The following is a 68,957-nucleotide window of genomic DNA, read 5'->3' on the forward strand; positions in this document are numbered from 1 at the left end:
AATACAGAAAAAAACAAGAATAAGAGAGAAAAGGAATACAGGGAGAACAAGAATACACGGAGAACAGAAATTCAGGGAGAACAGGAATACAGAGAATACAGTAATACAGGGAGAACAATAATACAGAGAAAAAAGGAATACAGGGAGAACAAGAATACACGGAGAACAGGAATACACGGAGAACAGGAATACAGTAATACAGGGAGAACAGGAATACAGAGAATATAGTAATACAAGGAGAACAGGAATACATGGAGAACAAGAATACATGGAACACAGGAATACAGAGAGAACAAGAATACATGGAGAACAAGAATACATGAAGAACAAGAATAAAGCGAGAACAAGAATAAAGCGAGAACAAGAATAAAGGGAGAACTGGAATACAGTAACAGGAATACAGAGAATACAGTAATACAGGGAGAACAAGAATACACGGAGAACAGGATTACATGGAAAACAATAATACCTGGCGAACAGGAATACATGAATACGGTAATACAGGGAGATCAGGAATACAGGGAGAACAGAAATACAGGGAGAACAGAAATACAGAGAATACAGTAATGCAGGGAGAACAAGAATACAGGGAGAACAAGAATACAGGGAAAACAAGAATACACGGAGAACAGAAATACAGGGAGATCAGGAATACAGAGAATACAGTAATACAGGGAGAACAAATACATAGAGAACAGGAATACAGAGAATACAGTAATACAGGGAGAACAAGAATACATGGAGAACAGGAATACATGGAGAACAGGAATACATGGAGAACAGGAATACAGGGAGAACAGGAATACAGAGAGAACAGGAATACAAGGAGAACAGGAATACAGGGAGAACAAGAATACAGGGAGAACAAGAATACAGGGAGAACAAGAAGACACGGAGAACAGGAATACAGGGAGATCAGGAATACAGAGAATACAGTAATACAGGGAGAACAAATACATAAAGAACAGGAATACAAAGAGAACAAGAATACATGGAGAAGAGGAATACAGGAAAAAAAAGAATACACGGAGAAAAGGAATACAGGGAATACAGAAATAACAGGAAAACAAGGAGAACAGGAAAACAGGATGAACAGAAATAAAGGGAGAACAAAGAGAACAGATAGAACAGGAATAAGGGAGAACAGGGAGAAAAGGGAGAACAGGGAGAACAGGAATACAGGAAAAACAGAAAGAACAGGGAGAATTGGTAGAACTGGAAGAACAGAGAGAACAGTGAGAACAATGAGAATAGTAATAACAGGGAGAACAGGGAAAACGGGGAAAACAGGGAGAACGGAGAGAACAGGGAGAACAGGGAGAACTCGGAGAACAGGGAGGACAGGAAGAACAGGGAGAACAGGGAGAACAGGGAGAACAGGGAGAACAGGGAGAACAGGGAGAAATGGGAGAAATGGGAGAACAATAAAATTAGGAAAAGATGGAGAAAGCGTATTTTCAGAATTATGGTTTTGAATAAAATGTTGATGGATTTTTCATCCGATATTGTAAGGTACTTGAGGTATGATTAATATAGGGATACAATATTTGATGGTTTTATCATATGAGAGTCAGAAAGGATTATATTTTGATATTCGTCGTCACCGATTTGTGACGAAACAAAAAGAGAACTTTTCATAACCTAGGCTTTTAGGACGCTTCGCGCCACCTCTGAAAGTCGCCATTTTAAATATTTCCCAAATTTTCACGGATTTTCTGTCTAAATTGGTTTCACAAATAATAAATGTCTACTTTTTTTACGGGAAAAATTTTTCAACTTTGACCAACCGTAAACCTTCCCTGGGGGGTTTCGTTATTTTATGAAAGTTAATTTCAGTCTCTCCCTTTAAACATCTTTCGATACTTCTCTATCTTTCTTTGTTATTTTAACTCAAGACTTTTTATTCTCTATTTCATCAATTAGCGTGAGTTGGCAACCCATATCAATTTAGAGGGGGGGCCTGGGGGGGGGTCCAAAAATCGTTCTCTAGGAATATACCTATCTGTCCTGTCTTTTCACATTTTTTCCGTTATTTCTCTTTATTTTTTTAACCTTCATTTTTTACAATCTTTTTAATTCTTTTTTAACTTTCTCTTTTTATTTTGTATCCTATCAAACCATATATTTACTTTCTTTGAATTTCTTTATTTTAGAACAATGGACTTTGTTCCTCGCACATACAGTGCAAAATCAAAACATTAACAAACTAAAATGAAAATCTTACCGTCGGTTCTTTTGATGTCGACATTCACCCCCATCCTGATCCCTCCCATCACGTTCTCCGCGTCCTCGGTCATCTTCATCAGGACAAATTCACAGTCACAACAGTTATCCTGCAATCTCACTTAGTTCTTTCTATATTTTAAACTGGTCTGTTCACAACTAGTCGATAACTCAACTGGTTCACAAAAACCCTCGCATCGAGAATCTGAAAAATTCAAATTTAATAAATTGGTAAATTCCTGTGACAGAGAGAAGAAAAACTTGAAATAAAATGTATAATTAAGTAATTTGACACTGATACTGAAAATTAAAATAATTTGCTCATCGGAATTTATTCATCGAGTAGTTGGATCCGAGTGGTTCAGTGAGTAATTTTCAACCATCTGTGTTGTATCGACTAGACTCTCCTTGAGTACCTAGATACAGCTGAGTTCTCGCCACCCTACCTTACAACTTCGCATCTAGGAAATACAGTTAAAAAAGGCGGCAATAATTAAACAAGGTTTTTAAGATGACAAAGAAGGATTTCAGTATGATTTTATAGTAATTACAAGATTACAAAATTAAACAAAGAGGTTTAAAGTGATATTTTACTGCACCCCCCCCCCCTACCCCTACAGTAACTATCCAGTTTTAAGTTTCAGTACTTCGAGCGGCCGTTCTCTATAGAAAGTTATGTAGTTCACGTACTTTGGGGGACGATATGTTGGTTGCGGTGGATTCACATTTGAACTACTCCCGTTTGAACTTTTGTTCGTTTGAACTATTGTTTATTTGAACTACTGAAATGACGTATCCTGTTATAGTTCAAATCAACACATTACTTGCTCATTTGAACTATTTTTCTACCAATTCAGTTTTTAAATTTTTTTATAATTATATGAAGTTAAAGGGACCATACAATTAATTAGATAACATATACACAGATGTTTCAAATAAACATAAAAATAGTTCAAATAATCAAAAAATAGTTCAAATGAACATAAAAATAGTTCAAATGAACATAAAAATAGTTCAAATGAACAAAAAATAGTTCAAATGAAATAGTTCAAATGACANAAAAAGGGGTCTGTCCTGATGAGTCCTATAGAAAACGATTTTGACCCCCCTATCAATTTTGTACATGACCATTTTTTTCATCAAGTTTATTAATATTTATTTACTATGATTTTAGGGTTAGGTTAGATTAAGCTCATTTTTGGGCCGAGCGCTGCGGCTAGGACGGGCTTATGGGCCGAGCGCTGCGGCCAGGAAAGACCTCTATAATTCAACAATTTTTAATAAAATTAGTGTATATTTATTGTTAGGTTAGGTTAAGCTCATTTCTGGGCCGAGCGCTGCGGCCAGGGGGCCGAGCGCTGCGGCCACATGTCTGGGCCGAGCACTGCGGCTAGCACAGGCTATGGGGCCGAGCGCTACGGCCACATGACCAATACTAATTTGCTGTAAACTAAAAAAATAATGGTCATACAAAATTGATAGGTTCTATTTTTATGTCTAATTTGAACTATATTTTTATGTCCATTTCAACTATTTTTTTGTTCATTTGAACTATTTTTTTGTTCATTTGAACTATTTTTATGTCCATTTGAACTATTTTTATGTTCATTTGAACTATTTTTATGTCCATTTGAACTATTTTTATGTCCATTTGAACTATTTTTTTCATTTGAACTATTTTTTGTTCATTTGAACTATTTTTTGTTCATTTGAACTATTTTACGTACATTTAAACTATTTTTATGTCCGTTTGAACTATTTTAATGTTCGTTTAAACTATTTTCTTATGTATTTCATTTAAAATATCAATAGTTCAAACGATTCAAATGATTGTTCATTTCAACTATATACTCACGTGGTACCACGTGCAGTAGTTCAAACGAACAATAGTTCAAATGAACAATAGTTCAAACGGGAGTAGCTCAAATGGGATAGCATCGTTGGTTGCTAGATATCTCATGCTAAATTCTTATCTGATAATGGAGAATTTCTCCGTACGCTTAACGACCATAACAGGAGACGCCAAGTTCTCGACCATATAGTTTATGGAATGAACGGCCTCTGAAAACTAACAGGCCCCTTGAAAAAGAAGCCTGTACATTTGATAAAACGATTTTTATTCCTTAATAAGCGGGAAAATAAGCAGAAACCGTCTTGAAGCCTGTCACAACCTTTATCCGACTACATAATATACATATTCTAAATAACATTTATTTAATCACAGCGAGGTTAAAAACTATATTAATCATTACATTTGATATCAGATCACACCTAGATCACACCTATATGAAATAATCTATGTGTATAAATCTGTGGATTGTGGAACTACATAAAAAAACATTTTACAGGATGGACGGATGACACGTAAATGACATTGTTACTGATCATTTGTTTTTTTAATGGTAACTATTTTACCGAGTGAGCCAAATGACATTAGATTTTCCATTGTGCACTTAAATATTAGAATTAAGTGTAGGGTGTCCTACAAAACATGATAGTTAATTTGCAGCACTCATTTGTCAACCTAATTTTACGAATACGATTCTTGAAACGTTAATCATAAAATTTCCCCAATCTCAAAATTACCCAAAATATCGTGAGAAACCTTGTAAATTGAATTGATAAATTTAACTAAATTGATATCTAATATCAAATGGCTCATACTAAGCGTAAGAACTACTTAATGTTATTACTGGTTAGATTTAAGGCATTAGACCGGACCAGGCATATTTCACTGGAATTATCTCTCCGTCCTATCCAGCTAGGAAATATCTCCAAACCCTAGGTTCCATTTCTCAAACGAGGCGAGACATTCAGGACTCAAACTTTTTCGAACCCTCTCACACGACTTTTCGAAATCCTGAAAAAAAAATTAAAAGAAAAGAAAATATTATCCTATTAAAATTAGAAAGTGGCTTCATTTGAGATTTATATCTTACTAAGTAGATCAGATATAAAGTTTTATTTAGGGATTTATCTTTTTCGGAACAAGAAAATTTGGAACTAAAACTAACCTTAATATTTATAGATCTCATCTCCTCGGGTTTAATTTTAACCAGCTCTGCCGTTGAAATCTCCCTAAGAGGTGCCATAGCTGCGTCCCGAGCCAGGTTCGTTATATCACTGCAGGTGTACCCATCAGTCAGCAGAGCAACTTTATCCAGGTCCTTTCTAGACAGTGGAGATCCGTGCTTGGAGATCAGAGATGATACAAGAGCAATCCGTGCGTTTTTATCCGGCATTTGAACGTAAACTCGCTTCGTGAACCTAGAGGAAACAATAAGTTTATGATTTACTTAAATCGTTTGAAAAAGAGCTAAAATTGCGTAGAAGGGGAGGGGACTTCACGTAGAAGGGGAGGGGACTTCACGTAGAAGGGGAGGGGACTTCACGTAGAAGGCGAGGGGACTTCACGTAGAAGGGGAGGGGACTTAGGAGAGAAGGCGAGGAGGTTTATCAGGACCTAGAATTACCTACGGAGAGCTGCATCGTCCAGCTCTTGAGGACGATTTGTTGCCGCTACAACAACTATTTTTTCCTCGCAACCTAAGCATTGAGATAATATTAGATTTAGAGATTCGAATTAGATATTTATTAATATTAGAGATTTCATATTTTCAGTACCTGTCAGCATTCCTTCAAACTGAAGAAGAAATTCAGTTTTAATTCTTCTCATGGCTTCATGTTCTCCAGTCCTTCGTTCAGAAAGAAGAGAATCTATCTCGTCTATACAAAAAAAAATTTCGTAGTTAAATAATAGGCTTTTTTCATCTTTAAAAATAATTAATATCCTTCCGTCCTACGCCTAAAAGTAAACTAATTCCATTCTCCTTCCTTCACAATGAACCCTCACCCTTATTCTTTCGTCGTAGACTAAGAAAATCTATTGAAAAGTTATATTTTTATTCTCCTGTCCTATATACCCCAAAAAAATTCAATCTCCGTCCTACACTCTGTGTTAAGATTATTCTTGTTCTCCGTCCTATAATCATTTTATCTTAACAATCTTATCTTTTAAAAAAATATTCTTGTTATCCAGCCTAACCTCAAAGAATCTATCTTGTCTTAACAAACTTTTCTTACTTATAATCTTCTCCGAGAATCTTAAAAACACCCTTTTTCTCCATCCTTCACTCAAAGATTTAATGTCATCTTAAAAACTAATCTTATTCTCCGTCCTTTACTTAAGAACCGATTGTATCTTTAAAAAAAGACATTCTTAATAAAAATTTAAAAAATATTCAAAACTATTTTATTTGAACCAACTTTCTAAACTCAAAGAATCTATTTGATCTAAAACTACTACTTTGTAAGTTTACCGATGAAGATGATAACAGGTTGAATAGCTCTAGCAACACTAAACAGAGTTCGAACCAACTTCTCTCCCTCTCCAACCCATTTACTGGTCAGACTACTGGAGCTGATATTTACAAGGTTACACCTAATATAGGATTTCAAGTCATAAAAATTATTTCTTTCCTGATTTTTTTTTAAATAATTGTTAAAGTTAGGATAACTTGATATATTTGTCAAAATTCTAAATATCAAGCAATCACTGGTTTGTGATTTAAAAGCCGTCCCAGTTTCGAAGACTAATACCGCCAACGGAGTTCCGTTGGCGGTATTGGTCTCACACAAATCTAAAAAAAATAACTTACTGCGCCTCTGTAGCCAAGGCTCTAGCTAGTAATGTTTTTCCATTCCCAGGCGGTCCAAACAGTAACAATCCTAAAATTCAAGTTCACTTTATCTTTCTTTCAATCTTCAAAAAGAACAACACAAAAATAAAAAAGATGACAGAAAATTTTGTAATTTTATTTTTCTAACCTCTGGCCGGAGATCTTAGTCCTGTAAACAGCTCTGGTCGAAGAGACGGGAGAACAACCATCTCATGCAACGCAGATTTGGCCTAAACATTAACAAAATAAAACTTAAAAACGAATCAAGGAGGTAAAAAATAGAATTTGGTTTTGTTTAATTTTAAGTCTTTAAACATCTTAATTCCGACTTGGGATTAGGTTGAGTAGAAATGTATCTCCGGTACTTTACCTTTTCTTGCCCCGACACATCAGCAAACTTTACTCCGGTTGAGGATTTAGGCACAACCTCGTCCAGGATCATCTCCACCAACTTCTGATCCAGGCTCTTCAACCCGGTACACTTACTCTTCAATTCATCCTTCCAGCTCCTACCGTCATCTGAACAGAATTGAAATCAGAACTTTTCTTATAAAAATCTGTAGTTGGTTAACGACCTCCTTGAAGGACCTTTTTAATTATATTTTGTGGATTAAAGATCATATTTAGCCTCTAGACAAATGTTTAAAGCAGACATAAAAACTTGTGTGTTGAAATAATTGATCTTGAACGCCTGATCTCGATATCCATTGTCATCGCTTTTAAATTTTAGGATAAATGTTTGATCCCTCAATTCAAGTTATCCCTGCAGGGTATAAACATCTCGGGATATCGAAGAGGAATTAGATTAATACTCTTAGATCTGCAATAAGATAGAGAACAATGCTTGATCCTGAGATTCACAATACACAAGTTCTGACTTCTGAGTTCGAATTTAAAGAATTTTAGTCGCGACTTAAATTTAAGCCGCGGCTCAAATATTGTTGGTTCCACTTAAAATTGTATTCAATTTTTCAAGATTTAAGCCGAGCACAATTGAAACCGGTTTTTGGCAGATTTATGCCTTCGCTCAAATTCATTAAATTCGGACACAGAACACTTTATTGTTAGTAGTTTCTTACCATTGCTTTTAGTCCTTCGAGGCTTGTTAACAGCGTTCGAACCGTTGGCACTTATAGATTTCATTCTCAGCTCCGTAGCTCGGTTGTTCCTGGGAACTCGAGATCCAGCAGTTGAAGATGATTTGATCCTAGGAGTAATTAAACTGGTTGGTTTAGAGACAACAGGAGTGCTCCGGGTAGGTTTAGGAACTGCAGCAGGATGGGTTCGGTTTCTTCTCTCCTCGTCCTCGTTTGCTCTGATACTGAGTGAGTGTAGATGAAGACTAGTGTTTAGATAGTTTAATCTCTCCTCTGCAGTTGCCAGGTTTTCTCTCATCTTCTCTTTCAGTTTCTGAGCTCGAACCAGGGACTCATCATGAAAGTTCGTCTATAAAAATCAAATATTATGGCGAAGGCTATAGTCTATAAATTAAGTGTTCGGAGGAATAACCGTCAAATTAAGCGTAAATAAATTTAAATTTTAAAAACTAAATTAAAAAAAGTTTTATCTTAATTTAGAAAACTTGAATTATCGAGAGGTTAAAAGTCCTATTTTTCACCCAAGCTTGAAAAATTAGATGTAAAAAATGTAAAAAAATCTTTTCTTTTTAACAAATCACCATTCTAACTATCAAGAACCAATTATGAATATCAAGTCTTATTTAGTACCGGGATGTAGAGATTGACTCCAAGCTTTAGAGCTTCAATTCCCTTCTCGTAGAGCGGTATTGCCGCGGATTTGTTCTCCAGTGTGGTCTCGGTCTCGTCTATCTTCAAGGCCTGACTAATGAACAGGAAACTATCCTTGTGCAATTCCTTCTGCTTCGCAACATTAGGATGTGTAGGATTCGGTCCAAGGTTTCTAAACAAAATATTAAGTTTAAGTCCAGGGTTACCCACAAAGGATGAGACTCCAGGGACGACTGTACAGAATTCATACGCTCTCTTTCCTTCAAATCATGATTCGCTGCAACTGTAAACTTGTTTATTTCTTTGCTAAATCATTTTATAAGCTATTAAAAGCCAAGGCAGAGGACTTAATTAAACCCTGGCATCGTCATATTCAAGTCTCATCCTTTGTGGGTAACCCTGTATTTTAAAATCAAGATCCATAATACTCGACATAGAATTCAAAGCAGTTTTTAGCCCTTACTGTGCTTTAATTGGGACCGGAATCTGAAGAAAATAAGATGAAAATCTAGGATTAGTTTTGATTTGCTTAAACTGCCTTATCTCACGACTTGACAGTAAAACCATAATAAAACAGGATACAAGGCGTCTTTGATTTATATTTATAATATTCGATTAGAATTTTTTAATATAAAACCTGTTCAAACACTAAATATTGTGCAGTCATTCATTACGCCGCAATTATTATTATTATTATTATCATCAATTGTTTCCCTACCTCGCCATTTCCTCTATTGAGGTGTAGGAGATACTGGAGAACAAAGAGCTGGATGAGTCAACACAGAATGGAACCCCAGTCCTTGATAATGAGTTCCCCATTCAATCCACCAGGTTCCAACTTTCTATCCACTACTCCAGGATGATGAACTGATCCTGACTCAGTGACCATTATACTTTCATCTCTGAAATACATACAAGGTCAAACGTATTTTTGACGGTATTGAGTTTCAAACACGGATTTTTCTGGTTCACAATACAAAAAAAAGTTTTTTGATATCACTAACAATGTTAACAGACAGTATTTAAAAAATCTAGTAGTAGTAGTAATGATAATAGTTAAATAAACACTGGAGAGAAATTAATAAACAATTCATTCATAGAATAAACGATTAATAATTTAAGGAAATGCTACGTGTTGTGCCTTCTCCTCAGAATATTCAGGTACTTCCCTCTAAAATTAAAAAAATCATATCATTTTAACAGGCGTAGGTTTAACTGTTATTCAGGGTTTCAGAGACAAATATTTGTTCAGTCTTATTTAACAGTTCCTAGTTAGCTGTACGAATTCTACTTTGTCTTTACAACACCTCTTAGCATAAACAAGATTATATCAATTCAGAAACCCGAAGCCAAACTTTAGAATGAGTTTAAGGAGTCAATCGAGTCTCGTACTTGGTGTGGGACTTGCTAAACATTCTTTTCATTTTATACCTTAATTTGTGTTCCAACTTATTTCTGTTCTGTCCTTTACATTTCTAATACCTTACAAAAGTGTTGTTTAATGCAAGGATATTTGCATGAAAGACATACTACATATAAGAAAGGTAAACAATAATGTATTTAAAGAAGAATGGGCGGTATTTCACCATTACCTTGTCATTTCCTTTGACTCCTCCTGTCCCAGCTGGTAAGCCAGGTTCTGTAGTTTTCTAACTTCGTTTAGTATATCGGGAACAGACAGGGTTCCAAGCTGCATTAATAGTTCCATATCATCCTTAGTCAACCCTTGTAACCATTCTCCAGGCTAAGAATAGTGAAAAATTAGATGTTTTAGAAGAAGACATATAAGAAAGCAAATCTTAACAAGGGGAGAAAGGGAGTTTCGTTACTGGAAGATGTGAACATGTATTTCTTCGGTTTTTTTTAAGTTTTATTGGAAATACAGAGTAGGATTTGATAGGATAGAGGAGTAAAGAAAAAGTAGGGATGGATGGAGGAGTAAAGGAAAATAAGACACGGATATAGGAGTAAAGGAAGAGTAGGGATGGATAGATGAGTAAAGAATGAGAAGAGACGGATAGAGAAGTAAAGGAAGAATAGGGGCGGGTCGAGCAGAAAAGGAAGTATGGTAGGATAGAGAATTAAAGGAAGAATAGGGATTGATAAATGAGTAAAGAATGAGAGAGACGGATAGAGAAGTAAAGGAAGAATAGGGGCGGGTCGAGCAGAAAAGGAAGTATGGTAGGATAGAGAAGTAAAGGAAGAGAAGGGACGGGTAGAGCAGTATAGGAAGTATGATAGGATAGAGAAGTAAAGGAATGTTAAGGATAGATAGAGAATTAAAGGGTAGGGTAGGGATAGATAGAGAGGGGAGTAAAGGAAGTATGAATGTATGGATTTTATACTAGAGAAAGTATATGATGAGTAGGGCTAAATATAAAAGTGAATATGGAAACAGGTGTAGAGACAGAACACGGATAGAATAGAAAGTGTAAGGATAGATAAAAAATAATATATCTGGAGAGAGTTAGAGGAAGATTGAGATAGAAATTATTTGGATAGAAGTAAAATGTTTGGTCTGAACCTGACTAGGTGAGGATTGATTGGTTGTTGGAGTAGCTGGAATGAACTGGTTTACTCCAGGTATCTGCTCCGGCCATAGATCTGGAGAGGATCTATCAAGTTTTTCCAAAGCTCTTAAACTGAGTTCTAAATCCTCGAGGTCGGATTCAGCCTCCACCTGGAGCGAACTGTTTAAAATAGGATGGTTACTACTGGACTGGTTGTGATCTGCTCCGTTCTCAGCTCCGAGATCCGATAATAAATCTCCGACCAGAGACATTATGAATCACTGATCCTTCTCTGAAAAGTCTTGTATTGAAAAATTCTCAATTGACGAGAGCAAGTCCATGAAATGAAATTTAATAAAATATCCGCACCATATATGTAAAACCTGTCTGAAATGTATGTTTTTGTTTGTCCTTCAGTTCATATTTATTCAAATTTGTAGGTTACAGTTAGGTTCGGTCTAGTCTAGCTACCTGAAACTACATAATTACTCACACACAGGTTTACTCTCTCATGGATCCTAATCCACTGAATCCTCAATTCATCTTCAGATCAATAAATTCTTCGATAATTAAATATTGTTAACAGAAGATTCCCCCCCCCCACATACCCCAGTCTTCCTATCCTACCTGTACTTCTTATCTATAAATATACTTTGCTCGTCTGTTTGTATCAACTAAACGTCAAAACTACTAAAATTATCGGACCTAAACTTTGTTTAGCTTTTCTCATAACCCCAGGTAAGGATTTTGGATGGTCGAACTTAAAAATGTAGAAAAAATGTGAACATTCATTATTTTTGAATACCAATTTATAAAGAAAAATCCTTGACATTTTAGTCATACAATTACGAAGAAAAATGTGGATTTATAAAGCAAGAGTAAAAAGCTAAAATTGTTAATGTGAAAGGGACGCGAAGCACCCTTGTAACCAATATTTTAATATTATTCCTATGTTCTGAATGAAATATGCCATGTTGGACAAAGCAGGGCCGGTGGATATTAAATATATTGCTTATTGAAATCATAGACAGAGGAAATAACAAGTTTAACATCTAGTTTTTCCATAGAGTGAGCAGAAGGGGTCATCAAAAATCTTATTGATCTACAAATAAATGTGTAAAGAGCAAAAAGTTTGTTTTATTAAGTTAACTCGGACCAGTGGATCCGGATTCAAGGATCCAAAATTTAGCGGATCTACCGGATCCGGATCCTTAGCGCTGAATTTAACAGGATTTTATCTGATGTCATTTTATGATATTCTAACCTTAGATAAAAATAAGATTTTTTTAATATTTAATGTTTTCAGAATATAAATAAAACAAATTAATTTTAAAAGTTGATGATGTATCATTTTATTAAGTAATATCTGAACAAAAGATTGAAACCAATTGCAAGCAAATAAAATAAAACAAATGGTTTTATTTATAATTAACAATAAAGCTGACTGTATTAAAAGAATTGATAGTATCTATTATAAGTTTAAATGAATCACAGCGACGATGTGACGCTTTAAATTCTTCCCCCACATAATCCCACACGATTACAAATTCTTAGTATTTTAACCACATCATTAACTGATGCAAGGAAATCTAGTAAAATCTTGTAATCGTGTTTTAACACAAGTTTCCTGATCTGTAAATGATGAGGTTCAAGATAGGTTAGCTCAGCTTAGTTGGCTAGCTAGGCTAGTTCAGTAAGAATATCTAATTAACATAGTTCAACCAGCTCAAACAAATATAATTAAATAAACTAGTTTTCAAAAGACTGGAATTTTCTAGTTTAACTAGCTCCAGTAGCTGATCTCATTCAACTAGCTCTGTATTGAGCTTTACATGCAGATTTGGTACGCTACAGCGGTTTAACTGGAGTAGCTTAACTAACTCCAGTAGCTCAACTTAATTCCCGTTTTCTCTACAGTAGCTGAACTGAACTGTAGGTTTAACTCCAGTAGTTGAACTGAACTGTAGGGTCATCTCTAGTAGCAGAACTGAACTGTATGTTTAACTCAAGTTTCTGAACTTAAACATGTAGGTTCAGTTTACTCCAGGAACTGGTGTACTGTATATCTGCAGGTTTAACGGTGTGTAGTGTATGTGCTCCTGCTCCTCTGTATTTACGAACAGGATTGCAGCTAGTTTGCTGGGTTCATAGATTCTTGCTTGCAGATTACATTAAAACTCTGAAATAGATAAAAATGTATTCATGCAACTATTTCATTTCAACCCATTTGTTTATTTATACTTGGAACAAAAATGGCGAACGTTATAAAAATGTGCTCTCTAGTATTTTAGAACAATTATCAAACCAGAAATAAAATCCGAAATTATAAGTCTATTATCGTTTATATACTACAGTGAATCCCAGATATATGATAGACCGTCAGAAGTTTTTTGATAATTCTAACAAAACTTCTTTTTATTTTTAATTCAAGGTAAATTAATAGCCCTGAAATATGAATACAATTAATATATTAATATTAAACTCTTTTTTTTCTGCGGGATTTGATCTTAAATATGTAATACGACATTATTAAAAACTCTTGCTTTGTATTCATGTATCTGGGATTCACTGTGCTTAAAATAGTTTTTCTAAAAATTGATTGAAGATAAAAAAGACTTTTTTTCTTCAATTTTTCAGATTGGGCTTAATTAGGAATGTGGGTTCTGTTAAAACGGGCCGTTGAATTTAGCAATTTTAGAGCTGAGAATATTATTTTTTTATCACTATTGTGAATACTACCAGTTTAGGAGTCTTGGATAGATAAGAGAGATATGTTACAGGTCTGTACGATTCCAAAGTATTTTTTAAGTTTTTACCTCCAATTTTCTGTGCTTCTGAGTTTTTGTTTTGCCTGAACCCCGGGTAGTGCTGTCTAAGCTGTGTTGCTCTGTGCTGACTGAAGCCTGGAGGAGGTGTAGCTGTGCTTCCTCCCCACCCACCCAGCTGACCACCTTGTCCCATATTATGCCCGTTACGGCCTCCTAGGCCTAGAGAATTGAATCCAGGTAGAAGGCTTGACTGAGAGAAGGGTTGGTGCTGCTCACTAGTCAACTGCTCCAGGTTTGCAGTTATCCAGTTTGGCGGAGATTCAGCCCGACCGAACCCGAGTTCACCACGTAGACTCCCAGCTAGTAGATCACGTGACATATCTCTCTCTGGATGAGAGAGTTGACCGGTAACTATAGCAGGGTCAAGAGCAGTCCAATCGTGACCTAATCCAGAGCTATTTATCTCTCCCCAGTCTGAAAGAATAAAATTTGAATATTTTCTTTAATTAAATTAAAAATTTGTTGATGTACTTGAAAAATGTCCTTACTAGAGAAAGCACACTTACTTGAGTTCTGTTGAATTCTCTCGTGACCAAAGTTATGAAAATTCCCTTGCAGGCCGAATGACTGTTGTTGTTGCTGCTGTTGTTGTTGCTGCTGCTGTTGTTGCTGTTGAGCAGAATTATTCCCGCCAAAACTGACATTTACGTTTGGAAGAAGTGCTCTCAAACCGTCCTGATAAAGAATAAAGATTTAGTAAACTAAACAGAGGGAGAAGGTAAATTTAAGTGACATCACGAATAAGACTTTTTGACCTCGTAGCTTCAATCGTTTTGATTTTAAGAACAATTGCGAGAACAGCAAATTTATCCTGTTAAATATTAGAAGTTAAAAACATTTTTTCAATAAGTGGAGTTATGTCTTTAATAAGTGGAGTTATGTCTTCAATAAGTGGAGTTATGTCTTCAATAAGTGGAGTTAGGTCTTCAATAAGTGGAGTTATGTCTGCAATAAGTGGAGCTATGTATTCAATAAACGAAGATTTGCCTTCAATAAGTGGAGTTATGTCTTCAATAAGTGCAGTTAGGTCTTCAATAAGTGAATTAATGTCTTCAATAAGTGGAGTTATGTCTTCAATAAGTGGATTAATGTCTTCAATAAGTGGAGTTTTGTCTTAAATAAGTGGAGTTATGTTTTCAATAAGTGGAGTTAGTCTTCAATAAGTGGAGTTATGTATTCAACCAGTGGAGTTAGTCTTCAACCAGTGGAGTTAGTCTTCAATAAGTGGAGTTATGTCTTCAATAAGTGGAGTTATGTCTTCAATAAGTGGAGTTATGTCTTCAATAAGTGGAGTTATGTCTACCAGTGGAGTTAGTCTTCAATAAGTGGAGTTATGTCTTCAATAAGTGGAGTCTTCAATAAGTGGAGTTATGTCTTCAATAAGTGGAGTTATGTCTTCAATAAGTGGAGTTATGTCTTCAATAAGTGGAGTTATGTCTCCAATAAGTGGAGTCATGTCTCCAATAAGTGGAGTTATGTCTCCAATAAGTTGAGTTATGTTTTCAATCTGATGTGTAAATTACTTCAGTTTGCCGTGTACCTGATAAGATAAAAAAATAACGCGGTGGAAAAGTCTTGAAAGTATTTTTTAAATTCAAACCTGCCAGTCCTTGTTTCCGAACCCATCTCCGAGAGAACTGTGAAGTGGTTGTTTATGATCGAACAACATCCTACTGTGCTCGAGCATAGAGCTTGGTTTCCCGAGCTGGTTGAACATCAGGTCCGACTGACCGGTAAGCTGAGGACCGAACCCTGGAGCTGGAAGTCCACCACGTCCTCCCAACTGACTCTGTCCTCGGGTGAACAAAGAATCCACTCCCCCAGCCCCGGAGAGGAGACGGTTCAGGGAGTGGTCTGACATAAAATTGTACGGGGTTTGCTGCTGGGTTAGGGAGGGATTATGAAATCCTGGGGGCGGGGCCCGAGCTCGGCTGGGCGGGGCAGCACTTGGCCAATCCGGTTCGGGGGTGGGAACCTAAATCAATCTATAATATGAACAGCTCTATAAACAAAATAAGGCTAAAATATTCGAATGAATTAAATATTGATGAAAAGAAAGCCGTGCCAATTATCGGAAATTTTCCACAAACAAGTAGAAGTTGAATTCACGCGATAAGTATTTTGAGATTCTTTCTTTGTGAGAATATCAGGGAAATATTTTTTGCTTAAAATCACCCCACCCCCTCCCTCTTTGACAATGACTTTGTTTAGCAGGATTTAAGAAAAATTGCTAAATCGGGAAAAATATATGAATTTTTTAATCCAAAAAAGTTGTGTCCAGGGGTATATATTTCCTTGAAAAAGTTCTTCTTTCTCGCAGAATTTGAGAATGTTTTACAGGGTTTTATTCATTGAATTGGGGAGAATTTTAGGGGTGAAATAAATAAATTATTGGGTGTTCAGGACGAAAAAGGGTGAAATAACTTGCCTTTTGACGTTTAATTTTTCATTTTTCCCCTAATCTTGAAAAATCATCGCCCAGGCCTCCCCAGGGGGAGTAATTCTTTAAAAAATATACACACACACCCCTGATCTTTGAAAAATGTATACCCATGAAGAATGTTAAATAATGTCTGAAACTAGATTGAGAAAGAAAATAACTAAAATCTCCTGAAGATACCTGATTATTCTGGGCTTCAGCTGCTTTACTCTCACTCTCTAGAAGATCGGCCAATCCCTTTTGTGTCTCGTGGAACGGATCAAATCCTAGATAAATATTCAGGATTGGATGTTGGTCACATCATAGTCGGGAAAATTTGTCTTTTAAACCAATTTGCTATTAATGTAGAATGTAGATAGTATTCTCTAAACCGGCATAAGAACAGTTTTCTAAATAATTTTGTAAAACCTTCATTAGGTTATTCTAAAAATGTTCCTGTTTGATGAGATAAACAAAATATAAATTATCAACTGTGATAATAATATTCACTAAACCGACATAAAAATCATAAATTTTAACAATTATTCTTTTTAAAAATCGAGTTTTTTTGTTTTCTTGTTTCTGGCAAGAAAACGGTCATCAACGTAATAGTTTCCAAGAAATTGGAAATACTGATTTTAGGTTTGATTAAAAATATAGAATAGAGGGGTGTACACTATTCAGTTTACAGTATACATCCCTGAACGAACCCCAGCCCTGGATTAAGAAACTTCCCATGATAAGGAAACGAGAAGAATTTAAAAGATTTAAAACAAATATATTTAAATTCTCACCTAAATCATCTTCTTCTCCATAATTCAAGTCGTCCTCGAACCAGCCTATAAAAAATTATCACTTAAATATTTCCAAAAAACGCAAAACTAAATTTTATTGTTAATAACGCTTTAAAAGTGTCAAAATTGTGGATCAAGTAAAATTAAGAAATTGATTCAGAAAATTTGAGTTTATTTTTTATATTAAAATTCTCCGGTTTCGAGGAAAAATATCTTATTTTTTTATTTGATAAAGCCAGCAAAAATTCTATTTTCATCGGTGATTTTAATTTCCCAGGAATAAATTGGGAATATGAAACTTCGGACAGGAAAGGTGCAAATTTCCTCCAATGCACTAAAGACAATTATTTCGAGCAATTAATTGACTTCAAAACACATATTCGTGGAAATACACTTGATTTACTATTCTCAAACCAGCCAGACAAAATTATAAACATTGAACCGTTGGGAAATCTAGGAAATAGTGACCATTCTATAATAATGTGTGAACTTGAATATAATTCAAAATTTAACGATTCTACAGAAAAAATATGGAATTGGAAAAAAGCTGAATATGATAGACTGGCAGACTTTCTTCATAATGTCGACTGGGAACATGAACTAACTGGAACTCCAACGGATGAAGCATGGACTTTTCTCAAGGATAAAATTTTAACAGGTATGGACAATTTTGTACCAAAAATTCCCCGACGTACAAAGAATTCCCCCAGATGGATGACCTCTATTGTTAAAAGACTTGTTAGAAGGAAGCAGAGACTATACAATATATTTATGGAAACAAGGCGACAGGAAGATGAGATTAGTTTTAAAAAGTTGCAAAAAGAGTGTAAAAAAGCAGTTAGACAAGCAAAAAGAAAATTCGAACAGAAGATAGCTGTAAATGGTAATAAAAGGCCTTTTGTTGCATACATCAAAAGCAAGACAAAGTCTAGAGCCGGAGTAGGTCCACTCAAGGTTGGTAATAGGACAATCAGTGATGATAAAGACATGGCTACGGAGTTAAATAAAGCATTTTGCAGTATATTCACAAAAGAGGTTAACCAAAATCGTCCTACTTGCCAAATTTTTCAAGATTCTTCAATCATAAGCGACATCTATTTTACTGAGAATATGGTTAGGGAGAAAATTAATAAACTTAAATCAACATCAGCTCCGGGCCCAGACAAAATTCCAGCAAGATTTTTAAAGGAATATGTAGACCTTATTTCTTATCCACTTTCGATATTGTTTGATAGCTCTATGAGATCTGGTATTGTACCACAAGACTGGCGACTGGCAAATGTAACACCAATCTTTAAGAAAGGATCAAAAAGTAAACCTGAAAATTATCGACCCGTTTCATTAACATCAATTTGCTGCAAAATTATGGAATCAATCATCAGAGACCAGCTTGTAAACCACCTTAAACTTAATAACCTGATAAAGCAATCACAGCATGGCTTCATGAAGAATAAGAGCTGCACTACCAACCTTTTAGAATTTTTGGACAGGGTAACCACACTGATTGATCAAGGAGATAGTGTAGATGTCATCTACTTAGACTTCAGTAAAGCCTTCGACAAGGTGCCTAAAAATCGTCTGCTAGACAAGATCAAGGCCCACAACATTAGAGGTAATGTTCATAAATGGATCTCTGAATGGTTGAGTGGCAGATTGCAGCGTACTGTACTAAATGGATCATTCTCTGAGTGGTGTGAAGTTTTGTCAGGGGTACCCCAGGGGTCGGTGCTGGGGCCTTTAGCATTTATTATTTTTATTAATGACCTGGATGGAGAAACCTCTCTCATCTCAATAATGAACAAGTTTGCTGACGACACCAAGTTGGGTCACAAGGCTAATATAGAAGCTGACAAAGAGGTACTTCAAAAAGCTCTCGATGATCTCTGTGTGTGGTCGGACAGGTGGGGCATGGAGTTTAATGTTAATAAGTGCAAGGTCTTACACTTGGGTAAGAAAAATAATGAGTTTGAATATTATATGAATGGATCCTTACTGGCATCTGTAGATCAAGAAAGGGATATTGGTGTGATAGTGGAGAAAAGTTTAAAACCTTCCCTACAATGTGCTGAAGCAGCAAAGAAAGCAATGGTTGTGTTGGGGCAAATTACCAGAGCATTCCAATACAGGGATAGATATATATTCTTGAAACTTTATGTTCAGTTTGTACGCTGCCACTTAGAATTTGCATCTCCAGTCTGGTCACCCTGGCACCTTGGCGACATTGAGACTCTGGAGAAGGTCCAAAGGAGAGCAGTTAATTACATCACAGGCCTCAAGGGAGCAACATATGAAGACAAACTTAAAGAGTTAGGTATACTATCCCTGGCTAGCAGAAGAAGCAGAGCAGATCTTATTCAGGTTTTCAAAATTCTGAAAGGAATTGATGATGTGGACAGCACAACATGGTTTACATTGGTTGGGCAGGAGCCACAAAGAATAACCAGAAACACAGCATACCATGGTAACCTTGTAGCAACCAGGTCTAAAATTGACATAAGATCCAACTTTTTTACTAACAGAGTTGTAGCTAAGTGGAATGGACTCCCAATAGAGGTCAAGGACTCTAGAACTTTGACAATTTTCAAATCAAAACTTGATGGACTGCTCAACTAAAACTTCACTTGTGTATTTGAGTATTGTATGGAGTATGCTGAGAACCAATGAGAACCAGGACGATCTGAACAATACTCTGGGGGACTGGAACAGACATTCCTACAATACTCCTACTTGGAGTCCTTGGAATCACATTACAAGTAAGTATTTTCCATGAAGGTAAAATCCCCAATAACAAAACTATTTGTTAAGAAATGTTAATAATGATAATATTTCAATGAAATCTAGAAATTGCATTAGTTCAATACCTGGTTCTTCGGTAAGGTTTCCTGTTAAATGTGGCGCATCAGCAGGTTCTGGAGAATCTGCAGGTTGTATAGGGTCTGGAGGAGGAGTTAGAGCTGGAACTAGATCATCTGGGGGTAGAATACCACTCTCCTCGTCACTCGATTCACTACTAAAAAGGATTCACAGTTCGAACCTTCGAAACAAACCCAACTCCTCGAAAACTCGACATTTGTGTCCAGCAAAAGAAATGATTTTATGTAATAAACAGTCCCTAGAAAATAGGAAAAAACTCGTATTTTAACCCTTGGGAAAAAATTAATAATTTTTAATTTAAATGAAAATAATCATCAATCTCATCACCTTTTTGATTTCGACGATTTATCGTCTTCTTTGCTACTGGAGCTGATGAATCTAGACTTGAAGGTTCCTGGAATATTATTCCCAAGATCTGGCCAGGCAGGGTCTCCACCACCACCTCCACCCCCTCCTCCCATACCACCTCGCAGTCCTCCGTACATATCTAAAAACAAACAAAAATCTTTAAGCAAGTGATACAGGAACTGCAAAAATGAGTTTTGATTTTCTACTACGATCACCGCCCCCCCCCCCCTCATACACTTAAGTTAAATTAAGTGTCTAAGAACTTTTCCGACACTCATTTTTAAGAAATACCATCCTAAAATCATCTATAATTCAAAAACCTCAAAATAGAGGCATGGGTAGATTTTCCAAAATAACATTTATCTCTGTATTTGTTTGAATATCAGTTTTTTAATAGATATTTTGACAAACCTCTTTCCCTGTCTTGTTGCAGAGTAGTTGTTGGTGAGGGTGGACTCTCTCCTACCGGAGTACTTGACAGTCCAGCAATCATGTCATCATGAAGCTGTTTTTCATAATCAGTGTGCTTCCCTTGCTGCATTTCTTCTTTAGTAAAACTAGCGGCATCATCCCCTGAAATAATAAATAATATTATTGACTTATTATCCAACGTTTTTACCCTTAAACTTTCTATATAAGCAACGATTGGTATTTATCCGAGAATATTTTATCGAGGCATTTTTCGAATCCAACTTGTAAAGATAATAAGTTGAAACCCAGATGGATCGACATTTAACAATAGACATGCTTCTGTGAAGAGTTCAAATTGTTTAAGGAATGACTTATAAAATCAGCAGTGCTTAGGATCCGGATCCGGATCCAAGGGGTAAAATATCAACCAAAAACTGCAAAAAAAAAACTTTTTTACTCCTAAAACCAAAATCTGAAGTTTTGAAAAAAAGAGAGATTATAAAATTTCCTCATTTCTGAATGGTTCATTAAGTTTTAGGATAAAAATATGCAAAAAAAAAAAACAGTAAATCTTAAAGAAGTGACCTGGATTCGGATCCGGATCCATTTTTTTCCAATGCGGATCCAGGATCAAGGATCCGGATCCGCATCAAAATTAAATGGATCCTAACAGGATGACAATCCGTTCCAGACTAATTTAAATCTTGTAATTAACACTTCGAGAAACGGTCCTGGGACAGAATCTTCAATCTTCTACTCGTTTTATATCTTATATTTTTATTGTTTGATTTTTGGACAAATTAATTGATTTTAAATGCAGAAAAAAAATTTAATGTGGTTTTTATCCATAAAAAAAAAACATCATTCTCCTACATTGTGTTTAAATCCCACGCAGGAGGTTGTGATGTTCCTTGCAAATTTTTAGTAACCAGATAACTATTTATAACCCTACTGGTTGAAGGGAGGCGGGGTATTAAGTATTCGAGCCAAAAACTTTTCTTTTTCGAGAGGGTTCGAGACTTTTTTGATGAGATTTTTAACCCTTGCTACGCTTTGGTTAAAAATTACGAGCCCCTTCCACCAGTAGGGTTTTAGAAAATTTTATGCCCTAGAAAGAAAGAAATTTGAATTGAAATGTGAACACTGTCAAATTAAATAAATATACAAAAATGGCACGTCAATTATATAACATCTAATATATAAAGTTTAAACTTTTAAAAAGTACATATTTAAAAAAATCCCAAATATTAATGCTGGAAGATGATCATTCAAAAGAATGCGGGAACTTCATGGCAAAAAAATGCGCAAATATTGAAAGGTGTACTCAGCTGGGGTGATATATTACTTTAAAACCCATAAGAAAATAGTAAAAATTTTACCACAGATCAGCTGGGAATATATGGGTTTCAGGATATGTTCACCATAGATTAAAAAAAGGCCACCCAGGGCATAAAACAAATATTTGTAATTTTAAATTTTAGATTTTATCAATTATTCCCTCCTTTAACAATTTCTTCCACTTTTTGGTGTCGTTTTAGAAGAAATGAGAAACCAAGAAGAATAGAAAGATTTAAAAGTCTTAAGAATTTAAAAGATGGCAAAGAAAAATCAGAGGAAAGTGGAGAAAATATTCGAAACTTGATCTACTCACTATGTACAAAAATTAGTTCATCCTTGCTTAGTTTACCAAAGCAATTGAAACTAACCTAATTCGTGAAGATACATGCAGTCGTTCTTAGGACACGCTTGGTTCTTCATGAAGTGAGAACAGTATTTAGTAGTACCAAGAGATGCTTTAAGGGTCCTCCCATCAATATAAATATTATTGACGGCCTGAATAGCCCTCAAGGCATCCTCGGATTTGTAGTATGTCACATACGCACTCGCACTAGGGCCCTAAATGTATTGACAATATAGAAATCAAAATCAAGTAAAAAAAAATAACAAAAGAAACGGGGATCTTAAATCTATGATTCATGCGGGAGATATTTAAAATAAAGATTTTATTTATTATTTTATAGAGAAGATATTACCTGAATTTGAGAGCCCGCATACTGAGTGCTATGATTAATAACTACTTTGTGAATTTTCCCAAATTTCCCGAAATAGTCTTGTTTCTTGAGTATTTCCGGTTCCGCTAGCCGGGGGGAAAGACCAACGACAAAGACCAAATTTTTCTGCACAACCCGGACATTCGCCAAGTGCTTCCGGTTCTCCGAAATCTTTAGCTTTTTAGCCTGATCCTTTTGACGCTTTTCTGCCTTAATCTTGGCAATTTCCTCGCTTGTCAGAGGTTTGAAGTCGGCAGGGTTCTCCGAGTATGCCTGTCTACAAGCAGGACACAATCCGTTTCCTTCTGTTCTTAGTTTATTCCAACAGAATCTACAAATCTAAACAAAAACAGAATTAAATTAAGAATTCAAACAATATTTTAACAAGTATGAGTTAAGCAGTTTAAACATAAATGCAAAGAATAGGATCCGGATCCGTGGATCCGCATATTTATGCGGATCCGAATCCAGGAAGCCAAAATCTTGCGGATCCAACGGATCCGGATCCTAAGCACTGGAACTATAAACATAAATGTAATAAATAGGATACGTGAAGGAGTAGGGTTTAAACATAAATGCATCTATTAGGGTACGTGAAGGAGTAGGGCTTAAACCTAAATGCAATTAGTAGAATACGTGAAGGAGTAGGGTTTAAACAGAAATGCAATGAGTAGGATACGTAAAGGAGAAGAGTTTAAAGTTTTAAACATTAATACAATGAGTAGGATTCGCGTCTTAGAAGGGTTTAAACCTAAATGCAATGAGAAGGATACGTAGTAATGGGGTAGGGTTTAACCCTAAATACAATGAGTGGGATACGTAAAGAAGTAGGGTAAATGCAATGTGTATAATACTTGAAGGGGTAGGGTTTAAGCATGGATGTATCGAGAAGGATAAGTCTGGGTAAAAGAGTTTGTTTTAAACGCTACTATTAAACGTTTTTGAAAGTAGGAACAACTTTTGATCCTACTACGGAATGTGAAGTAAATTACTTAGGTTTATTTATAACAACTGGCACAATAATACCCTTGAACAAATCGAGTTTGCCAAATTTTTCTATTTTCAAAATATTTTGTTTTCTTGGGCTCATCGGTTTACCTGGTATCCACATACACAAGGATAGAAATTAATATCGTCTAATTCCAGCAGTTCCATGCACAGAGGGCACTCAGGGGACTCATCCCCAGACAGGTTTAACACAGACATTGCAATCTAGATTAAATCACGGATTAAATAACGGATAAGATTAAACTAAGTCGTTTCAATCTTGCCTTTAACCATTTTACTCTAGATATGTCTATTACAGAGCTTCAAAAAACGCATAAGGGTTTTTTTCTGTAAAATTATATAAATGGGCCGGGTTTACATTTTAACTGAAATCTTTCTTAAGTATTAGGGTGAAGTGAGACTCTGAAGGATAGGGGTGGGGTTTCAAACCAATTTATACTCCTGGATCGAAATCATTGTAGAGATAGTCATTTTTCACAAAACAGGAACTAATAGAACACTATTTTCTACCCCCCCCCCCCCTCTACCAGAATCCCAGTCGCATGCGTATGATTCTCAAACAAACTGATTTAACTTTACAGTTTAACCCAAATAGGTTCAAATCTAGAAAATTAATTTGACCTCAAAACATTGAAACTACGCCAGACAAATTTTCACAAACATACACGATACGACCAAACATAATTACGCCTCGATAAATTTACTTTCTATTTCATCGTCTACTAGCGGCTAACCTCCATAAATGTGGTCTGAAAACAATAAATAAACTACGACGAACGGGGCAAACATCTCCGATTGAATATTCGTTTAAACATTAGTTGTAAAACCCGAAATATGTTTAAAGAAAACATTTAAAAGTTTGACAGGTTGCTACATGCAAGATGGCGTCAACAGTATGAGAATGCCGCGGCCAGGATTCTTGTTGTACTTTTTCTTGTCTGCTGGCAGGACTGGGAACCAATTTTGAATAATGTATAAGGTTTTTTCAATAAGTAGGTGGATCCGCATTTGAAGGTGGTGTATTTTTCATCCTGACCTGCGCCAAATCCGCAATACTTCACATCCGACCTACTAGCACGTGGTTTTACAGCTGCTATATGGACTTGTGTCCGCAGCGTCCGGCCCCCTAGCCTGTCCTAGCCGCGGCGCTCGACTCCTAGCCTGTCCTAGTCGTAGCGCTCGGCCCAGAAATTGTCTTAACCTAACCTAACCAGGGGCGTATTCAGGAATTTGTCCAGGGGGGGGGCTTAAATTTTTTTCTTTTCAGAGGGGGCTCGAAGCACCCGATGGGGCATGAAAACCCCCTGAAATCATATAGATTTCTGGTCCAGGGGGGTTAGCCCCAATAGCCCCCCCCCTGAAAACGCCTCTGAACCTAACCCTCAAATACTACAAAAATAATCAGCTGACGTATAGGTCCGATATTGTCGTAGGTCGGATAGTTAGTTTAAGTCGAAGAAGTTCAGTATGAGGGGATGCTGCGTATGATGTAACAATTAATACATTGGAACTACTGCCGTTTGACTTTTATTGATCATTTGAACTATTGATCGTTTGAACTATAATGACGTCATTTCCTGTAGTTGAATTACAACACATTATATTTACTCATTTGAACTATGCAGTTTAAAATTATATTAATTATATAATGAAAAAATAGAAACACTCATCACAAAATAGTTTACATGATCAGAAAATATTTCATGGACATAATAACAATTCAAATGACCAAAAAATAGTTCAAATGATGAATTTAATGGTTCAAATGAGAAAAAAAAACCAGTTCAAATGAGAAATTACAATTAATTGTTCAAATTAATTCCAACAAATATCTTTCAAATGAGCAAAAAAATATTTCAAATAAGTAAAACAATAGTTCAAATGATCAAATAAAATAAGCAAAAAAGTAGTTTAAATGCAGAGCAAAAATTTATTTTCAAATGAATCAAAAAAGATCTATAGTTCAAATTAACAACTATTATTTAGCGATCATGTTTGAACTACAGGGTGTCCCACGAAACATGACAATAGCAAGACGACTTGAAAGTCGTCTTTGGTATTTGAATTTATTTGTGACATTTAGTCTTCTATCTACTTTAACATGTATGATTCTTGAAACAACTATCACATAATTCTCCTAGCCCTGGCATTTCCAAAAAGTGGTCTACGTTTTTTGTGCTTTCAATATTACTGGAGATATAAAGAGTTTGGTTCAGATTTCAATTTTGTTAAATAAAAGCAAAATTGTCGAAATCTGAACGAAATTCTTCATATCTCGGGCAATATTGGAAGTACAAAAAAGGCAGACCACATTTTGGAAATGGCAGGACTAGAGGAATTTTGTGATTATTATCTCTAGAAATTTACTTCTAAAATTAGGTTGAAAAATAAACGCAGCAAATTATATCAAAAATCAAGACGACATTCAAGTCGTCCTGCATACTGTCATGTTTCGTGTATATATTTTTGTTCTTTTGAACTATTGTCTGCTCATTTTCAAATATTTTTCTTTGTTCATCAGAACTTTTAGTTGGCTCATTTGAACTGTTTTTTTTTACTCATATGAACTATACTTTGGCTCGAATTTGAACTATGTATATATGTTTTGGAACCTGCCCTCTTCTATCAATTTTGTGGAGATGTCATGTTTGATGTGGGGGGGGGGCTGCCTTCATTTTTTTGTTCAAATCTTCAAATTATTTTGTTGCACGCTTAATTAGTGATCGAAATTCCTAAAATCAAATCAAATTGAATTTAAATAACTCTAACGACAAGCTTCACAAATAGAAAATATTTCAACTTTGGCTTTATATGCACTGCATCTAATGAAAGCTAGGAACCCAGGGAATACAGAATCAGCAAGAAATCCAGTGTTTGACAATGAACTCAATTATACGACCTCGAAAACTAACAAAATGTTCTATATGGCCTTGAAAATGGTTTAAAATGGAAAAAACTAATGCAATTGGAATTTATACAAGTAGATCTATTAAGCATAAGTTTTCTCAGAAAGATCTAGTTGAAAAAAGTTAGGATAATCTTTTTTTTCAATGATTTTACTTACTTATATTTTCAAATCCCACCAATCTTGCTTCTGAGGCATTTCAAAAGTATTAATTTCGTTTAAGCGCGCACACCATGTATATGGTTATAGATTTAAATCAGGATTCTAAAAATCTATGAATTAACTTACAAGATTAACGTGATATTCTACATATGAACAGGCCGGAGGCCCCTATCTACAAGTTTTTGCAGGGGGGGCACAGAGGTTAAATAGGGGGGCTCCCCCCACCCAATTACGGACATACGCCCCTATAAGTGTTAAACAACCATTTCGTCAAATATCAGATATCACAGTTCATCCGATCAACTACACCATTTATGTCTGTTTGTATATCTTTGTGTGTGAATAAATTTTTATAAGATAATAATATATACTTTATTTTTAAATATACTCTGAATGATACTAAGGAATATAAATTTTGACATCAAATACAGATCTAAAAAGTCTCCAAACTGGCATCGGTAATAAATATTCACTATTTTACTGTTTCAACAATTTAACAAACAAAGAAAGCTAATCCAAACTATAGGTCTCAAACAATGGAAGTAATGATTTATGAATAGATGAGCATGAATCCAGATTTCTCTGCTTTATACAGGAAGTGTCCAGCCCTGTAGAGAATATCCTCTAGCGCAATATAGTTGTAGAGTAGAGTATTTATCATACCCCTGGTTTCTCCAGCCATCTTTACATCCCAGGCAGCTAGAGCTTTACCTCGGTCTAGGCTCTGATGAGGGACTGCAACACTTAACAGTTTAGGATCCATTCCGAACTGTTCTCTGAAAATTAATAAGTAATTAAATGCTTATTTCATAGAATAATCGTTTTGGTCCGTTTTTTTTACTTTTAAAGTTTGCTTTGTAATATTTTAATCCTAAAAAGAAAAAAACAGGAAAACGAACCAAAAAAACGATTGTTCTGACACGTTTTTTTGCACTTGTTTTCTCTCAGGGTAAAAATTTGGCAAAGTTAAGAAAAGCAAATAGTTAGAAAAAAAACAGTTTTGAAGTTTGTAAAACTTTTCAGATTTTTGTGGAACCTTACAAAAGTAACAAAAAAACTCAAAAACTAACAGTAAACGAAACAATTTCTTTCTATTGTGCTCACATCTGATTTTGTTTTGATGCTTACATTTTTTCAACCCGATGTTGTTGATCTTTTATATTTAGAACATATAAATGAATCATGTTAGATCAAGTTTGAAATATCAAAGGTTTAAACCATCAGGTTGAAAAGATAAGGGTTTAAAATTTTTTACTTTGTGGCAAGAGTTTCTTTACAGAAACATACATCTTCACATATAAAGTTTGCCGCTCGGAAGTAATATGTTCCGACCGCAGCGCTCGGCCCAGAAATAGTCCTAGTCTAACCCAAGTTAAAATATTGGGCAGGTTATTTACCCGAATGACAGTTTTGTACTACAAGAAATTGAAGGTGGGGTGTAGTGGACGAATCATATTTTATAGGATTGAGCAAATAATTTTTCTTTAAAAAACCTGGTCATATGATAAGTAACCCAGGAATCTTGAACTTCCACAGCCCAGGTAGACATACTGTTTATAACCTTCAGAACGGTCAGCAGCTGAGCAGAGGGAGTGTCCCACGACTGTGTTGGATTATTTTGGATTGTATCCTCTTTATCCAAAGTTGCCAGCATGTAGGAGACACGGATCTTCAAATGTGAAAGATCATCTTGAAATCTTTGCACAACAGGCACTGCATCTGCAAACATCTCAGATACCCAAGGGTTAGCATGGAGTCTTCCGTTCGTATCAAATTGGAGACTGGACTGACGAACCAATTCCCATTCTGGCTTGAATTTAGCTTTTTGTAACACGTTATCAATAGCTGACCTGCGTGCAGTAATCTTCTTAAGAAGATGATCTACAGTTTCCTCTGAAAAAATAAATCATTATAGTTTTTAAGAATCAGGTTGTAATAGCTAAATAAACTTTACAATTTAATTTTACTGTTTTAGAGTTTACCTAGTTTAATAAAGATATCCTTAACCTTGTCTTCTGCATGCTTAGTAGATGCCCCAATCTTATCTTCCGTAGAACTTTCGGATTTCATCCCTTTTTCCGATTTTGACATGACTGTGTAGGTTTGCAAGAAGAAAATAAATTACGCGGATTTTCAGTTTTTATTTTGCGGTTTTTGTATCTTGCAGTATAATAATAAGTAGATTTTTTATGAAAATTAAATCAATGAAATAAATGACTAAGTTCAAAAACAAATTAGAATTTATTAACAATTAACAATAATATATAATTTAACAAAAATACATTAAATACTGTAATCACAGATTACAAAGCTAGGACAAGAGAGACGATCATTTAGGTCTGAAACTTTTATGTAACTTAAACGTTTGTGGAAATTTTTTTGTCAACTAAAATTAATTTATTCTCGTAAAACAATGTCTTCCTTTCTAGTTCAATCTTTGATATCTGTGAAGACAATATCACAAATATTTCCTATAAGGAATACGAAGGTAATTTAGCTTTAAGCATAATGCCCGACATTAATGACTAGACTAAAAAAGGTAATTGTTACAATGCAGCATTAAAAACAGAGTATATAGAATGAAACATGATTTTAAAACTTTAATACGTGAGATACAGTGGTAGGCGAATACATCAATACAATGAAGAATTGAAGACAACTTTCGATTTTAATTTTAATTTATATCATGCTGTTAAACAGCGTAGATTCACCTAAACATAGAAGTCAAGAGAAGCTGTCAATTAAAAAAAGCTTTTCTATGAACATAATTCTTGGCAGTGCTTGAATAAATTAATGCTGCTTAAAATCTTAACAGCTATTTGTAAATAGCAAACTGTATTAAATTATGTTTTATGTAACAATTATTGATTCAGCTTGACTGATTATAATCGAGCCTGAAGCAGAGCTATTTCCTCTCGTAGCTTCATGATGCTCTCCGTAAGCTCTCTAACTCTGGCATCAACATCCATTTCAAAACTGTCTCTTAGATTAACAGAAGATTTCTTTTTCATATCAGGTCTAGGAGTAAAGTTTTCAAATTTTGTGAATCCAGAATTATCTTTTTCATACTTCCAGGTTGATGTTTCTATACTGTTTTGGAATTCATTCTTTGATTCATCTGATCTTCTTGATCCTATTTCTTCCCTAGAGTTTATTCTTTCCGTTGAGTATTCCTTCCTCTTTCCCTTTCTTCTCTTGAATCTACCCAACCTTCTTCCTGTTCTTGTAGGAAGAATCATCATCATTGATGTTGTTGCTTCTGTGGTCCTAAAAGTTGTTGTGGTGGTTGTCTCTTGTGTTAGATCAGATGACGGGGTTTCTGTGTTTGGATTCTTTAAAACTCTTCTCCTTCGTTTTCTGGCAGGATTCTTAATTAAAAGTTTCTTTCTTTGAAGTCTTTTGGTTTCTGCATCAACATGCTTCTGAGTTGTAGTTTCTGGAGTTAGGTTGGTTTCTAGAGTAGGAGCTCTCACTACGGAGAATCCATCCTCTATGGGTTGTTGAAGGTTTTCTCCGGGAGTTATTTTGATTCCTTGTTCTTCATGTAGCCTAGAAACATAATTACTATTACAATAAATCAAGAAAATCAATGAAACCCTAGAAACATAATAACTATAATAAATCAAGAAAATCAATAAGATAAAAAATACCTAGTGGCTTGAACTGGAGAGAAAACATGGTTATCTGCAGATTCCAGCTTTATATCCAGGTCCCTACTAGTAGTAAGTTGATCCCTATTTACTCCAAATTGCTCTGGATTCGTCTCCTTGTTTACAAGTAAGGCTCTAGGATTGAAGATAAAAAGTTCCTGAAAAGTTGGATTCTGTTTTTTGAACTCAGGGGTTCTAAACTCCTCGGGAGCAATAGGACGAAAAGTTGTTGCTACAGGTTCAATGGCAGGGTTGGGAGATGATGAGATTTGGATTGGTTGAAACAAGTTTTTATTTTGGTTATGGTTTGACGATAGAGGTAGAAGAATAGGGTTGATTGAATGAGATGGGTTTGGTGACTCGAGAAGTTGGATTGGTAGAACGGGTTGAGAAGATTGGGTTGGAGTTAAAGGATGGATGGGATGAATTGGATGGGAAGATTGGTCTGAATGGAGATATGGGGTTGGATGAATTGCTTCTGGGGTTGGATGGACGAACGGAATTTGATCAATTTGATGTATTGGGTGTGATGGTGGTGTTGAATGATCCTGGATTAGAGAAGGAGTTGGATGGTTTTGAGGAGATGGATGGGTTGGGTGGACTAGATGAGAAGGTTGGGTTGGGTGGACTGGATGAGAAGTATGGGTTGTATGGACTAGATGAGAAGGATGGGTTGGCTGGACTGGATGAGAAGGATGGGTTGGGTGGACTAAATGAGAAGGATGGCTTGGCTGGACTGGATGAGAAGGATGGGTTGGGTGGACTAAATGAGAAGGTTCGGTTGGGTGGACTGGATGGGAAGGTTGGGATGGCATCACTTCTTGATTGGTTGGAGGATCTGGGAAGAAGTTTATAATGTTCAATTTAGGTTTCGGTTCCGGAGTTTTAACTTCTTGAGCTACCGTAAAATCGAAGATAGGTTGCGGAGTAATAATTCTCTCATGAATTTCTCCTGAAATATTATTTATTTGTAAAAATAATTTGAAAGTTAACATTTTTTTCCAGCGGTCGTTTCTTGCGTAGAAATTATTTACAAATTGTATGAATTTATAATTCATTTACAGTTTTAAATAACTTGTTATGCTAGTTTAATGCCATGTAACTCTTTAAAGCAGAATGAATGACACAACTTCATAGAAGTTTGTTCTTTTAGTACTAAAGTATTGGAAATCTGTTCCTTATGTTCTGAAGTATGACAATAAAAAGACGATTTAGTTTAATATTGAAAATGCACTCTAATTAACAAAAAAACATCTTTAAACAGATACCTTAAATCTAAACTAAATATTCTTTCCCTTATGTTTTATGTTGGGCATATCCGACTCAAGCGTATTATAGTTTAAATTCTTTAGAATGTCATGCTTCTTGTAGCCAGCAATTTTATTTTATTTTATCGAATTAAAAACCAACCTGTAGAATGATGGGGGGATGGTTGAAAGATAGGAACTGGAGAAAGATGTTGAGAGTGTTTCAGAAACACAGAGTGTGTTGGAGAGAAGGCCAGGAACGGAGTTGAGGTCGGAGAAACAGCTAGGAACGGTTTAGGTGTATAGGAGAAGATATGAGGAGTAGGAGAAGCTCTGTGATACAAGGGAGGATGAGTTGCTACTCCAGGTTGGTTCCCAATCTAGGATCAGATATCATTAATTCATGTTTTCAATCATCTGAAGAATGTTGTTGGTTCCCTCAGACCAATAACACCCGACTAATTATCCTACACCTGGGAACTATTTCAAGAATATCCTGACCACGGAATTTATTGTACTTCCTCTAACACCTGTTTTAATAACATCACAATCTATATATATACTTTGCTTGTCTGTTTGTCTGTTTATTTGTATCCAATAAACGTCAAAACGGCTATACGGGACTTCGCATGACCCCAGGGTAGGTTTGTGGATGATAAAAATTTCAGAAAATAGCCTACAACAAAATTTGATTTTCATTAAATTTTGAAAATCCAAGATTTTTTANTTTCCCGTCGTTAAAGTTGTTAACAGCCTAGTTTAAATATAAAATAAATAGTTTACCCAAGATCAAAGATCTGGAATATTAGTTTAAATATAAAATAAATAGTTTACCCAAGATCTAAGATCTGGAAGATTAGTTTAAATATGAAATAAATAGTTTACTCAAGATCTAAGATCTGGAAGCTTATTTTAAATATGAAATAAATAGTTTAACCAAGATCTAAGATTTGGAAGATTAGTCTAAATATAAAATAAATAGTTTACCCAAGATCTGGAAGCTTAGTGTAAATATAAAAGAAATATCTACTCAAGATCTAAGATCTGGAAGCTAGCTTAAATATAAAATAAATAGTTTACCCAAGATCAAAGATCTGGAATATTAGTTTAAATATAAAATAAATAGTTTACCCAAGATCTAAGATCTGGAAGATTAGTTTAAATATAAAATAAATAGTTTACCCAAGATCTAAGATCTGGAAGATTAGTTTAAATATAAAATAAATAGTTTACCCAAGATCTAAGATCTGGAAGATTAGTATAAATATAAAATTAATTGTTTACCCAAGATCTAAGATCTGGAAGATTAGTTTAAAAATAAAATAAATAGTTTACCCAAGATCTAAGATCTGGAAGAGATGAAATGTGTGGATGCTTCTTTCTCTCTTCACTCAGATGGTTTAAGGAGGCAGATGTATCATCTAATTACAAATCAAAAAATAATATTTTAAAAATGAATGGTTTTTAATTCCACAAATGATGATACTGGTGTGACAACCTGGCACTTTATATATTCAAAGATTAGAAATAATGACGCTTATACTGTACACTCGTCTTTAAAGCCTCATCCTTTATAACTATAGGTAACCCTGTAGTGTACTGTATATGCATTTGGTATTTATAGTTGTAATAATTTTTAGAACGTTTTATATTTTTAACCAACCGCAAAGTAATGATTTTGCGTATTTAAGCTTGTAAAATACATTTAAAAAATCAGGGCTTAACGGAGGTTTAGCTATAAGGGATGAACATTAAAACAGAGGCACCACCCCCCTTCCCCACACCAAAATAGAGACCTCTATGGATAAACATAACTAGTCTTTAATTTAAATACAGTTATCATCATAATTATCAAAACAATGAAGACGACTTTCGACTTCTATTTTGACTTCTACAAAGTAATTCAAACAGCATGGATACACACTTACACATAAACATGGAATTTAAGAGAAGCTTTCAATTATACAGCTTCTCTTTGCTTACTTGTAAACTTGTAATTTGAAATAAAACCTCTTGTGAGAATTCGTAAATTAAATAGAAAAGTCGTCTTCATTGTATTGATGTTAACGCCGACCTCTGTAGTACGACAATTATGTTAATCTCAAATCGATTAATTCACGTGAAAAACGTTCTTGGTTTTGTACCTGTGGTTGGTCCATTGTAAGGAAAGGGAGAAGGAGCAAATACTTGACTAAAGGGTGTAACTGGTCCTAACTGGATTGGTTTCATGTGTATAGGATAGTCCACCAGGAGGGGCCAGTTGTACTTGAACCCTGGAAGATATCTGTTTGGTGAGGTTTGAACAGATCTTAGGATTGGCAGCTGTCTGACGTGCTCAGGATTAAGAGTAGGATGGAGAACACGAGGTTTCAGAGTTGTAGACACTTTTGTTGTTGCTACTGTTTCAACAGTTGTAGTGGCGAGTGGCAATCCTGTTGATAACGTTGAAATTGTTGTTGATTTTGTCTGCAGAAGATCTGGGGTTGAAGATGAAACGGTATGCCGCCTTGAAGGAGGGTTTGGTGTAGGATGTGCTTTGGAACTTGATGTTGGTTTAAGGTAAGATATCTGGGATCTGTACATCTCAGGACCAGGAGTAATAGTTCTTGGAATTCTGGGATAATCATTCGGTTCAGAATTAACGATTACTTTTGAGGATTTACTTTCGGATAAATCAATTATAAGATTACCACTGCTACTTGTAAAATCAGGTATTGAATCCGGATTACTGAATGTGAAATTAGGTATAGATTCAGAACTACTACTTTTAAAATCAGGTATAGATTCAGGACTGCTACTTGTGAAATTAAGTATAGATTCAGAACTGCTACTTGTGTAATCAGGTATAGGTTCAGGACTGCTACTTGTGAAATCAGGTATAGGTTCAGGACTGCTACTTGTGAAATCAGGTATAGATTCAGAACTGCTTCTTGTGTAATCAGGTATAGATTCAGAACTGCTACTTGTGTAATCAGGAATAGGTTCAGAACTGCTACTTGTGTAATCAGGTATAGGTTCAGGACTGCTACTTGTGTAATCAGGTATAGGTTCAGAACTCCTACTTGTGTAATCAGGTATTGGATTAGGACTGCTAGTCGTAAAATCAGGATCAGGACTGGGATGATCAGGAATATGATTAAGATTCTCTATTGTAAAATCAGGAACAGGATTACGAACTCTAGTTGTATACTCAGAGACAGGATGACGTCCTTTGGTTGGTACATCATAAACATAATGACGACCTCTAGTTGTTTGCTCAGAAAGGGGTTGACGACCTCTAGCGTTATAATCAGGAACAAGACCAGGACGGCTAGTTGTATAATCAGGACTACTAGTTGTGTAATAAGGACTACTAGTTGCATAATCAGGACTACTAGTTGTATAATAAGGACTGATAATCGTATAATCAGGACTACTAGTTGCATAATTAGAACTGATAGTCGTATAATCAGGACTGCTAGTTGCATAATCAGTAAGAGGATGACGACCTCTGGTTGAATAATCAGGTTGTATAGAATTTACATTTGAGGGGAAATTCGGGAAAATTATTCCTGCTGACTCGACTGTTGGCTGGAAACCTGAAATTAAAAAAAATCAATGGAATGTAGTCAAGTTACTCTTCATTAATAGCTAGTAGCATGCCGTATTCACTACGGTACCCTTTAAAGCTTTGGCTGATCAAGTATGAGTAAGATATCTATGTTTATGTCTCAAAAAAAAATCAATATTTTCAACTGTGCATTCTTTCCATGCATTTTTGATGAAATAAATGTTTACAGAGTACCATTATCAACCATGCGCCTCTTTGAATGAAAACTTTTAATTGGAATTTATAATTAAAACTTTAATGAATACTTCACCTCTTGATTGTAAGTAAATTCCTTCTTCATTTTCTTCCTCTGAGTTCTTCTTTATTGTGAAAAATTGGAAGTTTCCTTTCCCGTCGTTAAAGTTGTTAACAGCCTGCATGTCAATGGACACGTGTTTATGAGGTTGCAACACGTGTTGAAGATGAGTAATTGCTGTACCATGATTAGACTCGGTCCAAATCTATAATAAGGGATGATTCTTAATGTTATAAAATGATTATTTTTTACAAACCATTTTATAAACAAAGATATTATTGTCGTTTCAAGGGAATAATCATTTAGAATTATAAATTGTTATTTAATGTTTTCACACATATTTCCCACCAATCGTATAAGTAAGTGGGGAGATTAAGGCAATATTTGATTTATTTTAATGTTAAGACAGAGTCTAATAGTTTTATGTTTGCGCAAAAATAAACATTTAAGTGGTATTTATTATCAAGCATGATATTTTGTACAATGAATGTCGTCTTTCTTGCCACTAAAAAAGCCACTAAGGATTAATAAATAAGATCCCTAAAAATGTGCTCTTAACAGTAAACAATTTCAGAAATATTTACGATTTAATATTTGTCCTTAGATCTATAAATAATTAAAAAAAGAACCAAGATTCCGATCATTCCGATTAGTTTTTGTTTACACTGTACAGTGAAAACAAGAAAACTCTAGAATAGGAAGACGACTTTTAGACTCAAGTTATGACTTCTCAGTGTGAACAGACCCTTTTAACTAAATAAGTGATTTTAAAGTTTCTAGTATAATTATTTGCTTTGTATCAACATGAATTACACTGTCTTAACCTATTCCATAGTTTACTGATTATCACTGTATCTAAGTCTTAACATTTTAATAAACACCAACCTTTGATCCAGGGTTTCCGTTGTTTATCTCCTTTTTGAACCTTACATCAGTATTATATATCTCGTTTGTGTCCAATAGGAACAAAGAAGGAGTTGGCAAAGTGGAAGGAGAAGGAGTGAATGGAGAAGGGGTAGAAGGAGAAGAAGGAGTGGAAAGAGAAGAAGTAGAAGGGGAGGGAGTAGAAGGAAAAGGAGTAGATGGAGAAGGAGTAGAAGAAGAAGGAGTAGATAGAGAAGGAGTAGAAGGAGAAGAAGGAGAAGTAGTAGAGGGAGAAGGAATGGAAGGAGGAGAACTAGACGGGGAAGGGGTTGATAGAGCTGCTGGAGATAAAGTGGATGAAGAAGGATTAAATGGTGAAGCACTTGAAGGAGTGAAAGGTTCATGCTGGATTAGAGAAGGATTGGAAGGATTATACAGATTTGAATAACCAGGAGGGAAAATAGCGGGAGAGTAGGATGGAGAATACGGATAAAGCTGAGAATACGGAGAGAACTGTGAATGATGTTGAGGAAGAGAGGATGAAGGAGAATAAAGAGAAGGATCAGGATAACCTAGGTTTCCTCTCTGGTTGTAAAATATATACGGACCACCTACAGCGTGTGAAAATCAATTGAAAATTTTTAGATACAAAACTAAGAAATTTTGCAGTTCATGCTCGGAGTAATTAATCAGCAAAACTCTAGCGATAATCAGACAAGTTAATCAATGGCAAAATAAATTTAGAAGACTATTAAATCTCAGAAATTGGTTTCTTGATATGTAGGTTTATATAAAGTTACTGCATTGCACTTTATAAACTAAAATTTCGTTGTTTTAAAGAGTTAGGCATCTTAATATCGTTTAATGAGCTGGATTTTAACTGACACATAACTGCAAACAAGCTATTCATCACAATCGTGTTTAGGTCTAATTATGATAATATTGAACTGATAATCTTCAACTATGATTTCCTTGAAGATATTGGAGGTAGGATGGAGAATATTGTTGGCTGAGATCCAAACCATTGTCGGGATACACACTTCTAGAAGAAAAATGATTGATTGTTTGGATTAATGGTTTAAAAAAAACAGAATGTTCTGATATTTGAGAAATATGCGAGGTACCAATGTTTGACCAGACATGTTTAAATATCTCAGGCAGAGTTTTATCAAGGTGGGGGGGGGGCTATTGGGCTAAAACCCCCCTTGGAGAAGCAAAAACTATGATTTTCAGATGGGTATTCTGACCCAAACAATGACTGAGCCCCCCTTGAATTAAAAAATGTAACCCCCCCCCCTCCTTCACGAATGCCTATATAAGTTTTGATATCTACTTGTTTCAGTTTAAACTTCTCGGATTTATTTTTTCGTCAATTTTCGTATTATTTTTTAAATCTTTTCAAACTGAAGAGAAAAATTGAAAAAGTTAACAAAAAAACTAATTATGTTTAGGGTTATCCACAAAGGATAAGACTTCAATGACCTTAAACTAATAATTCTAACGATCCTAAGGCTTTAGTTGGTCTGTGTAGTCTTAAGTAGAGTCTCTTATAGGGTGCTAAATGATTTGGCAAAGAAAGCAACAAGTTGTTTGTTATAGATAAGGACAACCAATGTGAGAAAAATCCGCACAGTCATCCTTGAAATATCGTCCTTTGTTGGCAAGCCTGTATTTATCAATGTAAAGAAACCCTGTATTTATCAATGTAAAGAAGTATTTATCAATGTAAAGAACCCTGTATATATCAATGTAAAGAACCCTGTATATATCAATGTAAAGAAACCCTGTATATATCAATGTAAAGAAACCCTGTATTTATCAATGTAGTAAAGAACCCTGTATATATCAATGTAAAGAAACCCTGTATATATCAATGTAAAGAAACCCTGTATTTATCAATGTAAAGAACCCTGTATATATCAATGTAAAGAAACCCTGTATATATCAATGTAAAGAAACCCTGTATTTATCAATGTAAAGAAACCCTTATATATCAATGTATAAACTATTTTGCATATGATGAATTCGCACCCTGATCTCTAATCGTTCTTCTTAAATCTATTTAATTGAAATATTTTGTTATTATTATTAACATTAGGTGGAAAAAATAATCAAAACAGCCAAGAGCTATTTTCCACCTAATTGCTTTATACTTGTACTGTTAATATAATCATCAATTTTGTGATTGTAAACTCTATCTGTATACAGATACATTTATTTCAGCAATAAACTTTATCTTATCTTATCTACCCTGAATTTATCAATGTAAAAAAAAACCCTGTATTTATCAATGTAAAGAAAAATCTTATTTTAACCCACAGGTATAACGACAGGAAACTGTGTATCCTCCCATCTCTTAAATATCAGGACAATATTTTGTTTAAATTAATTTTCTTTTCCAAAAATATCAGGGAATTGAGTCATTTACACAAACTTTGATTTTCTAATCTCTATATCTTTGCAACATCATCAAGTTGCAAAGATATAGGGTTGAGAAAGTTTGAATTTTGTGGCCAAATCTGAATTCCCTTGTCTAAGATTTCATATTTATTGGTTACACAGTTTAAAAATTAAACCGTCTGAGTGAGTAATTTGCCCCGTAGATATTGTTTAAAGGTAAATTCAGTTTAAATTTACAAGGAATTATATTTACAAGGTTGCCAAAAAAAGGACTAAAATGAACACCTAAAACTATTTGAATAAAATGTTTACAGTTGAAATAAACCATGTATTTGAGTATAAGATTAAAGGAGCTTAAAATTTATCTTCTTCTAATTTTTTTTTATTGTAGAGTTAGTATTTAACAAAAATATAACATATACAATTAGAAAACATGTATACTACTGAAAATTAAACTCTATCTGTATACAGATACATTTATTTTAGCAATAAACGTTATCTTATCTTATCTTATCTACTATACTCTGGCTTTTCGCTTTACCAGCCTAACCCCTAAATCTGTTCAATTTGATAATGTAAACCTTTGATATTCCAAATTACAAGTATTTAATCTAACAGAATTCATATTTTTATATATAAGAGATCTAGAACACCAAGTTGCAAAGATATAAGGCCTCGAAAATTAAAGTTTGTGACAAGGGTTTAATTCAACTGTAGTTTTTATTATTACTTGTGAAGGTTTGGGTCTCTACCTTGGATGAATAATACTCCGGGTAGAAGGAAGCATAGGAAGAGAACGGACGGATACTTTAGCAAGATCATCTCCGACAGATTCACTGGAATTAAGAAAGCTTTCAGCTTTCGTCTCCAGATAGGAGGAATGGTTTTGAATTGGAAGGAACGCTGGGTTGTTAAGCTCTAGGTGTATTTTAGAATTGTCAACCTTTTCATGGAACGGGACATGGTTTAGTGTTGGTAGGAACGGTTTATGACTCTTTACAGGAAGGAACGATTTTTGGTCTTCGTCAGAAGGAATTGTTGTTTTGTTCTTTTCTCCAGGTATTGCCAGAGTAAGGACGGGGAGAAAAGAATTTTCCTCGGGGTTTGATTCATCCTTGTGCTCCGGAAGTCCTGGTTTTGTTGATGTTTGATCCTGAGTTAATGGTGGAATTAGGACGGGTAGATGAGAAGGAGAGTATACACGTCCTAGGGTTGGATTCAGCAGTAGCGGAACCACCAGGAGCTGAAACTAAACATAAACAAGAATTAATTTAATCATAAATCTTGATTCCCTTGGTCAAATATACTTTGATGAGCTTTGTGAAAACCACAAATGTTTGTCTAAGATTGAAGATTCGATTGCAACCGGTACATCTGGCTCCTTCATATCTTACTCCCAGGGTATATGAAAAGTCTAGTTCACGGAGTCCGGAAGAGGTTGGTTGCTCAGGTTTGGACTGCGGTGAACCGTAGTTTAAATATCCTACACTCTCCGATATCATTAATCAAACACATGTCCGCCTGGACACTATAATCAGGAGGATAAATTACGAACCATCTTCTCATTATCTTGGTTTAAATATTGATATTTAATACATCTGTCACCAGGTTTAAAACAGATTGATCTTAATGAATTACTTCAAAATATCCCATATTGAACCAATACTGTGTGTATTGTGTACTTAAAGGACTGGTCTTAACATTTAATTGTTGTATAATTTAACTTGTCTTTTCTTCAGTTCTCACTAGAATACTGTGTGTATTGTGTACTTAAAGGACACCGGTCTTAACATTTAATTCTTATATAATTTAACTTGTCTTTTCTTCAGTTCTCACTAGAATACTGTGTGTATTGTGTACTTAAAGGACATTTTAACATTTAATTCTTATATGATTAAACTTGTCTTTTCTTCAGTTCTCACTGTGGAATAGGAAAACGACTGTAAAGATTTAATTTTAAATATTCTAATAAAAATAACCAAAGGAATTATGCTTCAGTGTTTTTTTTAATAAAAAAACTTCTAACATTTCTAAACTGTATTCTGTTAGGTTTGTTTTTATTGAATTCTGCAACATTTCTAAATGCTAAAAGAGCAAAGTTTTTTTTTGCACATTCTTTCTCTCATGGTCAAAATTTGGCATTGGGAAAGAAAAGCTAAAATAAACAATTTTAAAAATTTGTTAAACTTCTCAGATTTTTGTGGAACATTTTAACATTTTAAAAATCCTTCAAAAACAAGTTATTTCACTAACTGTGCCGTGTAGAAATCCTTAAAAAGTTGGCTTTAAAACTCCTGGTAAACCTTTTTGCTTTTTAATTACACTTTAAAGAAAATGATTCTTTGCAACAAGCTTTGATTTTTAAATTCCTATATCTTTGCAACCCAGTGTCGTAGACCTCAGATATTTCAAACTAATAATTCTGTCAGATCAAATAATCTAAATTTAAAATATCAAGAGTTTACACCATCAGGTTGCACAGGTATAGGGGTTATGAAATTTGAATTTGTGGCAAAGACTCAACTCCTTTATTATGAAGGAGGAGTGAGCTCTTTAGCTGAAAAGTTTTTAAAAATTCACTTTTCAAACCGAATATCATTGGAAACATACATTTTTTGGATTTTTATTAATTTTTTATTAAAGATTGGTGTTCACATGGTTGAAAATTAAAAGAAATTTTTTTGATATTATAAAATAATCAAAATTAGCAATAACATTCAAAGTATACTTTAATATTATAAAACCTTGTAATCCGATTTAATGTAGCAAAGGTCAAATTCAAAAATAAATAAAAAACTAAAACTTTATCATATATTTTATGATTTCATGATTTTATAAAACTGGTAAATAGGGTTAAAACGTTTTCAGTTAAAAAATAGGGGCAGAAAAATAAAACCTTTTATTCAAAATAATAAAATAAAACCTATTTATTCAAAATAATAAAATAAAACCTTTTTGTTAAAAATAATAAAATAAAACCAATTTATTCAAAATAATAAAATAAAACCTATTTATTCAAAATAATAAAATAAAACCTATTTATTCAAAATAATAAAATAAAACCTAAACCCTTTGACTGAGTTGCCTCAAATTTTGATTGGGGAACCCGATAGGACCAGGGGAATTTTAAGGAGGTCTCCCTTTTATAGGGAAAATAGTGAAAATTGTATTTTACGGCAAAGCGAAGGTACTTCTTAGCATTAATAACATATCTTTTTTTCACAGTTTTGACCAATAGGGAATTATTTAGACAACAGAGGTTTAGTTTCATATTTTTTTCTTCTAAAAATCCGCGTAATTTTTATTTTATCAAGAAGGTTTTAAATAAAATTATCATTGAAGTCCGAAGAAATATTAAAGAATCTAACTTATGATAAAAAATTTAAAAAATACTCAATTCATCCCTTTTAGGATAAAATACTGACCGAGGAAATAAAAATGCTTAAAAAATGAGATAAATAAATAGTGTTGACGCTGGACAGGAAGTATAGTTTCCCAGGCTAGCACGATAGATCCCACACAGTTAATTATAATCACTAACATCCCACAATTTAACGTTAGTGTTAACAGTTGGGATTTATTTAACATATCTATTCAACTCCTCCACTTCCTCTCCTTCCACCTCCACTTCCTCTCCTTCCACCCCCCCCTGTACCTTTTCCCTTCTCTCTCCCCCCCCATCCTGTCTTTCTTTCTCCCTCACTAACTCTACCCATATTGAACATCTTCACTTAAAGGGACTGAAGCGTGATTTCAAGTGATTCGCAACGGTACCCTTTAAAGGCTACGTCTGATCAAGAATAAAAAACTGATTAGTTTCAATTCTGGTTTCTACACAAAAGTTACTCGCACATTTCTGCTGCAGGAGAACACGTAAGAATTGTCAGAATTAAAAATGTTTAAACCTAGAAAAACGACAATATCTTCCACATAATTAATCAGATAATGGTTTCAAGGTTACTGTTGTGAATCAGGCGTTGCCATCTTTACATTGCACTTCAGACCTAGATGTGCACTCTCTCACACAAAAAACAGTATGTTACCAATTACTCCTTTTAAACTTAACAAGAAACAAGCGCATTGCATTTTTAACTTCTATATGCCTAGGACTACAAAAAAAGTATGGGCAAGTTTGTACGGTATAACCAAAGTCCAAGGCGTGGCGACATTTGAAAGTCAAGGCTTTCTAAAAAGTGATGACTAACTTTCAGAGTTGTCTAAATCTTAGTGATGGAGGGTCACTGGAAATTACGCTTACAGTCACTTTAATCCTTTTTCAAACGATTTTCCGCACAAATTTAACGATTCGCCCCCCCCCTTCTTCCCTTTACCTCCCTATATTCCGATTTTTAAACTTCTTTATGGATCATTCTATCCTGAACCATGTTTCTTAATTGCCAATCATACTTTTTGTTTGTCATCTCTAGACAAGGGAAATTTTAGAATTTAGTATACAGGTGTACAGGAGGTATTGGAGAAGTAATCTTGGATATCTTTGTAAAGGATATTAATACAGGTGTATTGGAGAAGTAATCTTGGATATCTTTGTAAAGGATTCCGTTTTTAAACATTAAAGGTTTTGGATTTTTAAGAGGCTCCACGAGAATCTGAGATGATTATTCTATTTCAAAATTGTACTCTCAATAAGTTTGTTTTTGATTGATATTTTTGGCCAGAGAAAAGATTGTGGAGGATGAACGTTCTCTGAAGGGAAAAATACGGATGGAGGATGAAGGTTGAAGGGAGGGATATTAATGGAGGATAAAGGTTGAAGAATGGAATATGAATGGAGGATAAAAGTTGAAGAATGGAATATGAATTGAGGATAAATGTTGAAGGAAGGGATATAAATGGAGGATGAAGGTTGAAGGAAAGTATATGAATGGATTTTGAAGGGGGAAAACATGGATATGAAAGGAGGATAAAGGTTGAAGAATGGAATATGAATGCAGGATGAAGGTTGATGGCACTAATATAAATGGAGGATGGATGGAAGAGAGAATTTAACTCCAGCAATACAAAAAATTAATGAATATATGTCACTTCTATCTGTCACAAACATTAAAGGTTTGTATTTACCCAGCTCATGTCTCCGGGTGCTGAGAGGAACTGAGGATAAGTTTCCCACACCTTACTCCGGAGACGCGTCTGCAGTTTATATCTCGGTTCAATTTACTCTGGATACTGCGCGTATTCCTTCTCAAAGGAAGATAAAAATAAAGAAGATTCCGTCATCATACACTTCTTGTTTGCGCCAATCGGCACCGAAAATGTTTTCAATATAAACCTTTTAATAATTTGTGTCAATAATATTGCATTTACAATCTATAAGTAAAAAATAAGTTTAAGTTCAAGGAATACAATGCATGAAATTTTACACGCAATTAGAGCATCTCAGATTCTGCTATCAGAATTTATCTTTTTGTAATGATAATTCCAAAATTTCCAATAGGAAATCGAGAAAAAAATTGTAGTCATTTCTCTCTGACTTCCAACAGGAAACAAATAAAAAAGTTGGTTTCCAACAGGAAACGAATAAAATAAGTTGGTTTCCACCGGGAAACAAATAAAATAAGTTGGTTTCCAAAATAAGGTTGTTTCTACCAGGAAACATAAAAACAAAGTTTGTTTCACCAGGAAACAAATAAAATAAAGTTTGTTTCCACCAGGAAACAAATAAAATAAGTTGGTTTCCAACAGGAAACGAATAAAATAAGTTGGTTTCCAAAAAAAAGGTTTTTTCTACCAGGAAACATAAAAACAAAATTTGTTTCAACCAGGAAACAAATAAAATTAGTTGGTTTCCACCAGGAAACGAATAAAATAAGTTGGTTTCCACCAAGAAACGAATAAAATAAATTGGTTTCCACCAGGAAACGAATAAAATAAGTTGGTTTCCACCAGGAACCGAATAAAATAAGTTGGTTTCCATCAGGAACCGAATAAAATTAGTTGGTTTCCACCGGGAAACGAATAAAATAAGTTGGTTTCCACCAGGAACCGAATAAAATAAGTTGGTTTCCACCAGAACACACATCAAATAAAAATTACCCATGAAAATGGATTGTTACATTATTACAGTGTAAACCACGTAGTAGACAATATTTGTATTGCAAACTGAAAACAAATAATTGTTCGGAATTAGCTGCAGGTATCATCAGAACTTAACTTTTTAGCGACATATTTTAAGAAAGAAAGTAAGGAAAAAGTTAAAATATTATTATTTGAAACGATTGTCATAGTTTTTCCAATAATTTACTATTTCTTAAATCAACATTTTGTCGTAGACCTCTGATATTAAAAGCTATGAATTCTATTAGATCAAATAGTTAAACTTTGAATTATAAAGGTTTACACCATCAGGTTTAAAGGATATTAGGATTAGAAAATAGATTTAGAATAATCAGTTCATTCAAATAATAGAATTTACTGTATGTACTCTTAGAATATGGTTAGGTTAAAACAGAACCAGGTTTATACATAATTAATATCATGTCTGGGATATAATTGATAAGAAGAAGTAAACATTAATACAATCAATCACACATCTGTTGAATTTTTCATCTCTGTATTTAAATGTGTAAATATGCGTCTATTCAAATAGCCACAAGGCTGGTCGTTCATTTTTTAATAATAATTACTTTCAACTCAATTTAATTTGTTTTCTTTGGTGCATGTTGACCCCAAACCTAATAATTAAATAGAGCGCAGCTAGATCTTTTCCGAGACAGAAGAATCTTTGGATTGGGAAATATACCTTTAACATGATGTTTTTAGGAAAAAGGATTCTATAGATGAAGCTTAAGATGACAGCTTAAATATTATTTGGAATAGTGTAAAAAAGTTTTTTTTTGTTTCTTGCAAGAATATTGTTAAAGGAATTGAGTCTTTGCCACAAACTCTGATTGTCTAATTCCTATATCTTTGAAACCCAATGTCATAGACTTAACATATTTCAAACTATGAATTCTGTAAGATCAAACAGTCTAAGTTTTAAATATCATAGGTTTTCATCATCAGATTGCATAGTTATTGGGATTAGAAGTTTGCGTTTGTGGCAAAGACTCAATTCCATTGTCACATTGAAGTCCACAGAAATGATGAAAGGATTAATTGTAAAATATTTTTAATTAAATAACACAAATAAAACAGCTCTAAACCTTTGTGCTTTTCAGAATAAACTTATCACAAATAATGTGGTTTATTAATAATGTTTGGTAAATATTTCGATAAATTTTATTAAAAATCAGAAATCGTTTATTTGAATTGAATGAAATATATTGTATCATGGTTTATTCATCAGAACTGGACTTCTTCGTCTTTTGTAGAACAATCATAATATAATCTGTATCAGGAGCAACTAGAACCTGGAACAATCATAATATAATCTGTATCAGGAGCAACTAGAACCTGGAACAATCTTAATATAATTTGTATCAGGAACAACTAGAACCTGGAACAATCATAATATAATCTGTATCAGGAGCAACTAGAACCTGGAACAATCATAATATAATCTGAGCTGAAAACTTTAGACTTGTGGATATCGAGATTAATGCGTGATTCTCTCTTTTTCATAATATCGAGACTAATCTAATCTTGTACTTGTATCCTGAAAAGTGTATAAAATTCAACCAATCAGAGTCGCGTATACGAAGCCGATAAATCTAAAATTTTGCGTGCCATTAAGATTATATACAGAAATGGGAAGAACTCTCTCATTTAGAAAAACCGGTTTTTGATTTTTCTCTACTATATCCAAGAAAGAACAGTTTAAGAAGAAAATAAAAAGTGCGTCCATCGGATACTCAGATTAAGTAACCGGGATTAAGGATAAAGTTTTCAGCTCTGTATCAGAAGCAACTAGAAACTGGAACAAAATATTATTATTTTCAATTACATCAGAACTGGACACTTGTAGGTGAGCGGAACGAGTTGAACCTTTTTTTTTCTAATGAAGTTAGCCCATGGTTTATTAGTCAACCTTTTGATATGCCCACGCGAGTAGGGCACCAGTTTAACTTTATCCTTTTTATTTAAAAGTTTTCGGTTGAGTTCTTTTATTATGTATTTATTAATTTCCAACCTCATGCTTCTTTGATGCAATCCTGACAAAGGTCAGATGATTGGTTGGATCTAGATCACGAACCAAGCACTTCGCTCTCTCCGCCAGCTGGGATATCTCCGCCGAATACTATATATTAATCTTTAGCTGGGATATCTCCGACGAATATTATAATTTAATCTTTAGCTTGGATATCTCCGCTGAATATTACAATTTAATTTTTAGCTGGGATATCTCCGCCAAATACTATATATTAATCTTTAGCTAGGATATCTCCGCCGAATAATATATATTCAATCTTTAGCTGGGATATCTCCGCCGAATATTATAATTTAATCTGTAGCTAGGACATCTCCACCAATACTATATATTTAATCTTAAGCTAGGATATCTCCGCCAAATCTATATATATACTATGCTTGTCTGTCTGTTTGTTTGCATCCAAGAAACGTCAAAACGGTAGAACCGATCAGGCACAAATTTTGTGCGGGACCTTATATGACCCAGGGAAGTTTTGTGAATGATCAAAATTTCAAAAATTAGCCTCTAACAAAATTCGATTTTCATTAAATTTAAAAAATCCACGAAATTTTTTATAAAATCCGCGAACTTTTTTTGTGTTTGTTTTACAATGTATACAAAGAGAAAATGTTCAATTGAAATAGAAGATGTGCACAAAGCGCCCTAAAAGCCTAGTACTATATTTCTTGGTTGGATTTCACTGTCTAGTTACCTGAACAGTTGAAGCACTGTTTAGTGTCTAGTTACCTGAACAATGATGAACTGTCTAGTGTCTAGCTGTACCTGAACAGTAGATGTACTGTCTAGTGTTTTATAGCTACCTGAACAGTAGATGTTCTGTCTAGTGTATACCTACCTGAACAATAGATGTACTGTCTAGTGTCTAGCTACCTGAACAGTAGATGTACTGTCTAGTGTCAAGCTACCTGAGCAGTAGATGTACTGTCTAGTGTCTAGCTACCTGAACAGTAGATGTACTGTCTATTGTCTAGCTACCTGAACAGTAGATGTACTGTCTATTGTCTAGCTACCTGAACAGTAGATGTACTGTCTATTGTCTAGCTACCTGAACAGTAGATGTACTGTCTAGTGTCTAGCTACCTGAACAGTAGATGTACTGTCTAGTGTCTAGCTACTTGAAAAGTAGATGTACTGTCTAGTGTATAGCTACCTGAACAGTAGATGTACTATCTAGTGTCTAGCTACCTGAACAGTAGCTGTACTGTCTAGTTTTTAGCTACCTGAACAGTAGATGTACTGTCTAGTGTCTAGCTACCTGAACAGTAGATGTACTGTCTAGTGTCAAGCTACCTGAGCAGTTCTAGTGTCTAGCTACCTGAACAGTAGATGTACTGTCTAGTGTATACCTACCTGAACAGTAGATGTACTGTCTAGTGTAGATTTTATAGGGATTCCTTCATTGTTGATTACCACCACGCCCTCCACCTGGAGAAAAATAAAATAGTACAGTGGTGATCAGAAAACAGTAGAATAATAGATTTTTTCTTAATTGTGATATTTTGCACAGGGTTTTGTAATTTGTAACTGATTTATTTCTAAAAATGTTCCCTGAATATCTTCAGAAATGTACCAGATCTAATATTTGCAAATTTTAAAATCAGTAACGAAATTTCGTCAGAAAGAACGAAGACGACAATAATTTTATAGTTTCTGGTACCCGGGCACTATATGCATAACGATAAAGAAATTTTAAACAGGGTCGCCCTTATAGAATTGAGACTTCGAATACGTTTGTGTTTGTGTTTATAGTCTTTATTATAATGTTTTTTTTATACTTTACCACGTTAAATGCAGGGGGACTGGAAAGAATGAGACTTACATGGTACCATTGAAATAATAAAAAGCATTCTAGTGATTCTATTTATGATTTGTTAAATAAATGAAGTAGTTTAGATTTACGGGGAAACCATGAATGTAAAAAATAAGATTGAATAAATTCCAATCTGCATATCTAGAATTGATTACATCCTTTGTTGGTAACCCTCTATATATGTTCTTATTAAACACTTTGTTCAATCATTATAAATTTTAATAACGAGAACATATTGCAGTTCACAGATTAATTCTTTAAATTGTTGTATAAAATAGTTCAAGGTCGTCCTTAAGGTTTCAAACTTTGGCGCGCAGCCAATGTATATTTTAAGATTAGTAAATTCATGATTAAACTAAGTTTTAAAATGTCGTCTGCTATCTGAGAAATGGTTGATGATTTGGAAAAAATAGATTGTATTACATCCGTCCAACGTTACATCCGTTCTACGATAATTCGGACCTGCCCGCACTTGTTTTTTCAGCAGCAATTCTACTGCTGTTAGTCATTCGACCTACAAAATCTGTGCATCCGACGTACAAAAGTTGTGCATCCGATCTACTAAATTTGTGCATCCTACCTACAAAAGTTTCATCAGACCTACTAAAGTTGTGCATCCGACCTACTAAAGTTGTGCATCCGACCTACAAAATCTGCATCTGATCTACAAAAAGTGTGCATCTGACCTACTTATAATTGCAACCGGAACAATGATCCTTCTGGTAGCAATGTCAACTACATAATGAAAATATCTGCAGTTCCTGCATCGCGTCGGTCGGATTTACAAAATAGAATGTACATCAGACCTAAAGCTGTCGTAGGTCCGATGTTGCATAGGTCCGAAGTATCGTAGGACGGAAGTACTGTTGGACGGAAATGCTGTAGGTGAGAAGTAACATTATCAAGAAATATTCTTAATTCTATTTTCAAGATCTCAAACGTGAATTATTGAATTCAAACGTTCACGATAAAAACCACGGTTTCATGATAATAAAGATGGTTTAGGATAATAAACATGGTTTCATGTTAATAAACATGTTTTCATTATAATAAACATGGTTACATGATAATAAACATGGTTTCATGATAATAAACATGGTTTAGGATAATAAACATGGTTTCATGTTAATAAACATGTTTTCATGATAATAAACATGGTTTCATGATAATAAACATGGTTTCAGGATAATAAACATAGTTTTAGGATAATAAACATGGTTACATGATAATAAACATGGTTTCATGATAATACACATGGTTTCATGATAATAAACATGGTTTCATGATAATAAACATGATTTCAGGATAATAAACATAGTTTCATGATAATAAACATAGTTTCATGATAATAAACATGGTTTCATGATAATAAACATGGTTTCATGATATAATAAACATGGTTTCAGGATAATAAACATGGTTTCAGGATAATAAACATGGTTTCAGGATAATAAACATGGTTTCGTAATAAAAAACATGGTTTCATACACATATGATCATTAACATTTTTTTAAAATCTTTAACATATTTTAGTATCTTAGATTCTAAGCGTGGTATTATATTTTGATTCAAAATATGATTTCTTTTTTCGAATTTATTAATCCTAATAGAACATTTTTATCATAAGAATGTTTTACATTTTGTTTCTCTAATTCAGATTAGTGTGTCTGGTATTCCTTCATTATCTTTTACAAGATGACATTTTTAACTTATGGAGGGAAAGTACAAAAAGAAACCGAAGTGCTAAGGATTATTATTTTTTTCATCATTATTAAGAAAAACTTTAATAATAAAAAATCTTCTCTCTACGTAAAAAAATAAGAAAAAAAATGTTTAAACCAAAGATTTTAGAATGTAGAGAACATCCAGCCGTTAATTCCTTCTATGAACCGGAACAGGGCTGATAAGGTTTAATGTTCAGATCTTCAGTTAGATAAAGATTCTGCGTCCAGGAGATATTACGTGAAAGTAAATTGATAAATTCAAGATATCCAGTTCATGATTGATATTCGCAAATATCGTTTTATTCCGAACCCGAAACCACCCAGATGATTGTGGGCATAGATTGATTAATTTGGTTTGGTTAGTAAACTGGAAGGATTTAAAGTATCCTTAGTTTAAGTTCAAGAATGGAAAGTTTTTGTTACTCCGGGTCTAGTTCAACATACGGACAGTTAGGTGGTGGTTCACGAATTCTTCTGTGCGGAGAGAAATCCCAGACCATTCGGTAGATAATACTAGGATACGCTCCGTTCCTTCCTTCGTCCACAAACCAGTTGGTGATTATACGGTGAATCAGACGGTGAATCGAATCCATCAACATATTGTTGTACCCAAAAGCACTTTTATGCTTGTTAGGACATTATAGCACGCATATAGTACCCAAGTTCAGTCAAATAATGCGGGAAAACATAGTTTGAATTGGCGACAAAATACTAGGAACAAGAACACAAACAATATCAAGGAATATTCATTTTCTTCTCATTAATTACTAGAGTATTATAAGAGGCTCTATTTATCTCCGGTTTCAAATAAATTCATGGATCTCTTTACTTTTGATACACCAACAAGACATTTTTGATTTTCAACACCAAACATGTAAAACAAAAAAAAATTATCAAATACAACCATTTAACTCCCCTCTTCAGTCCAACCTAATTTTAAGTTTTAAACAAAACGACGGAATACAATTTTCATATCAATAATTATAGGAACTGTTAGAGGATTATATAATTTTTATAGAGTGTTCATATAGATGACAATGTCTGATTCACAATGGTACCCTTGAAACCTATATCTTATCAATAATGTGGAAGATATTGTCGTTTTTCAAGAATTCAAAGCGTTTAATTCGGAAAATTCTTATGTTTTCTTCAGCAGTAGAAGTTCGTAAGTCACTTTTGTTGAGAAACCACAATTGTACAGAATCAGTTTTCAAACTCATAAACATGAATATTCAATTCACACTCCAGGCAAAGCGTTTGACGGTACTGTTGTGAATTGTTCATTCCCATCTTTGCATGGAGGGTAACTTGAAATTACGCTTACAGTCCCTTTAATAATATGTCAAATATCTGAAAATATGCAGTTTTATTCCCCCCCCCTTCTTCCCTAGTCCCCATCCACGCATAATAAGTTTGTGATGCAAATTAAGTTAAGATATATAATTCTAACGTTTTTTTTGGAGGGTTTAAACACCATGATAAAATTGTGATAAATTCTTGTCATTTATGAAAATAAACTCATTTCTTAACAACGTATTGCAAAGAGCAGATTGTAACCTTGTATGAATTAGTTGGAAATTATAGGATTATGTAAACAGAATAATCATAGGTTTCAAATTCAACTACAGGGTGTCCCAATAAACATGGAAATTTAGTGACGACTTTTATATCTTCTTTAACCCATGCGGCATTTTTTCAAGAACACAATTATTGCAGAATTCCAGTTTAAATATCTAATATCGAAAACGCCTGGTCATGAGATTCTCAAAATGTGGCATACCATTTTTGTATCTTCAAAATTTGTACAAATTTCAATTTATTTAATCAATCAAAATTGTCTTAATATCTAACATTTTCGTCAATTTTAAGATACAAGAAAGGAAAAACACTTTATGGAAAAATCTTCAGACGTACAGCCTCGTTTTTTTTTTACTTTCTTTGCCATGCTTAAAATATCAGAAATCAAAGACGACCTTCAAGTCATCTCCCAATTCCCATGTTTATTGCAGACACCCTGTAGGTTCCAACTAGGTTCCGACCTACTAGAATATTTGTTTATTTGCCTATGGCGTCATACAATCAACAACAGCTGTAATTTTACATAATATATGATTACACATGGACATTTAACCCTTGGATTTTATGCATCAGATTCACCCTGGAGATACAAGCAGATACAAGCATATAAAATGTCTATAAAATGTCTATAAAATGTCTATAAAATGTCTATAAAATGTCTATAAAATTTCTATAAAATGTCTATAAAATTTCTATAAAACTTCTATATAATGTCTATAAAATGTCTATAAAATGTCCAAATGAAAAACCTTATCGATGAAAATGTCCGTTTAACCCTCCATTGTAAAATTCATGAATACGCCCAAGTATCCAAGTTTATAGGATTAACTTTTAATACCCAAGTACACGGTAAAATATAGCTCTTGCTGTTTATTCAAAAGTTTAAACATGCAATTTAGATAAATTCTTTTTTCATATATAAGATTAATTGGAACCCCTGCTATTCAGGGTTAAATTTAACCCTCCCCGCATATTCAGGGTTAAATTTAACCCTGAACATGCGGGGATAATTGATCCTAGTTACGCAGGATTAAATCCAACCTAACCCAGCACTGCAACAAGACATAAGGAGAAGGTCAAGTGTTTGCGCTTCTTATCAATAAAAGGTGTTATGATTAAAAACATATTATATTTCTATTTTACTGAACATTTACATTAGTTTAACGTACCAGGGTTTTAACTTACCATTTATCTCACCCAGAGTCTAAAACTAAATAATAAAGGTAAAGCTTAAAAGTTCAGAAAAATAATGAGTTGCAACTTAAATATTGACCTTTCTAAATTCAATTTCTTCACAAAACTGCAGCGGAAAATAACAACAAATGTATTTCGTATTAGATAAGTAAGATGTATTTATTTATTCCAGATGACGGGAAAACATTTATAAACTTAAATCGACATATTAAATCATTTTCATGAATTGAAATATCGCAAAATTGAATGCAGGTATTTTCAGGTTTAAAATCTAACTCGCCGAAATCGACGAGTTAAATATTTAAGCTGTAGCTTAAAATTCAGGTTTAAATTAAGTCAGAAGTAGCATTTAAGCTGAAACTTAACATTTAAGTCGTAACTTTTCGTTCTCTAGTTTTGGACTCTGGGTTACTTCTAACCTTACACTGGATTAAATCTAACCTATACCCAGGGTTAAATCTAACCTTAATCTGGGTTACTTCTAACCTATACCCAGGCTTAAATCTAACCTTACTCTGGGTTACTTCTAACCTATACCTAGGTTACTTCTAACCTATACCCAGGGTTTAAATCTAACCTATACCAAGTGTTTAATCTAATTTAACCCAGGGGTTAAATCTAACCTAACCTAACCTATACCAAGGCTTAAATCTAACCTTACTCTGGGTTACTTCTAACCTATACCTAGGGTTAAATCTAATTTAACCCAGGGGTTAAATGCAATGATGGCCCGTCATACGCTAATAATTAATCTGTGCTACACCGGATACACGTTTTTACAATTATATCAAACCATTTAACCCATTTTATATATAATTTGACTCGGATTTAAATATAACGTTTTTTATTTTGTATCCTATATAAGTTGTTTTTCCCACAAACTTTATTATAAATAAAATTATTATGATAGAAGGGGATACTTTTTGCGCATTTATTAAAATAGTTATTTCTCAAGTATATAATTCATTTTATCTATTCACCTATTAATCTAGTAACTGGTTAAATTTTTTAATCTATTCATTTGTCTATTTTTTAACCAATTTGCTTAAACATTTAGTCCATTCTTTGATCCATGAATAAATCAAATTATAGTTTTAACTTTATTTACGGATCCGTTCATTGATTCCTACATTAATTTTTTATTTTATTTAAAGATCTGTTCATTGATTCATTCATTGATTAATTCAACTAAAAATATCTATATATAGACAGATATATATATATATATATAGTTGAATTAATAAATGAATGAATCAATGAATAGATCTTTAAATAAAATAAAAATATATATATATCATGAATTTTTTGATTTGTTCGTTTCTTGATAAATGCAATTTTAGCGTTTCATTCATTATAATTTATTAATCTGTTCATTCATGAATTAGATTTGGTTTTGAAAAGACCCTGAACGGAATAATATACTGTTGAAAGAAGAAGGTTGTGAAACCTCCAGCTGTTATATAAATTTATTCAGTTTATTTGTCAAGAAAATATTATGCTTATTATTCAACTCTTTCATTAATAAAAAAAAACAATTCATTGCATTGTAAACAAGAAATAATTTTATATTGAGTCAGGCTAACCATTTGCGTTAAAAAAATAGTTTTTAATTTTTTTTTATTTTCCAATGTTCAATGCATTTTATATATTAAACACATATGTTTGCATTATTTTTTTAACTTAAAATGCTAAAACGTTTTTTTTCTAAGTAAGACTTTTTCCAATTCCACTAAATATTATTGTTTTATATCATTAACATGTCTGTATCCGTAACATAATTTTTAAGTTAGTCTAAATTCACTCAGAAAGACGTTTGATTTCGATGTCCTTTACATTTTTTGTAATTAAAAAAACCAAATATATAATTTTACATACAATTTTACGATTAAAGAAATAGTTTCCTAGAATTGAAAACCCCGGTCCCTAAAATCAGAGTTAAATGGTGAATCGAAAAGGTCCCTCCAACGTCAATAATATAAAACAAGAAAACCCTTCTTGAATTTTACCCACTGCGCTACTTTTTACAATCTTTAACATTTCAAGGAAAGGAAGTAAATTTGCCACAAACTCAAATTTTCTAATCCCTATATCTTTGCCAACTGATGATACAGACTTTGATATTTCAAACTTACATAATCTACAGAATTCATAGTTTGTATACTCAAAGTTTTACGACATAGGGTTGGAAAGATATGTTGAAGATTGTAAAAAGTATACCCCAGTAAATAACACTCAACAAGAGTTTTTTTGTTTCATATTATTGACGTTGGGGGGACTTTTGCTTGGTCATTAAACTATGATTTTAGGGACCGGGTTTTTTTGTTTTGTTTTTACATAAATGTTACCAATCATAGAATCAAAACTCAGACTTAGTGTAAAATGTTTCCCGAAAGTTACCAATCGTGCTTTTTAATTTATAACAGGAAAAAGTTTTTTAATTTAGCTTAGTTTAAACTTTCTTACTTCAACTTTTGTTGTCATAGTTTTTTATGAAGTTTTTCAGTGTCTATTGTTTAGTCTAGACCTTTTTCTTATTATACTTTAACATAATTCGTTACTGTAATTTAAATAATTAAAATTCTTGGCACATTCAGATCAAGGTGCAGGCGCCTTTGCAAAAGTATCATAGCTTCCTCTTCAAAGGGTTTTCTATGCTTTTCATATAGTAATGATGCGGATATTTTTTAAATACACTCTGAGGTCGGGGAGAGATCACAAAAACATGAATAATTGTTTTTAACAAATTAAACACTTTATAGATTATATATCAACAGTTTCGCATCCAAGTTCAGAGCTCTGGGGATATTTGTTATATTTGATGAATTATTATGTTGATTATATATACGGAAAATAAATATGAAAATATGTAAATGAATATGAATATATGAAAATTAATATAAATATATGTAAATGAATATGAATATATGTAAATGAATTTGAATATATGAAAATGAATATGAATATATGTAAATAAATATGAATATATGAAAATGAATATGAATATATGAAAATGAATATAAATATATGAAAATGAATAGCTCAAATACGAATAACTCATGTGCATGCATACTTTGTAATATTAAAGATCAAATCTCTGTTTTGGTTCAAACATTAAATCCTTTAGCTCCTCACACAATCAAACCATAGAAACTTAATCCCCAACCTTCACCTTCCATATTTATTTATAAATTGAACAGATTAGCTTCATGACTGTTTCTTCAGTTTCTCCTGGACTAAATTACACTTAATCTTATCACGTTTTAATTCTCAATCTGATATTTCAACATTGAATTCACCACATTGTGTACACTAAACTCACAGGAAAGTTTTAGAAAAAAGAAAAGAATGAATATTTTAAATGACCAGGATGAAGATGAAAACGTCCCTCATATTCTTTGCTCCTCTTCTCTTCGCCGTAAGTTTAGGAGACAAGGACAAAGATGAAACAAAACCTGAAGAACTATTTGAAAATTTTGAAGATAACATCGCTATGGAGAGCGAAAGAAAATATTCGTCGGTTAATTTTGCCGATTTTTCCAACGATCCTGAATTTTCAAAGTTTCTTTCAATTGTGGGACTTAATGCAAAATCCTCCATATTTGGTGAAAAGATGATTCCCTCTTCAAGTGTGAAAAAAGATGAAATTAAAAAAGAAAATGAAGAGAAACCTAAAACCACGGAGAAAGATTATAAAATGGCGGAGAAAAGTCCGGATCAGCTGTTGCAGATAAATCCAAATTTATTAAAAGATCTGTTCTCCAGCGGAAAAGAGGTCGAGGATGTACAGCAGGAGCTCTCAAGCCTTCTCTTTAGAGACTCGTCATCCATCAAACCTCAGGTTTTTTTTTCTTCTTTTATTATTGACATTAAAAATTGGAAAAAAAAATATTTTTAAATTTCAGGAAACCGAAAATGGGACAAATCCTGCAGAGTCAAGGATTATCAAAGATGACAGTGATGAGTATATTGATTATACGGATGATGATGATTATGATATGTACAGCTATGAAGACCTTGCAGAAAGCAGATCATATGACGAGGATATGCCTGTTGCCTCAAAGCTTCGACAGAGACGACCTGGAAAACGAAGACGACCCTACCGAGGAAGATTTGGTCCTGGAGTAAGAGGAAAGTTTCCAGGACGCAATCCTGAAATATATAATATCCCTGGACGAATACAAACAGTGCCGGATAGGAAGTTTTCTCCTCCTCCTCAGAGATTAGATGATAGTGAGTACAGTGCATCCTTCAACCTCAACCCTGTGATAGAACGAGGTTCAGATTGTGATTTCTACACAGACTCTCTCTGCCTCAGTGTAAACTCCTACCCTGATCAGGAGATCATCTCCCTACTCGGAGCTAACCGTAGGATTAGTGATGATATGATTGCAGATGTAATCGAGCAGTCAGCTGATGATTTAATTGACGGGGTTTCCTCTAACCAGGAGAGTACATATACAATATCTCATTACTACGGGAACAGAAGAGAAGATTCTGCGCATAATCATAGAGATTTTGCCGAGGAGGGAGGATTCCTCTGCCCCTCCGAGATCAAGTACGCTAAACCTAAACGTGGAAAGACTGCTCAAGGTGACTGGAAGGATATAGTTAATGTGAATGATTACACCCAAACCCTGAGGATGGAGAAGTGTCTCCAACCTGGTGGAACCTGCAGTTATGTATCCCATCATTATAAATCTCAGTGCAGTCAGGTTTATAATTATCATCGACTCTTGTCCTGGAACAAGGAAAGAGGATTACATATGGATATTTACAAGGTTCCAACCTGTTGCTCTTGTCATATTATGGGATACAGTTACGTGTATCCTCCGCTTAACAACAAGGTTCAAGAGCTACCAAAATCTCCGGCTGTGTTCCGACCTGGATCCTTCTCTTCTCAGTCCCGTCCCAAACCTTCTATATCTCGTCCTGGGCCTCTGGACAATCTCATTCCAGACTTTAATCCTCAGCAGGAGCTAGAGCAGTTTATGCAAACTATAGGATCAGATATCAAGGATTTCAGCACCTTTGGGAAAACTTCTCGACCAGTGAGAAATCAACCAAATCAACAGTTCCAGGGAAGACCTGGGATTAAAAGACCAGTTGTCGGAGGATTTACTCCGAGTTTGGGTCCAGACCTCCGACCTCCGTTCAGGAAAAGAATATCAGACCGAAGGTTTGAGGATGTAAACAAGGATCGTAGGTTTGAGGACTTAAACCAGAGCAACAGACCAGATATGGTGGACTCAGGATCACAAGACAGTCCAGTCCAAAGTGTGCACAGGAAAAGACGCATTGATAAACTGGACCGGAGAGGGGATGGATTCTCCGATACCGGAGAACCCTCTGATATATCCGATCCTGGACACAAGCTTGAATCCATCCCACTGGAGACGGATACTGATAACACCAATGTTGTGAACTATGGATACCATCCAATCATTGACTTTTTTAACCCTCTCCACAACTAGTGGTTTATGTACACTGTACAGTGTACAGTTTACAGTGTACAGTGTACACTGTACAGCTTATAATCCTCTAGCTTCATATCGTGCAATAATTTGTAAAGATTATATAAAGTAAAAATAAATTTGTTTAAAAGTTGAAGAAGGCAGAATTCAAGCTGACGTGTGTAAACCCTGCAATAAATTAAAATATGTTTGACGCAAGGTCGCGTATGGTTTCCGAATCTACTAATTTGAATGCGTATTATGTAAATGCAACCAACGGAAATTTCCTGTCACAAAAACATTGATGATAGCTTAAAAATTAAGATCGAATTTAAATTTTGTACATCAAGGATCAATTCGTTAGATATCAAAATTCTTTCTTGTTTTTATATTTCTTTTGATAAATACATATATTTGCAGGATATAAAATAGAACTAAAAAGGCCTTCTCATATTTATAGATATGTGATGCAAACTACCCCTGTACTAGTCTATACGATACTTTTTGTATTCTTGTATGAAACCAATAAGTTTTCAAACATTAGCTCAGACAAAAATTGAGCCGTCACATCATTTTGGATTTAGGATCTTCAGGATTTCTACTGGAAGAATTTTTATTTCTAGTAATTTTAAATTGTTTAAAAACAGTTCTCACTGATTCGAGCTTAGCTTTAGAATTTTTATATTAACATAATTTTTAGTTTAAAGCTTTTTCAAAACATTTAAACTGCTTCTTGACTGTGCCGATTGTACTCTTATCTTGTTTTCAATATTGAAGATAACTTAAGATTTGAAAAGTTAAGAACTTTTTTTTCGTGAACCCACACATTTGAACTGTAACCTACCTTGCTGTTCGCTCCAATCCTTTTGAGTATTTGATCCACCTGGGTTGTAATAGATACGGTTCCAGCTCTCTCCGGTTCTCCCATCCTCTCGGACGGTTCCAACCTGAATGCGGAGTTCTCTGCTCAACATTTCATGACAACTTGTTCAAACTTTTCCAAACCAACCTATCCTTTAGTCTTAAGTAAAAACTTTGTTAATTCATACTTTGTCTATCAGACAAATTATATCCAACGAATTATTTGTAAATCTTGTAAGCTTCTCAATAATGTCAGCAGGTCCAAGGTGTTAACAATTTCTCTCTCCTTTTAATTTTCACGACCCGAACAAAAAACTAAATTTAACTAATTTGAATATAAAACGGTGTAAAAGTATAGAAAATATTTTCTTAATGAATTATTGGAATTATTGGTTTAAATTACTTTCGCCAAGTTGCTTCAATATTGTAATAATTACACAAAACTTTTGTCAAAGGGAAAGTATTTAATTCTTACTTTAACTTTAAACTATTTTGAATGTTTAGTTTTCGGACATTAACAGTTATATCACGAAATATTTATAATTATTCAACTTTAATAATAATTTGCATTAAAAGGGAGAACCAAAAGTGGCAAAAAAGAGGGAAAAGACTTGTTTAAAGTCGAATTTAATTTTTTTTTAATACTTACTTGAAAAGACTTACTGCAACCTGTGATATTTCAAACTATCATTATTTGATCTAAAATAATTCATACTTTGAAATATCTAAGGTCTCCAACATTGAAATGCAAAAGATATGGGGATAAGAAAATTAGAGTTTGTAACAAAAACTCAATTTCTTTGCCTAATTATATCTAGTAGAACTTTTAGTTTGAAATAACAAAGGTTTGCGACATCAAGATTTAAAGATATAATGATTAAAAAGTGTTTAGTTTTTCAATGAAAAATATTTACTGGAACCGATAGAATAAAAAGAATTATCAAAAAAAGTAAGTGGCTAAAGTGAGAAAGATGATAAGAATTAATGCAAAGCAGAATACTTACGAAAAAAGAATAAGATTGAAAATAAAAATATTAATATTAGCAAAATATAATTATTAGACTTTTAGAGCGCTTCGCGAACCCTTTCAAGTCACTACTTTTTATCGTACTTCGCAATAAACAAATATTTTCGCAGATTTTTCTGTTGTAACTGGTGAATTTTTATAAATAAGAAATGTCGACATTTTTTCTATAGGCAACATTTTTCAAATTTGATCGCCTTTCTTGAACCGGGTCATGCAAAACAATTGGACCCGATTGTTCAGCCGTTTTGACGTTTATTGGATACAAACAGACGAACAAAGAAATTTTTCAATAGATATATAATATACTAGCTAAAGGGCTCGTGCAAAAAAATCGAACTTTTTAGCCTATGTCAACCCCAGGCTACTAACCATGAGTGTCCACAAAAAATTTCAGCCCATTCGGTCCAGCCGTATTGCCGGCCAGAGGGAACATATATATTAATGTCTTGTTTTATCATATAGAAGATATATATATAATCGCTTCTCTGTCTGATTTAAACAAGAAATCTGCGAACATTTTTAGTTCCGATATATACGATATATCCGATATATCCGATATATCCGATATATCGGATATATCCGATATATCCGATATAATCACAGAAAAATGGCGACTTGAAAAATTGTTACTAGGCACGAATCACCTTTTATGGCCAACTCTTTAAAATACTGTATTCCCACGATACTTTTTATAGGTTTAATTCATATATTTGTTAGATTAATGATCTACAAGGACATAAACGTTTTTCGAACAATTGATATATATTATTTCATTTCAGAATTCCAAATTTTTTTGTGGTTAATTTTCTATCTTCATGGTCTCTGTGTATCGTTCTTACAAACATTTATTTCTGTAAATATTTATTAATTGTTTTGTGAAATTGTAAAAAGATCATCTAAAAGTTTTGTTGAATATTGTAGAATATTTTTTATTTATATAAACCATCATTTAAATAGTTCCAGGTCGTCATTTAATTTCTGCCTGATTTGAAATATTTTAGTTTTCTTGATTGCTGTAGAACAATAATCCAGGGTTTATGATCTGCCATAAAATCCAAAGTAAATATCTATTGTAGAGAGATAGAAACAAGATTTATATATTTCTCCGACATATTGGCGGTTTTAGAAAACCTGCAAAATTCGCAAACTCAATTTTTCCCGACCTGTTCATAGATTTGTAAATACATAGACTTGGCAGTTTTCCCGACCTATCCATAGATTTATAAATACATAGACTTGGCAGTTTTCCCGACATATTCATAGATTTATAAATACATAGACTTGGTAGTTTTCCAAATCTATCCATAGATTTATAAATACATAGATTTGGCAGGTTTCCTAACACATTCATGGATTTATTAATACATAGACTAGGCAGTTTTCCTAACCTACCCATTGATTTATAAATACATAGAATCCGACGCTACTGCTTTGCGGATTTTATAATCCTCTTTCGGGGATTTCATCCCCTAACAACTACTCAGTTTTTCCAACATATCCATAGCTTTATATATACACAGACTTGGCAGTTTTCCTAACTTATTCATGGATTTATTAATACATAGACTTGGCAGTTTTCCAAATCTATCCGACGATTTACAAATACATAGGCTAGGCACTATTTCTAACCTATCCATAGTATTATGAATACATAGACTTGGCAGTTTTTTAACCTGTCCATAGATTTATAAATACAAAGGCTTGGCAGTTATCCCAACCTATCCATAGATTTAAAAATACAAAGACTTGGTAGTTTTCCCGACCTATCCATGGATTTGCAAATACATAGACTTGGCAGTTTTCCCGACCTGTCCATAGATTTATAAATACAAAGACTTGGCAGTTATCCCGACCTATCTATAGATTTATAAATAAAAAGACTTGGCAGTTTTCCAGACCTATCTATAGATTTATAAATGCATAGATTAGGTAGTTTTCCCGACCTATCCATGGGTTTATTGCAACTCCCCCGCCCACCCCCAAACTAAATCAAGAAGATATGGTATAGGATGAAAAGTACTAATTCTCATAAAGATATCAGTCCTCAATCCTTGGAGAAACTTTCAAATAATTCCTAGCAATAACAATATAATTTCAAATCAACCCCCCCCTCAGAAGCATCGGGGTTAAGCTGGTTTAAAAACGATTTTCTTAGATTTTCGATTTGTGGACATTTTCTGGACCTTTCTGTCTTGTTCTGGTTAAATTGTCATAATTAGATCAATTTTAAAGCTTTCTAAAGAAGATAAAAATGTACCAACATCTCTCAATACAGATATTCCTTCTTAATCTTTACATGGACAATTCACTGTGAGGAGAAACTATCCTGGAGTAGCGGTATATCCTTCCTATACCTGACTCCAGGGTTAGTTTTATACAGATCAACAGTGAACCCTGATCAAGGAGTAAATAGAGATAGGATGGAAGGTTTACATGAATTTGAAAGTAGGTCTGCAGAACAGGGTTGCTCCCTCTCTACAATAAGGTTCAGTTCATCCTCATACTAAAGGGAGAGTTAGCTAAAATTTTAACCGGGATTAAGAAGATGAACAATTATAAGATTTGAATTACATAAAATTCTACAAAATAACTGTTTATCTTGGCCTTAGCTTTAACGCTTTACTGATGGCTTGGTTTAACTAATAAAAACTTGCTGGGTCCGTTGAGGACATTTCAGAAATAAATTTCTCTTTTCAGAAATATAAACATCACTGGTTTGGTAAATATTTGATCTTAGCTCAGCCCGTACACCTTTCTTTTATCGATACATTTTATCATATATATTTTAAATAGAAAAACTAATCTTTTTTTCGAAAACTTTCCCGTTAATGATATAAAACTTATTCATGTACACCCACAGCGTAAAGATATTTGTGAAAATATCCCATTTTGCAGTACAATTTTATAGATTTATCAATACAGTGTACAGTGTACATGGTGCGTGCAAATTCAAACGCAAAGAAATTGAACTCTCAGCTCAAGCTTTAATTTTTTCTATTTATATCTTTGCAAATGGTGTAAAACTTTGAATATTCAATCTAAGAGAAACAATAGTTTAAATTGTCGATATATTCAGGTTGTAAAGATATGCGGATTGGAAAATTAGACTTTGAGGAGAGTTATCAGTTTCTTTAGCGTTTTTAACAACAAATCCAGGATTCCAAGTTCAATATTGATTCTGCAGTTAATATGTTTCCGGTTTCAATATGACCAAATAATAAATTTCCGCTTTTTATCTGTTATTATCCCTATTATCTGAATATTGAATATTTCAGCTATATTGGGTTTATCTGTTATTATCCCTATTATCTGAATATTGAATATTTCAGCTATATTGGGTTCATCTGTTATTATCCCTATTATCTGAATATTGAATATTTCAGCTATATTGGGTTTATGCTCATTTCTGTCAACACTGTCGTCAACCTCATTGCTAACATCAACGACAACAATAATAACAACAACAATAACAACAACAACAACAATAATAACAACGATAATAATAATAACAACAACAACGGAGGACGAGGTTTCTCCGAATCTGTTCTGAACCAGATGGTTGAAGAGGATCCGTTCTCCGACCAGGTTCTAGCTCATCTACTCCACACGGTTAGTACACCATACTATCCAGGAACTGAGGTTACTGAACTGGACAATGATGATTACTTGCCTCAAACTCCAAGTTTTCTAATCGGATTTTGGTTTTGCATAGACCTTTGATATTCCAAACTATAAAGTCTGATAGATGAAAGAGATAAAGTTTGAAATATCAAAAGTTTACATCATTAGGTTGCAAAGTTTAAAATATTAATCAGGTTGCAAAGATTTCAAAATTTGAGTTTGAGATGAGTAAACATATCTTAGGTTTGAGTAGAGCTGTGATCTCACTATGATCTCACCTACCAAAATATTTACCCTTGCTCCCATTAATTAGTAACGGATCTATGTTTATACCAGCAGTAGTGGAATATTTGCAATAAAGAGTTTAAAAAAAGATTCTATGATCAAGCCGTTTATTTGTAAAATTAAAATTTATAATTTTTCTCGTGTATAATATGCCGATTTTTGTTCTAAAGTTAAGAAAAAATTTAATATTACATTTTATGTTGGCGTTTAGACTACTCTTATTTTTATGCAGATATTTTTTTCATATATATTTAAAAACCCAACTTAATGTTTTGACAAAGATAAATAATTATTTAGAACATACAAAGACCAAGACCAATCTTGCTATAAAACATCATCATTGTAGCAAGGTATTCTTTGCCAGACAAAGAAGTTAGGTAAAAAAGCTTGTGAAAACATATCAAATTATTTATCTAAAGCTAATGACTACAACGCCCAGTAAATAAAAAATCTAAATTATTTATCTAAAGCTAGTGACTTAAAACACCCAGTAAACAACAAATCTAAATTATCTTCCTGAAATAGGAAGGAAGTGCTTCTACTGCTCTGCTATCCTGGATCAAATCCGTCCTGGAGATACGTCCTAGTTGTGCTCTATCTCTTTCAGCTCATACAGCTCATAGGTAATCCATATTCTGTATTGACGATAAAGAAAAAACCTACCCCCCCCCCTAATCCATATTCTGTATTGACGATAAAGAAAAAACCTACCCCCCCCCCTATTCCTCAATACAAATTACATTACATTTTTCCACTCTAACTCAAAAGCCATCAAAAACTGCATATACAACCTCACAAATCTTTAATTATCTATTCTACAAAGCAAATAAATAAAAAGCTTTTCAAGGGTAAAGAACCATTCAATGGGTGAACTTGGTCGCTAAAACAAGGGCTTACTAATTTTTAAACCATAAACCTCTTATTAAAAGACTGAATCTCTGGGCAGAGGGTCATAAAGCCAGGAGAACACTTTTATACCTGTAAATCTGTGAAAATATTAAGAATTTGTAAATCTTGAACCAAAGGGCTTTAAAAACGTGAACACAACTTCTTGTAGAATGGAACCAATAAAACTGTGAAGTACGAAGACGACTGATATATTCAAGTTGAGATATTGAATAGTTTAATGAACATAAATCACAGCAATGCACCGACCCATTTAACTTATATAAGTTGATTTTCTAACAAATTGAATCTATTTTTTTTGTAGCAACTAAGCAATTAAATGTCGTCTTTCTATTTCTTGATTTCATAGTTCTCATAGCCATTTTCCCTATATATTTTATATTTACAGCACATTTTGTCTTTGTTTTCTGTGACACACATGAATATCAATCTTCATAATTAGATTTTAAATCAAATTTCTTTTAATTTTGATCTTTGTATTACAGACTGCTCCCTGGAAATAATATCATACAAGATCTAAAAGAAACCCTGAAAAAAAGTTGCTGAATGAAATGAAACTAACACTTATTAAAAAATAGTATTTATTGTAAAATTTGTAAATATACCATTTTAAATTTAGAATTAACAGAGGCAATACAGAGAACAGTTTAAAAAGGAGTTTTCATTAAGGGGGTGAGGACGGGGAGGGGGTTAAATTCAGATAATTTATTTCTCAAGAGGGGGCAGGTATAGAAAGAACTGTTTAATACATAATAGCAAGAAAAATAGTTTTAAAGCGTATGGAACCATTTATTGATTATACATATATAAGAAAATATATCTGAAGCGGGACGATGAACTGTTACAGCTAGAATTAAGGCAGTTGAATTAGGACAAGTCTGTCCTTTTGAATTAGGACAAGTCCGTCCTTTTGAATTAGGACAAGTCTGTCCTTTATTTGTGTTTTTGTCAAATAAAAAGGACAATTTCTGGTCATTTGCTCATATTTTAGAAAAGCCTTTGATCTTAAAAATGTTAAAGTTTAAGTGTGTTTTTTTTCTGTATAAAAACCCCTAAACGCATTTAAGTAATGTACTGTATTTTAAACGTTTTAATCATAACGGAAAATTGCTTTAGCTTTCTTATTATTCTTTCATTGTCTCAAATATTTTAGGATTTTCAAGATTTGGCGAACAAGTTTGTGTTTTTAATGATTTTGAGTTTTGTACGAGGTTGTGTAAAGTACACGAATACATCAAGTACATGATTACAATAAGTTCTTAAGTAAAACACAAGTATTTGATTACAACATGTACTTGAGTACAAAAATTACAGGAGTACACAATATACTTGAGTAGAACAAATACATAAGTACAACAAGTACAGGAGTACAACAAGTAAACAAGTACATCAAGTACATAGTACATCAAGTAAATGAGTACATCAAGTAAATGAGTACAATAAGTAAATGAGTACAATAAGTACATGAGTACAACAATTACATGAGTACATCAAGTAAATGAGTACAACAAGTACATGAGTAAAACAAGTTGATAAGTCCAACAAGTACATGAGTACAAGTAATTAAGTCCAGCAAGTACATGAGTACATCAAGTAAATGATTAAAGTCCAGTTTTACATAATCTGAGATTCCAAGTCCAGCATATCCACGTTACCTCCCCTTGTATGCAGGTTGGGTTGCCTAATAAAACACAAATATTAAAGTGATTTAAATTCAATCTTATAAAGAATGTAATTCACCATGGAAATTCGAAGATAAGCAATTTTTAGATAAAATGAAAATATCTTTTTATCTTTAAATCTTTTTATCAAGGTTTAAAGGGTACTGCTGTGATTAAATAGTTTATTAATGGAGGATCATTAGAAATATAAAAAAGATATAAAGAAGAAAGTACCTTGGTCGAGAGTTTTGTTTCTCCTGTTCAGGATTTGGTTCAGGACCAAGTCCCCAAACCTAAGATTTTAAACAACTCAAAATAAAGATAATTTACGCAAATTGCAAACATGTTAGATTTGGGAAAAATGAATACATATTTAAAATACGTACAAATCATTTTTTAAAAAACTTAAAATTAAAATATTTGTCAAAAAGATGAGATTTTTTTTTTGGGGGGGGGGGAAGATGCATCTTTTTGTAACGGGGGGATGCCACAACCGGATGTACTGATCTCCAGATAAATTTCTTGTATTATCTATGTTACCTCAATATGCTGAATACTAAAAGATGGGTCCTCTGAGAGCTGAATAGTATGGAAGGTTTCAATATCTCCAGACGAGGTTCCACCAGATAGATCATTGTTCATCTCTAATCCATATAGTCCTGGAGATAAAAGAACATTATAATCTCTAATACGTTTACCCTTGGAGATACAAGAAAATTATTATCTCTAATCCGTATACTCCTGGAGATACAAGAACATTATAATATCTAATCCGTTTACTCTTGGAGATATAAGAACATTATTATCTCTAATCCGTAAACCCCTAAAGATACAAGAACATTATTATCTCTAATCCGTATACTCCTGAAGATAATAGAACATTATTATCTCTAATCCGTATACTCCTGGAGATACTAGAACATTATTATCTCTAACCCGTATACTCCTGGAGGTACAAGAACATTATTATCTCTAATCCATATACTCCTGGAGATACTAGAAAATTATTATCTCTAATCCGTATACTCCTGGAGATACAAGAACATTATTATCTCTAATCCGTATACTCCTGGAGATACTATAACATTATTATCTCTAATCCGTATACTCCTGGAGATACAAGAACATTATTATCTCTAATCCGTATACTCCTGGAGATACTAGAACATTATTATCTCTAACCCGTATACTCCTGGAGATACTAGAAAATTATTACTCTAATCCGTATACTCCTGGAGATACAAGAACATTATTATCTCTAATCCGTATACTCCTGGAGCTACAAGAACATTATTATCTCTAACCCGTATACTCCTGGAGATACTAGAACATTATTATATCTAATCCGTATACTCCTGGAGATACAAGAACATTATTATCTCTAATCCGTATACTCCTGGAGATACAAAAACATTATTATCTATAATCCGTGCACTCATGGAGATACTAGAACATTATTATCTCTAATCCGTATACTCCTGGAGATACAAGAACATTATTATCTCTAATCCGTATACTACTGGAGATACTAGAACATTATTATCTCTAATCCGTATACTCCTGGAGATACTAGAACATTATTATCTCTAATCCGCATACTCCTGGAGATATAAGAACATTATTATCTCTAATCCTTATTCTCCTGGAGATGCAAGAACATTATCATCTCTAATCCGTATACTCCTGGAGATATAAGAACATTATTATCTCTAATTCGTATACTCCTGGAGATACAAGAACATTATTAATCCGTATACTCCTGGAGAT

General features: G+C 33.7%; 10 protein-coding genes across 23 annotated transcripts in view; 3 read left to right on the top strand and 7 right to left on the bottom strand.

Annotated features, from left to right (window-relative positions):
* The first annotated feature begins 452 nt into the window (after window positions 1-452).
* LOC111699927 (GATA zinc finger domain-containing protein 14-like) lies at window positions 453-1,531 on the top strand. Its single transcript, XM_023470717.1, has 2 exons — window positions 453-935; window positions 1,214-1,531. Exons 1-2 carry the CDS (start codon window positions 453-455, stop codon window positions 1,529-1,531), a joined length of 801 nt encoding a protein of 266 aa, XP_023326485.1.
* A 2,883-nt stretch (window positions 1,532-4,414) lies between these two features.
* Window positions 4,415-9,572, bottom strand: LOC111700173 (spastin). Of its 8 annotated transcripts, none has more exons than XR_002764935.1 (12): window positions 9,369-9,572; window positions 8,630-8,822; window positions 7,982-8,348; window positions 7,273-7,421; window positions 7,051-7,132; window positions 6,882-6,951; window positions 6,543-6,664; window positions 5,848-5,949; window positions 5,697-5,769; window positions 5,238-5,490; window positions 4,904-5,083; window positions 4,415-4,629 (listed from the first exon to the last, which is right to left on the bottom strand). XR_002764935.1 is itself a non-coding variant. In XM_023471008.1 (11 exons), exons 1-11 carry the CDS (start codon window positions 9,467-9,469, stop codon window positions 4,985-4,987), a joined length of 1,611 nt encoding a protein of 536 aa, XP_023326776.1. In that variant the 5' UTR covers window positions 9,470-9,572; the 3' UTR covers window positions 4,415-4,984. The 8 variants fall into 8 exon arrangements, 1 of the variants encoding a protein (XP_023326776.1); XR_002764934.1 differs by having other exon boundaries at window positions 4,888-5,083; XR_002764930.1 differs by having other exon boundaries at window positions 4,415-4,675; window positions 4,888-5,083.
* LOC111700200 (protein lin-52 homolog) lies at window positions 9,552-11,473 on the bottom strand. Of its 2 annotated transcripts, none has more exons than XM_023471059.1 (3): window positions 11,175-11,472; window positions 10,243-10,394; window positions 9,552-9,821 (listed from the first exon to the last, which is right to left on the bottom strand). In XM_023471059.1, the coding sequence occupies exons 1-3, from the start codon at window positions 11,430-11,432 to the stop codon at window positions 9,779-9,781; spliced, it is 453 nt and encodes a 150-aa protein (XP_023326827.1). In that variant the 5' UTR covers window positions 11,433-11,472; the 3' UTR covers window positions 9,552-9,778. The 2 variants fall into 2 exon arrangements, with proteins under 2 accessions (XP_023326827.1, XP_023326835.1); XM_023471067.1 differs by lacking the exon at window positions 9,552-9,821 and adding an exon at window positions 10,111-10,132 and having other exon boundaries at window positions 11,175-11,473.
* Window positions 11,474-12,483: 1,010 nt separating this feature from the next.
* Window positions 12,484-33,875, bottom strand: LOC111700151 (CCR4-NOT transcription complex subunit 4). Of its 3 annotated transcripts, none has more exons than XM_023470996.1 (13): window positions 33,868-33,875; window positions 23,984-24,097; window positions 22,868-23,224; window positions 22,541-22,730; window positions 20,835-20,996; window positions 20,403-20,562; window positions 20,063-20,211; window positions 17,202-17,246; window positions 16,609-16,694; window positions 15,589-15,963; window positions 14,495-14,663; window positions 13,977-14,402; window positions 12,484-13,339 (listed from the first exon to the last, which is right to left on the bottom strand). In XM_023470996.1, exons 2-13 carry the CDS (start codon window positions 24,089-24,091, stop codon window positions 13,332-13,334), a joined length of 2,235 nt encoding a protein of 744 aa, XP_023326764.1. In that variant the 5' UTR covers window positions 24,092-24,097; window positions 33,868-33,875; the 3' UTR covers window positions 12,484-13,331. The 3 variants fall into 3 exon arrangements, with proteins under 3 accessions (XP_023326764.1, XP_023326756.1, XP_023326748.1); XM_023470988.1 differs by lacking the exon at window positions 33,868-33,875 and adding an exon at window positions 24,628-24,648 and having other exon boundaries at window positions 20,063-20,208; XM_023470980.1 differs by lacking the exon at window positions 33,868-33,875 and adding an exon at window positions 24,628-24,648.
* Window positions 27,319-29,085, bottom strand: LOC111700194 (uncharacterized). Its single transcript, XM_023471047.1, has 3 exons — window positions 28,943-29,085; window positions 28,454-28,853; window positions 27,319-27,736 (listed from the first exon to the last, which is right to left on the bottom strand). Exons 1-3 carry the CDS (start codon window positions 29,049-29,051, stop codon window positions 27,511-27,513), a joined length of 735 nt encoding a protein of 244 aa, XP_023326815.1. The 5' UTR covers window positions 29,052-29,085; the 3' UTR covers window positions 27,319-27,510.
* LOC111700144 (mucin-2) lies at window positions 29,262-44,109 on the bottom strand. Its single transcript, XM_023470969.1, has 10 exons — window positions 44,046-44,109; window positions 39,719-40,215; window positions 37,538-37,608; window positions 36,588-37,177; window positions 35,718-35,907; window positions 34,002-35,435; window positions 33,193-33,278; window positions 32,021-32,237; window positions 30,611-31,562; window positions 29,262-30,509 (listed from the first exon to the last, which is right to left on the bottom strand). Exons 1-10 carry the CDS (start codon window positions 44,052-44,054, stop codon window positions 29,843-29,845), a joined length of 4,713 nt encoding a protein of 1,570 aa, XP_023326737.1. The 5' UTR covers window positions 44,055-44,109; the 3' UTR covers window positions 29,262-29,842.
* Window positions 44,110-46,153: 2,044 nt separating this feature from the next.
* On the bottom strand, window positions 46,154-59,770 carry LOC111700287 (dynein light chain roadblock-type 2). Its single transcript, XM_023471162.1, has 4 exons — window positions 59,674-59,770; window positions 48,424-48,498; window positions 47,053-47,160; window positions 46,154-46,333 (listed from the first exon to the last, which is right to left on the bottom strand). Exons 1-4 carry the CDS (start codon window positions 59,755-59,757, stop codon window positions 46,259-46,261), a joined length of 342 nt encoding a protein of 113 aa, XP_023326930.1. The 5' UTR covers window positions 59,758-59,770; the 3' UTR covers window positions 46,154-46,258.
* On the top strand, window positions 50,512-58,978 carry LOC111700274 (uncharacterized). Its single transcript, XM_023471153.1, has 3 exons — window positions 50,512-51,347; window positions 56,746-57,217; window positions 57,282-58,978. The coding sequence occupies exons 2-3, from the start codon at window positions 56,747-56,749 to the stop codon at window positions 58,848-58,850; spliced, it is 2,040 nt and encodes a 679-aa protein (XP_023326921.1). The 5' UTR covers window positions 50,512-51,347; window position 56,746; the 3' UTR covers window positions 58,851-58,978.
* A 3,341-nt stretch (window positions 59,771-63,111) lies between the features above and the next one.
* LOC111699987 (putative uncharacterized transmembrane protein DDB_G0292500) lies at window positions 63,112-66,091 on the top strand. Of its 3 annotated transcripts, none has more exons than XR_002764881.1 (5): window positions 63,112-63,202; window positions 64,101-64,326; window positions 64,921-65,000; window positions 65,149-65,246; window positions 66,015-66,059. XR_002764881.1 is itself a non-coding variant. In XM_023470797.1 (4 exons), exons 1-4 carry the CDS (start codon window positions 63,138-63,140, stop codon window positions 66,073-66,075), a joined length of 450 nt encoding a protein of 149 aa, XP_023326565.1. In that variant the 5' UTR covers window positions 63,112-63,137; the 3' UTR covers window positions 66,076-66,091. The 3 variants fall into 3 exon arrangements, 1 of the variants encoding a protein (XP_023326565.1); XR_002764879.1 differs by having other exon boundaries at window positions 64,921-64,973; XM_023470797.1 differs by lacking the exon at window positions 64,921-65,000 and having other exon boundaries at window positions 66,015-66,091.
* A 2-nt stretch (window positions 66,092-66,093) lies between these two features.
* LOC111699974 (uncharacterized) overlaps window positions 66,094-68,957 on the bottom strand; it is a 10,759-nt gene continuing 7,895 nt past the window's right edge. For both annotated transcript variants that reach the window (XM_023470787.1, XM_023470779.1), the window contains exons 13-15: window positions 67,731-67,849; window positions 67,425-67,483; window positions 66,094-67,210 (exon numbers count right to left, since the gene is read on the bottom strand). In XM_023470787.1, coding sequence (XP_023326555.1) covers window positions 67,144-67,210; window positions 67,425-67,483; window positions 67,731-67,849 — 245 coding nt within the window. In that variant the 3' untranslated portion in view covers window positions 66,094-67,143. The remainder of the gene's footprint in view (window positions 67,211-67,424; window positions 67,484-67,730; window positions 67,850-68,957) is intronic.

Source organism: Eurytemora carolleeae, unplaced genomic scaffold (genome assembly GCF_000591075.1).
Source record: "Eurytemora carolleeae unplaced genomic scaffold, Eaff_2.0 scaffold47, whole genome shotgun sequence".
NCBI lineage: Eukaryota > Metazoa > Arthropoda > Copepoda > Calanoida > Temoridae > Eurytemora > Eurytemora carolleeae.

Excerpts from the sequence above, each read along its gene's own strand:
- LOC111699927 (XM_023470717.1), top strand. The coding sequence starts at position 453 with ATGGAAAACAATAATACCTGGCGAACAGGAATACATGAATACGGTAAT. Across the intron at positions 936-1,213 it reads TCAGGAATACAGAGAATACA|AACTGGAAGAACAGAGAGAA; the intron begins GTAATACAGGGA and ends GAGAATTGGTAG.
- LOC111700173 (XM_023471008.1), bottom strand. The coding sequence starts at position 9,469 with ATGGGGAACTCATTATCAAGGACTGGGGTTCCATTCTGTGTTGACTCA. Across the intron at positions 7,422-7,981 it reads TCGAAGGACTAAAAGCAATG|ATGACGGTAGGAGCTGGAAG; the intron begins GTAAGAAACTAC and ends AATTCTGTTCAG. Across the intron at positions 5,084-5,237 it reads TGAGATCTATAAATATTAAG|GATTTCGAAAAGTCGTGTGA; the intron begins GTTAGTTTTAGT and ends TTTTTTTTTCAG.
- LOC111700200 (XM_023471059.1), bottom strand. The coding sequence starts at position 11,432 with ATGTCTCTGGTCGGAGATTTATTATCGGATCTCGGAGCTGAGAACGGA. Across the intron at positions 10,395-11,174 it reads ATCAATCCTCACCTAGTCAG|CCTGGAGAATGGTTACAAGG; the intron begins GTTCAGACCAAA and ends CACTATTCTTAG. Across the intron at positions 9,822-10,242 it reads GAGTCAAAGGAAATGACAAG|AGGGAAGTACCTGAATATTC; the intron begins GTAATGGTGAAA and ends TTTTAATTTTAG.
- LOC111700151 (XM_023470980.1), bottom strand. Across the intron at positions 23,225-23,983 it reads CTTGTGTATGTGGATACCAG|ATTTGTAGATTCTGTTGGAA; the intron begins GTAAACCGATGA and ends GTTTTTGTTTAG. Across the intron at positions 14,664-15,588 it reads TCGGAAACAAGGACTGGCAG|GACGGTTTGAGAGCACTTCT; the intron begins GTTTGAATTTAA and ends ATTCTTTATCAG.
- LOC111700194 (XM_023471047.1), bottom strand. The coding sequence starts at position 29,051 with ATGTCAAAATCGGAAAAAGGGATGAAATCCGAAAGTTCTACGGAAGAT. Across the intron at positions 28,854-28,942 it reads GGATATCTTTATTAAACTAG|AGGAAACTGTAGATCATCTT; the intron begins GTAAACTCTAAA and ends TTATTTTTTCAG. Across the intron at positions 27,737-28,453 it reads GTTACTTATCATATGACCAG|AGAACAGTTCGGAATGGATC; the intron begins GTTTTTTAAAGA and ends ATTAATTTTCAG.
- LOC111700144 (XM_023470969.1), bottom strand. Across the intron at positions 37,609-39,718 it reads CGGAGTATTATTCATCCAAG|AAGTGTGTATCCCGACAATG; the intron begins GTAGAGACCCAA and ends TTTTTCTTCTAG. Across the intron at positions 35,436-35,717 it reads AATTTACTTACAATCAAGAG|GTTTCCAGCCAACAGTCGAG; the intron begins GTGAAGTATTCA and ends TTTTAATTTCAG.
- LOC111700274 (XM_023471153.1), top strand. The coding sequence starts at position 56,747 with ATGAAGATGAAAACGTCCCTCATATTCTTTGCTCCTCTTCTCTTCGCC. Across the intron at positions 57,218-57,281 it reads CGTCATCCATCAAACCTCAG|GAAACCGAAAATGGGACAAA; the intron begins GTTTTTTTTTCT and ends TTTAAATTTCAG.
- LOC111700287 (XM_023471162.1), bottom strand. The coding sequence starts at position 59,757 with ATGGGAGAACCGGAGAGAGCTGGAACCGTATCTATTACAACCCAGGTG. Across the intron at positions 48,499-59,673 it reads GGATTGGAGCGAACAGCAAG|GTGGAGGGCGTGGTGGTAAT; the intron begins GTAGGTTACAGT and ends ATTTTTCTCCAG. Across the intron at positions 46,334-47,052 it reads TTGCATCAAAGAAGCATGAG|GTTCTAGTTGCTCCTGATAC; the intron begins GTTGGAAATTAA and ends TGATTGTTCCAG.
- LOC111699987 (XM_023470797.1), top strand. The coding sequence starts at position 63,138 with ATGGAAGGTTTACATGAATTTGAAAGTAGGTCTGCAGAACAGGGTTGC. Across the intron at positions 64,327-65,148 it reads TAGCTCATCTACTCCACACG|GAAGGAAGTGCTTCTACTGC; the intron begins GTTAGTACACCA and ends TTCCTGAAATAG. Across the intron at positions 65,247-66,014 it reads TCAGCTCATACAGCTCATAG|ACTGCTCCCTGGAAATAATA; the intron begins GTAATCCATATT and ends TTTGTATTACAG.